We start from the raw sequence: 72,089 nt of genomic DNA, 5'->3' as shown, positions 1-72,089 counted from the left end.
TGAGACAAGTGCATACCGTAATAAGAGATAAAACCTTTATCCAGTTTGGATGAGGTAGGAGGAACCAAAGAAAGAGAATTGTACCTGCAAACAAACAATATATACATAAAGAATAAAGAATATGGATCCTTGGTAATGGTTCATGCTCATATGGTCGAGGTATACGCTATAGTCAGCAAGCCGTAGTGATCTATGATTGCATTTGGCATAAGATCACGTAGCCTAGTGAACTTCCCACGTAGACACCATTAGTACATGCCCCAGAACTTCATCGGAAATAATGCGCAAATGATACAAAACAATGCTGAAAGATCCCGATACAAATAAACAAATGAATTACTCATGAATCAACCAAGCATTTGATAGCTTAACATAATTTTCTTGTCAAAGAAAACGTCACTTTTGTCTTTGTTTTGGTAAGGAAGGATGCATCCTTGTTTAAGACAGTTTGGATTGTAGATGTTGATTGTGTTGGTCGAGTGATAAGTGGTCATTTGTGTGAGTATTTTGTCAATGTTTGTTTTGTATCTGATCAGATGAATATGTACAAGGTGTTGTCATGTTCTTGGGTGATTTTTGATGGTTTTTCCGATGTTTTTGGATTTTGTGTAATAGTTTTTGAATGTTTGTGGATTTTGTGAGTCATTTTTGAATGTTTTTGGATTTTGTATTGTTTGTGAATGTTTTTGATATTTTTGATGATTGCCTGAATGAAGAGCGTAATGACACATAAGACAATGTAGAATCCACTTCCATCAATAGGTTAAGGGTATTGCCCCCAGTTTTTAGACCTGACTATGAAAAGGTGGGATGCTAGACGCATGGAGTACTTTCTTAATGACAGATGAATAACAAGCCATGGCTTTGGATGGATGGATGTATGTATGAAGTAAATGTGATCGCAACAAGTCTGAAAAGATAATGGAGCCATAGCCCTTACGAGTGGCGTCTGTTTGCCAGGTTTTCACCATCGCACTTACCCAAGGTGCCACCGGAGTGGTTGTTCACCGTTTGGATGCATGATTTTTCTTTACTTTTTTTTTTTTTGTTTTGAATGGTTTTGTATTTTCTTTAGGACATTTTCTGAATGTTTTTGATATTTTCTGATATGTAGGGGAGCCTGATGCTCTGTATACCTTAGGTATAAAACCGTTTGAGGTGCATGCTATTGATTGGATCTGCGAGCGGTTCTCCGTCTGATGTAGCCAACTGATATGCCGCGGACCCGAATACAGCAGTGACAACATATGGGCCCAACCAGTTTGATTCAAACTTGCCTTGATGTTCTCTGTTTGGTTGGTTGCGAGGATTTTCTCGAAGAACAAGATCATCTACCTCAAATGTACAAGATATAACTCGGTGATTGTAGCTTCTACTCATGCGCTGCTGATAGGCTTTGAGGTGATTGTATGCAGCTTGTCGCTTCTCATCTAGTAACTCTAAGTCCTGAAGACGAGATACTATGTATGCTTCATCATCGATGAGATTGTGCAATGAAACTCGTAAGGATGGTATCTCGACCTCAATAGGTAAGATAGCTTCAACACCATAGACTAATGAATAAGGAGTTGCACCTGTAGGGGTCCGAATGCTAGTTTGATATGCCCATAGCGCTGGATTCAATTGAACATGCCAATCATGGTCGACATCATTGACTGTCTTCTTTAGGATCCTCAATATGTTTTTATTGGATGCTTCGGCCTGACCATTGCCTTGTGGGTAATAGGGAGTGGAAAAGCGGTGTTGGATATGAAATTTCTCACAAAGCTCACGAACATCCTGATTTTTGAAAGGAAGACCGTTATCTGTGACAATGGACATGGGCACACCATACCGGCAGATGATGTAGTTGAGGATGAATGAGGTGATCTGCTTGCCGGTGACTTGGGTAAGTGGAACAGCTTCGATCAACTTGGTGAAATATTCGGTGGCGGTAATAATGAATTTATGGCCATTGGATGAAGATGGATGGATTTTACCCACAAGGTCAAGGCCCCATTGACAAAAAGGCCACGGTGTTGTGATTGGTTGCAGTTCTTGAGCTGGTGCATGTATTAGGTCGCCATGAACTTGACATTTTTTGCACTTCCTGACAAAGTAGTAGGAATCCTTTTCCATAGATGGCCAATAGTATCCAGCTCGCATGATCTTCTTGGCTAGTGATGGATCACTTGAGTGAGTCCCGCAAATTCCTTCATGTACCTCTTCCAAAACCTATGTTATCTCATCCTGTTCCAGACATCGAAGGAGAGTACCATCAAGACTACGTCGGTATAGGGTTTCGGCAATAATGGTATATCGAGTAGTTTGGCGAATGAAGGTTTTTTGTTGGTTATTCGATTGGTTGGGAGGAAGGGTATGATCGTGGAGATAGGTGTAGAACTCACCGTACCATGGGGATTCAGAACCAACAAGGCAACATATCATTTTAGATTCGGGGATATCATAAGTGGGGATCCAAAGTTGTTCTACCAAGAACTCGTAGCGTGTTGAATTCTGTGGAAGATCTAGTAGAGATGCGATGGTAGCCATAGCGTCAGCAGCTCGATTCTGATCTCTTGGTATCTGCTCAAAAGTGATAGTAGTAAATGATGTCTTTAGATTGTCCACCATTTGCTTGTATGGCATGAGTTTATCATCTTTGGTCTGATACTCATCTGTTGCTTGTCGAATGACTAGTTGGGAATCACCATATACTTGCAATTCTTTTAATTTCCATTGTATGGCTAATCTGAGTCTTGTGATCAAGGCCTCATACTCTGCTATGTTGTTTGTGCATGGAAATGTGAGCCTATAAGACTTCGGGATGCTATCACCTTGAGGTGTGATAAACAGAATGCCTGCCCCCGAGCCGTGCCTAGTGTATGAACCATCAAAGTATAATTTCCATGACTGTGCTTCTGTAATCATGAATATCTCTTCATCTGGAAAATTGGAAATGAGAGGATGATCACCTATGAGAGGTGCATCGGCCAACTGATCTGCAATAACCTGACCTTTGATAGCTTTACGGTCCACATACTCAATATCAAATTCACTTAGAATCATCACCCATTTGGCTAAGCGACCTGTCAATGCTGCTTTGCTAAGTAAATACTTGAGTGGATCAATCTTTGCAATGAGTTGTACCTTGTGTGTTAACAGATAGTGCCTTAGTTTAGTAGCTGCCAAGATTACTGCTAGGCAAGCTCGCTCAATAGGTGTGTAATTGAGTTCATAGCCCACCAGTGTGCGAGAGATGTAGTAAATAGCACACTCTTTTCCTTCTGCATTATGTTGTGCCAGTAGTACACCCAATGCTGTACTTGTTGCTGAGATATAGAGCAATAATGGTCTACTTGGATCTGGTGGCATCAGCAATGGTGGATTCATGAGATAGTCTTTAAGCGCCTGAAATGCTTGCTGGCATCTGTCATCCCACTGAAAGCGGATGTTCTTGTGTAGCAGGTGTGTGAATGGGTGACACTTATCAGCCAATTGTGGAATGAATCTGTGGATAGATTGAAGCCGTCCTTGTAGTGTTCTTAGCTGACTGATATTCTTTGGAGGTGGCATGTCCATGATTGCTTTAACCTTTGCTGGATCGACCTCAATGCCTTTGCTTGAGACAATGTATCCTAGAAGCTTCCCGGAGGTCACTCCGAAGACACATTTCTTTGGGTTGAGTCGAACATGGTATTGTTCCAGTCTATCAAAGATTTTATCTAAGATGTGAAGATGTCCTTCTCTAGTAAGTGATTTTGCTAGTAAATCATCCACATAATCTTCCATTATAGTATGCATCATGTCATGGAAGATGGTGGTCATTGCTCTTTGATAGGTCGCTCCTGCATTCTTTAGACCAAAAGGCATTACATTCCAGCAATATGTGCCCCATGGACATGTGAAGGTTGTCTTATGTTGGTCCTCTGGTGCGATCTTTATTTGATTGTATCCTGAAAAGCCATCCATGAGTGAAAGCATGGCATGTCCTGCTGTTAGATCCACTATGATGTCAATATTTGGTAGGGGGAAATCATCCTTAGAACAGGCCTTATTTAGATCTCTGAAGTCAGTACAAATGCGGATGCCCCCTTTTGGTTTGCCGACAGGCACAATATTGGAGATCCATTCTGCATAATCAATTGGTCTAATGAAACCAACATCCAGGAGTTTCTTGAGTTCTGTTTTGACTAGCACTGCAATCTGGGGATGCATCTTACGAAGCTTCTACTTGACAAGTTTGGCTCCTTCTGCTACGGTGAGGTGATGCATGACTAAATCAGGATCAAGCCTAGGCATGTCTGCATATGACCATGCAAAGTTGATCTGACGCTTCTGGAAGAACTCTATAAATTTAGGTTGTTCCTCTGGAGTGAGAAGAGATGCCAGATGTATGATATGAGGATTTTCAGGAGTCCCCACATTGTATTCTTTGGTTTCCTCGATGAGAATCGTTGATCGTTCCTATTGTGCATTAGCAGGGAGAATGTCAAACCCTTCATCCTTAGGTGCCTCAAAGAGGTTTTCACCGTTGGATACGCTCTTTCTTTTTACTTTTGTGGGATCAAACAGTGCCACAGTGTGGTTTTCACTAGAAGATCCATGTTTCATTGTTATATTTTTGCAACTGAAAGGTTTGGCATCCACCCCGAAGTATGCTGCGCTATTAAGTTCAATGGCGAATCCAACTTTGTGATCCCCGCTTGGTAGATTATCCCGTAATTCCAAAAAGTCAATGATAGCCTCATCGTTTTGGAAGAGGTCAAGACATGGAGGATTTGATTGGTTCCATTCGATGAGTTCAGGGTGGATAATGGGCATTACTTCATCGATTAAGTTAAGTGCGGGAGATGTATCAGTGAGGGTTAAGACAGTGTGGTGAAGGTCGTTGATGGTACTCTCCCTATCAGAATCCGGCATAGGATGAGACGTAGGGTCTGTGGAAGATGTTTCTAGCTCAGGTACCCAAGTGGTCTTTATCTGTGCTTCTCCGTAAACAGGAATGTCTTTGCGTGGTGGAGGTGGTGATGTGTCTTCCTCATCTGAAGTGTTAAGCTGTACAGAATCAAATTCCCACTCATGTGAGTCGGTCTCTGAATCACTTTCCAGCATCCGATTGCTATACCATACTGGGATGTCGCTGGAGTTGAATACTGCAGGTGTGATTGGTTTATGTACCTTTGAGGTGATCGGTGCTGCAGGAACTGTGATAGGGTTTAAAGGTTTTGTCACTGGAAGTATCGACAGTGTTGATTTAGTGGCTTCTATTGGAATGGCTGGTGCCATAGATGCTGCTACGGGTTCCAATATAGTTGCTGCTATGAATGGTTTTATTGATGTGATGACTGCTGTGGATGGGATTACTAGTTCGATTGGTGGGATTTTTGGCACTGATGACGGTTGCGGTGGGTTTGTGAGCCTCGATGGGGCAGTGACAATATTGCTTGATGGTGCTTTGATTATGAAAGGTGTCCTCTTTACAGTAGGTGGGCAAAATGGTTTGCTAGGTTTTCCTTTAAATCTGAGTTTAGGAAGGATCTCTTTTTCAAAGCCTAGGCCTGTATTACCTTTGGGCTTGAACTCTGGCAGCAGTGGTTCATGTCGTCCTTGTTTGCAGTATCCCAAAGCACTCTGACCATCATATCCCATTCTTTGCATAATGAGGAGGCCTTTGCCATACTGTTCTGTAGGAAGTGTAACTCGCGGTTTGTCAGTGGTGATGGGATCTTTATAGATCCATTCCGCTAGGTCCTTATCTTGTGTCTCTTCCTCTTGACTCTTTCCAAGGATGAAAGGCGTTAAGGCACATGCAAGCATGTTTAGTGGTTGCTGGAGTAACTGTTGTGGTTTACCATGTGTTCTAGGAGAAGTAGGCATTTGTCCCACACAAAAGAGCTGACTCAAGTTGTATTCTCCAGGACCTTCCTCTGCGACTTTCATCTTAAGCTTTTCTTGCTTGGGTATAGGAGTGTTTGAACTGGCAAGAGAGGCGGGATTTACATATGATGTGGAGGAAATGGCTTCCCTATTATTAGGAACATCTCTGGTTGATGGCTGATATTATGGCAAAATGCGAAGGGATTTGCATCGCCCAGGATTGTGATCTCTGCACCGTTATGTAGGAACTTGATACATTGATGGTAGGTAGATGGAACGGCTTGCATGGCATGTATCCAAGGTCTTCCTAATAATAGATTATATGGCAGAGGAAGGTCCAGAACCTGACAAATTATGTGTTTTACCACAGGGCCAACTCGGATTGGTAGCACCACCGCTCCTTTGGATGAATGCTCTGCATCATCATAGGCCTTGATGGTGATCTTCTTGCGAGGATCCACTGATTCTATTGCATATCCCAATGCTGTGACCAACTGTAGTGTACAAATGTTTAGGCCTGCTCCATTATCTATCAAGACTCGCTTGATCCTGTGTTGGTTGATAAAGCCTTCAATGTGTAGTGAAGCGTTATGAGGTTGTTATAAGGAAGAGTTGTCACTTTCAGAAAAAGTGAGACAAGGTGATGACTTTAGATTTCCAACCATGGCTTGAAATTGGTCTGTGTTCAGGTTTGCAGGGACTGACGCCTCTTGGAGTGCTTGATCCAAGATTGTTTTATGAGATGGCGATAGGCGCAATAGTTCTAAAATGGATATGAGCGCAGGCATTTTATCTAATTGTTCCACAAGATTATATTGCTTTGGGACGGAGGTGGTGCCCTGTGGAGCTGCCTTGATGGTGACCTTGCCACGACGTGTAACAACATTGCAATTTGAGGTGGGATTTTTGAAGGTTATAGTTGCAATTTGTTCACTGGCATCATACAGGTGATTTACAGTGTAGTTATACGCAGCCTGCGTATAATCAGTGGTATCAGTGCCTCGCCGGGAAGTGGAAGGACCCCTTTGATCTTGTGATGGAAGTGGATCCTTGAACATGAGATGATCATTATTGGTCATTTTTGGGTCATGTCCTTCAATTTCAATTTCTCCTCGATCAATAAGATCCTGAATGAGATCCTTCAATCGGTGACAATTACTTGTCTTGTGTCCTCGTCCTTGATGGAACTCACAGTGTTCAGTATCTCTCCACCATGCTGGTTTGACCTGAGGCTCATAGTTGGATAGTTTAGGTAGAGTGACCAAATTCTGAGAAAGGAGTTGTCGCAACACTGTTTCAATGGGTTCCCCTAAGGGAGTGTATGTGCGTTTTTGTTTTTGTGGACGAGGTCTTGGTTCATCATGAGATGTGATGCGACCTTGATTAGGAGGAACATTTGTGTTATTCTGAGGTGGAGGATTTTGTCCTGCAAACCGAACCACAGGTTGTGCATTTTGGATAGTTCGAGCATCCACAACCCCATCGTTGACGATATTTTTATTCTTGTTCCAGAAGTTTGGTTTATCACTATTGAAGCGCGGGCGAGGACCATCTTTTGGTTCATTAAAAATTTTGATGAGTCCTTTCTTGATGAGTGCCCTTTCACATTTTATACCCTTGGTGATCATATCGTTAAAGGAGTCTGTGTCTTTGACATCCAGGTGAAATTCCATTTCTTCGTTTAAGTTGGAAATGAAAATTTCCACTAGTTCTTGTTCAGGTAACTGAAGAGAACGTCTGCTAGACATTTGGCGCCATCGTTGCAGGAATACTGAGAATAATTCACCTGGTTTTTGTTTGGTGTTGCATAGATCAGCCATGGTGATGTCGCGTTCAATGTTATGAGAGTAATGAGATAGGAACTTCTGGATGAGTTCCTCAAATGTTCTAATGCCACCTAGTAGTCGGGAAAACCATGATGTGGTGGTTCCTCCCAAGCTTTGGGGAAAAAGGTGCATTAGGTATGTGTCCTCATAAGCCACTTCAAGACAAGCGGAATGAAATTCTCGGACATGATCACGGGGATCCCCCTTTCCTCTATATTTTTCAAATTTGGGTGTTTCGAACCCGCGTGGAAAGGGTGGCATATAAAGATTCCTATCAAAAGGATAGGGACAGATGTCATTGAGTGAGAATTGGTTAATCTTGACACCACTATGAAGTTGTTGGGCGAGATTCTCGACTTGTTGCCGCAACATCTCCATTTCATTTGGAGGAGGAGGTGGTGGGTTACCTCGAGGGATGTTATATCTGATGGGATCTCTACGCCCTTCCTCCTCATGGTGACTTTGTCTTTCTGATGCTTGTCTTAATTGGGCAAGATCAAAGTCTGAGGGGAGTTTGGCTCCTTCTTGAGCAAGTCTTAAGAAGTGAGCATCCGCATTGCTCCTGAGTATTTCGTCAAAAAGTCTGTTAAAGAGAGGGTTATTCTGAGCCCTTTCTATTGTTGCAGGAGTGGGAGTACTTGGGTTTTCGTCATCTGCATTTCCTCCAAGTGCTTCTTGAAATTCATTGAGGTTGTCCTCTTCTTCCTCAATTTCTATTTCTCGTTGCCTTGATCGTGATCGGGTTTGAGCCATTTTGTTTACAAGTTTTTGTTGAAGTTGATTGAAGATGATGATGAGTTGTTTGATGAAATGAAAGATTGATGGTTGATGATTTGTGTTGTATGGGGATCTCTAGCACTTTAAGGTAGATGTAACCGAAATTCTTTCTTTGAATTGCTTGTTTGTTTTGAGGAGTTTGGATGTGATAAGGTGTAGAGAAATTTGAGATGTGTTACAGATTTTGACTACCTAGCAATGAGAGGATTCACTCATGAACTAGTTTTAACCTGCGTAGATGTGTCTCTTAGGATGAGCTTATCCTAGATGTAGAAAAAATCTAAAAAGTGATGTGATGTGTTTGATTTCAAGCAATATCTAAAAGAGAACTTGGGACAAGAACCTCTTAATGTTTTGAGAGTTGGGATGGATTGATGATGAAGTGATGATGTATGAGTGAGATGATGGATGTTTTTGTTTTTCAACTTCAATAAAAACTTTGGGTTATAAATGGAACAAACTCTACTTCTTCCCTTTCAGGTGTTGGTGGCACTTCTTGAGCTGTGTTGTAGATGATACAGATGTTTGGGAAGAAGTTGGGATTAATCTTTCCTCCTTGATTTTTGTGATAACTCAGAGCTCTATATTGCATAAAAGCTCTGTGGTTCAATGATTCGGAATCAAATTCGTTTGTTTTTCCTTGAAGGTAGAGACGCATGTGACGCAGAAAGACTCTATGTGAGACAAAGATTTGTCTATTGAGATAGAAGAATTTCCTCCTTTTGATCAAAGCCTTTGAGCTTAATGGTCTCCTTCTTAAGTTGATATTCTAATGACACTTCTTCTTTCGCAAGATGTGAAGAATGGTCATAAAATTTGACTCTTTGTTGTTTGTACTTTGTTTTTCATGTGTTTGGTTGTTTTTGAGAAATGTTGGATGAGTACTTTGTTTTTGAAAGTGATTTGCTGATTTTTCTTTGACAAGAAAACAAAGCAAGCACACAAACACAAGAATGTTGCCCCCAAAGGCACAAATGAGTATGGGTCTAGATCAACCCAATCTTTGGACTTGTATATGACCCTTCCTTTAGATTTATTTTAAAGTGTATTTCCAAAGCCTGAAGTCGGCTCAATTTGCACTAGGTCTGTAAAACGAACACACTTCAAACACTTTTTATCCCTAAGGTCAAATGGCCAGTTGTGATAAATTTAGCCCACATCTTGATATTTCTTCAACTTTGGTACTACATACCTTATGAATCCCGCTGTGGCAGGTAAGGATGTGATATACTAAGTCTTGCACGAGCATAACAAATAGATGATCCCTATGATGGAGGAGTCACCACTTTTATCAAGCCACAAGTGACTTTTCAAAAAGCTATGTTTCTACTCAAGGAAATATGTATGGTGAGTATCTTGGGAGCAAAACCATCTATGCTCTTGCACTAAATTATATCTCAAATATCCTCAATCAATAGAACGGGTGGGCTACTACTTAAAGGTGTTTAGTCATGTTCGATATTTTTGGACATAAGTTCATTCTGCAGTGACTCACTTAAGAGCCTTGTAACTGGTGGTGGGGCCCATTTGTCCTTTCGGCCAGTTACACTGTAGGAACAGCTATACCCAAGGCTACAGCTTTCGCTCTCACCTGATTTCTATAGCGGCTTGAAGGATTTACCGCTCGAGATCGTTCCCAAGAGTATCGATCCCTTGGCAGGCCTCTCTTAAAAAGATAAAATTTGAGCATTACTAACACTTTTCTCTTGCACCTAGGACCACGAGAGCCAAGGGAGAGGATAGTGTGTGTTAGAGGTAGGACCACTCGACCAACTCTTTTGCACAAGTGTGCCAAACACAAAATTCACTTGTTCCTTTTAATTTGTCATCGCAATGATTTTCTATCTATTTGGAGATGTTGCTCCAACAATCATGGTGTTCTTTTTAATTTTCAAAGGCAATTGTTGGAGTAAACTAGAATTTGAAAATCCTGGTCAACTTAATGAAAAACACGTTTGCATGAAGTAAAATTGCTTTAAAAATGAGACAAGTTGATTGTGAATTTTATTTGCACCAAAAGTGGAAGTGTGGATTGTGAGTTTTATCTTGATGCAAGAAATAAAATTTGCCTTGTTGATTTTAAGCACCAAAACGAAGTTTGTTTCCTAACTTGGAAAAAAAATAAAGTTGTTTTTGTATAAGTTTGTGGTTCTTTTTACCTTGGAACAATGAAATTCTTTTTAAGAGCCCCAAATAAATGTGTGATTCTTTTTTTAAAAGCCCAAATTTGAAATGTGAAGTTAATTTTAAACCAAAATAAAAAGTGAATTCATTTTTAAAACCAACTTCAAAAACAAGTTAGTAAAAAATATAAATCTACTTTTTAATCTAATTTAAATCTGCACAAAAGAGAAAAATAGTTAGTAAAATCCGCCTATTTGGTGGGCTTCTACAAGCCTAATTTTTTTTTTTTTTGGTTACAAGGTGATTTGTACAACGTTTTGTTACAATAGCGCTAGTCTGCGTTTGAACAGAGGCACTATTTAACACAAACGCACTAAAAGAAAGGGAAAGACAGAGAAGGAAAAAGCACTGAAACAGGGTGAATAGCTCCAAAATAATGTCAAACGCACCAAAACAGTGTCAAAAGCGCAACCTGTGTGACATTTTCAACATTCAAACATGTTATTGGTTAAAAAAAAAAAGTTGATCTTTTTGGTGTTGGATTCACGTCGGGTTCACCAAATGATGTCATGGAAATGGGGACAAGGCAACAACAAAGTTCAATGTTAATAAGTTAGTTTCAACCATAAAAACAAAACAAAGAACTAAAAACCATTTCAAACATATCAAGAGAGATTTCAAAAAGCATGAAAGAAGTTTAACAAAATAAAAGAAAGGAGAAGAGCCTCCCTAAGATGCTTCCATGATGCCTTTTGATGCTTCTCCCTTGTTTCTCTCCTCTCCAAGTCCCAAATGAGTGTAGCTCTCAGCTTTTAGCACTAGCCATGGATGCCATATGGAGATTCAAGATGGTTGAATATGATAAGCAAATACTATGCAAGAGTAGATAGTGATGCTATGAAAAAGCTCTATGCTAATGCCAGTATAACAACAATACTCTAAAATGCTTCCTTTTGCTTGAGGAGAAGGGTTCTATTTATAGAAGAAATGGGGAAATGAAGGGTTAAGATTGAATGGTTTAATCAAGGGCCAAGTTTGAAAGTTGGGGATCCATGTGCACAATTGGCACCAATAAAATGGTGACAAGTGTCAACATAGGATTGGGTTGAGAGAAGAGGTTGGAGGCATTAAAGGCCTGAGAAGACCTCATGGTTATCTAGAAGGTAAGGGTCAAGTCTAAATTAAGATTACCCATTGGATTAAGAGTTAATCCAAGGATAAACCTTTGTGCAAATGATTAAGAGATAATCATGGTCAAAGCATTAAAGGCTGATGAGACCTTTGGGTTGGGTAGAGGTTGAGTCAAAACAAATGTTTTAACCATGTGGGAGGGTTTGAGGTAACCATTAATAGTTATTGGAGACTTTGGGGATTAAGTGGTTGAAGGTTGAAAGCCTTCAATGGTTATCAAAGACTTTGAGGGTTAATTTGTTGAACACACAAAGCATTAATTGCTTTTCAAAGACTTTGGAGTCTTTGAGAAGTGACTCCAATTTGCTTAGGAATGTGACAATATTTAGGGGATGGATTAGGCTAATTAGGAAGGGTTTAGAAGAATCTAGAAGGGGATTAGATTTTGCAAGTGGATTTGGTGGGTGAGGGAAAATAGGATTTTATTAAAATAAAAATTCATTTATTTCAATAAATGTGTGCAAGTTGTATTTGGATAAATATTCAAATAAATATTAATTTATTTAAATGAGAAAAAGGAAGATAAAGCATTAAAATGCTTGAAGACTTTGAGGGGAACCATTAAAGGCTTGAAGACTTTAAGGAAAACCATTAAAGTCTTAAGAAGACTATAGAAGGAAGCCATCAAGTTTGAATACTTTAAGGGAAACCATTAAAGGTTTCAAGTGGGTGAGGATAAATAGGATTTTAAATAAATAATTTATTTAAAATAGTTGTGCAACTTGCTTTTGTAGGAAAATACAAGTGGGTGGAGGATAAAGGTGATTTAAATAAATTATTTATTTAAAATAATTGTGCAACTTGCTTTTGTAGGAAAATACAAGTGGGTGGAGGATAAAGGTGATTTAAATAAATGATTTATTTATTTAAATGTGAGAGGTGGGATTTTGGGGGTTTTAAATAAATATTAATTTATTTAAATGTGAGAGAAGATTTAATTAAATAAATATGATTTATTTATTTAATTAATGGTCTGAATTTGGTTAAGTGAATTAAATCAAATAAATTGAATAATTTATTTAATTAATAGGAGAATAGGGTTAAGATGAATTAATTAAATATTAATTTAATTAATTATTAATTGATGGTTAAATAATCAAATAAATACTAAGTATTCATTTAATTAAGTGGACAGATTTATGTGACTACACTTGCAGCACAAAGATTGCAAATCAAATGTGATTAAGCTCTTTAAGAAACACTTGCAAGAAAGATAATATAGAACGCAAACTCAAGTATGTAACACAAAGACTCAAAGCTTGAACAATTTCCTTCTATTCCTTTCAATTCTTGAATTTACACGTGAAAGTTCAAAGACTTCTTTGCTATAAATTTGGCAGAGTTTTTGCTTGCTTTCCAAAAAGATAAAGATTACAATAGACCCCTCAAGTATTTATAGAAGAGGAGCCTTGAGAAAAAGGTGGGAGGATCCTAACTAACTTGAGAGATTCTCTCAATCACCAAGACTTATTCAATAACTAACTAAGACTTCAATAACTAACTAAGAATTATTCCAACTACAGTCCTAACTGAACACAACTTGTAGTTGCCTTACATGTAATTACAAAAGTGCAAGTAATGAGTTAAGTTGCAATTACAAAGTTATTTTTTACATGTAACTTGTCAAAACAAAATTACAAATGCATAACTAAAACTATTCCATGTGTCTAAAGACATGACTCTAATTGCATCATCCTTTGTCTATGATGATCTTCATGTCACTTCAGGATGCTAGAAGTTGAAGTATTTTGGATTGGTAAAGACATCTTGAACTGGAATGGAAACTTGCATCCTTATCTTCTTGCTTGGGGTAGTACTGGCTTTTCAAAAGGGAAAGGGTGGCCTTCCTCTTTTTATGTCATGACCATCTTTGTCTTGAAAGTATTCTATGTTCTCAACCATGAATTCTTATTGTATCTCTTCTTTGTATCATTCTCCAATCTTGAAATATGCTTGCAAAATAAGGACCATGCCTTAATTCATTGATTTGGTAGGTTGTGTGTGCAAACCGGACTGACAAGGGAAGGGATAAATTGATGCAAAAATGGGCTCACAAGTGAATTTTAGGTTTTGGAAGCTGCATTACATGTGTGGGAAAAACAAGAGCATTAACTTCCAATTATGGAGAAAAAACATGCAACTTCATATGTGTAATGGGTAAACACAAGTTTACACTTGTAATTGGACCTTTAGAATTCATTTTCAAGTGTTTTTTGAGTGCATTTTGGACCAATTTCGGGTTTTGGATGGCTGACTGCAGGTAGACTTTAAATGGGGAAAATGAATGAAGGTGTGAAATGAGTGGATGAAATGGTATGTACGGATGATGGAAATGAATATGAAAAGATTTTGGGAAGATCATCTTCAAGAAAATGGGAAGAACTTTCAACATGTAATCCGGTTCTAAAAACCCGATTTTGAAAGAATGGGTATTTTTCATCTTTGCAACTTCATATTTAAACAAAAGATGGTTAAATCTTTTATCCTTAAGGGAAGAACAATTATTTTCATCCAACTTGTAATTGGGATTTAAAATCCTGAATACAAGTAAAGAGGTAAAATGTGGAAGATCAATGCAATTCTAAAATTGCTTTACAAAGGGAAAAATCTCTCTCACAAAACTAATTTTTGGGGAAGAACCAACATATTTACAAATTTACAACTAGAAAGGAAAATAAGAAAACAAAAAAAACAAGAAAAATGAAACAAGAAGAAAATAAATCTTACCTTGCTCCAATCTGAAAATGCCTCTTCAACAAGATGATTAATCTTTGAAATAAAGAAGAATATCTCTTAAAAAGAAATTAACCGTATTCCAAAACCCTAGCCACGTTTTTACCAAAATGCCATGGGCAGCAAAATTCCTTCCAAAAGCATGAAGAATTGGTCAAATAATAACTTCACCCTCCATGCCTAGATGAAAGAAGCCAAAATGACTTAGGAGAGGTATGATTCGTGGCATTTGAAGAAGTAAAACATGGCATTTTCAAAAACATTTTTTGCTGTTAAAATGTCTTCAAACCAGCAAACAAATCCACCAAATGGAATGAGAAGAGTTTCAAAATGCATAAAAATAGGGAGGAATCCAAAAGGCCTTCTATCTCCCAAAAAATCTCCACAAAAATTGCTTCAAATCTCCAACAAAATCCTCCAATATTGCTGGTTAGGTTTTTGGTAAAGAACAACAAGTTTAAAATTGCATGTAATAGTGAAAATCGGGTTTTAATTCCCATATTACAAGTTTAAAATGTTACTTTTCTCTCAACAAGGAAAAATCGAGTTTTAAAAATGCAATTGCAAGTTTAAAATTTCACTTTTTCAACATGTTAGGCAAAATCAGGTTTTTTTTACCAAACAACAAGTTTCAAATGTCAAAAATGCACTTTATAAGCAAAATCGGGTTTTTGGAGACAAAGTGCAAGTTTAAAATTGTCACTTTTTCATTCACAAGGCAAAATCGGGATTTTTAGAGAGAGATGCAAGTTTAAAATCACTTGCAAAGGGGAAATAAAATCCCCACAACAAGTTATAATTTACTTGCACACATGTAATAGGGGTTTAAAATCCCTATTACATGTAAAAATCATTAAAGTAGGGGTTTTTCAAAAGAATTACAAGTTTACTTGTAACTTAACCAAAAAATCCCTATTTTAACTGAAAAAGCCAAAAAAACAACAAAGGGGAAATAAAAAGCAAATTACAAGTTTTTATTTTTCAATAAAGTGCACTTGTAATTAGCCAAAAATTTCCCTACAAAGGCCAAAACAATGGAAATCATTAAAACTTGCAATTCAAGAGAAATTTCCCACCTGCAGTCAGGGAGAAAAAACCCAAAATTGAAGAAAAGACATAGCAAACAAACCCATAATGCGATACAATTCGAAATGTGGTTCGAGGATGGACTGAAGATTAAGCCAGTCCAAGGATTAGTCAAAATTTTGCCTCGGGAAGCATGCCATAGAGTAAAATTTTCATTTTTTGACAAATTTGTTATGTAATGGTCCTTCATTTTTTAAAACAAAAAATGAGGACAACAACTCAACCGATAGAGCGGAATGTTCCTGCACTGGTAGGAAACTCATCTGGTAGCTAAGGCATTAGCCTTAGGGAGAGGCAAATTAATGACAAATTTTGTATTAGCCTTGGGGGGGCAAATTAATGATAGATTCTGCATTACCCCTAGTAGTGGTCTAAAAGCTTGTTTCATATCCTAGAGAAGTCATTCTGAAGGATAACCGGTGCTGAGATAATGAAATCTAAATCCAGTATGATATGTCGGTATGCATTAATGTCAATAAGAAATTAGGGTTTCGCATGATAAAAGGGAAAAGTTGCTTCATTCTAATCACACAGCACTCATAGAGAAGCAGAGCGAGTTTAAGGCAATCAAAGGTGATTAAGAGCATTTTCTAGTAATTTCTAGTATTTTCATAGCGGATTTCTAAAGGTTTTCACCAACATAGATTGAGAGGTATTTTCTCTATTTTTAAGTTATTTTTCTAAAATCAGAATGGCTTCTGGATCTGCTCCCACTTTGGCAGATGTGGCTACCCATTTTGTGGTGGACATTAAGCATCATTCACGTTTGGAATTCAAGTAATGCCCCCAAATTGCAAAGGTCGATGACTCAATCGACGCATTTTCTAAGGTTCCTGATGGAGTTCTCTATGTGGAATATGTGAGAGCCTATATTCATTTTACTATTGAGGATCTAGGATCATCATAAATTAAGTCAGTCTACATGTCCACTTTGTTGAACAAGGATGGGTTAATCAAACCGGAATCTCAAATTTTGAAGGAACGGGGTCTCACCAATATTCTGGAGATGCCCGAGTTTGAGGATGAGATGATTCGATACGTGTTGGGCAAAGTCCGTGGTGAGTTTATGTGGCTTGACCGGCCCTACAAAATCACCAAGGAGGTAATTTGTGCTATCACCGACTTACCCCAAGTCGGACAGACACTGGGCAAGAGGAAGATTCTGAACAATGAAGTGAACAACCTAACCGGTGCCACCTTTGACAACTGGTTGATGCAAATTAGCACCATTAGGGATAAAGTTGTACAATTTACAAACATTGTAATCGGATACAAGGTAACTCAATCCAATCGACTGAACTCTATTTCTAGTTCATGTATCTATTGTGCACACAAGTGATGGTATGATGAAAGAATAACTATCTGGTAGATTACTGAGAGGGGGGTGAATCGGTAAATAGAAAAACTGATACAAACTTCCCAAACTCAAACTCAATCACTCAAAGTAAACTTATCAATGAAATACCACTGTCAAGATCAATACTCATAAGAATACCAGTTGACTGTTATAACAACTTAACAGTAAACAACATCAAACCTGTAAACATCCAAATGCTTCATTTCTCAATGCTTCCAGTTATCATGCCTTATTAGAAATAATCAAATCAATAATAAGATCATAACCACAAAAAAAATCGCCACATGAAACAAGTATTTATACATGGAAAACCCAAATAGGTAAAAACCACGGGGAGATGGGACTCACAAGAAAATATTTGAACTCTTCTGAAGTTTTCCCTGTTAGGAGTTTACCCTGTTAAAGCTTTTACAAAAGTCCTGTTAAGAATTGATCCTGTTAGGAATCACCCGATTAAGGGATTGACTATAAATGTCTTATTAGAAGCAAATACCCTGTAAGGAGTAACCTCGATAGAGGATTTGAGAATCCAATCTAATGGACCACCTTGTTAGAGGATTTAATAAGTAACCAAGCTTGTTAGAGCTTACCCAGTTAGGGGATTTCAATTCTGCTATAATTGTCAGAAAACAACAGGAGTTTCATGATCAGTCTAAATAGCACTACATTTGCTTGATCAGATCCATTTAAGCTTCTATTTGCCTTTACTCAAACTGCAAACTCATTCTCTAGTTAGGCAACCACACACTCAACTAATTTCTGCCAATTCTTGCCAACGCTAAAACAAAACAACTTCATCGACCTTAAATACAAATCAATTAGGTTGGTAACACAACAAAAATCTAATCCTCTCATTATCGAGATTACAAACAAGTCGGTACAAGCATGACCATAGGATTACATAGAAATCTCTTCACATCAATCAAGAAAACCTCAACCACTCCTTGATTACCACTTCATTGAGCTCAGTAACTCATCACGTGCTTTGCATTAGATCCAATACACTTTTCTCCTTCCCTAGACAAACAAATGCACCAAAACAATTTGAACTTGTCTTCATACAATGACCTTACGTGTCACCATCAAATCATAAAACAACATAACCAATTCAACAACCTTAATTGGTTAGGGTTTAGTAAAAAACAACTGATAGGGTTTACCGGTTACATAACATAGAAAGGTTTAACCTTATACACCGGTTTACCGGTTCAACTCACAAACTTATATACCGATTTACAATATCCTTCACAAAGTTCTTCTTACTAGTTGTAAGACAATATCAATAACAATACTATCAGTAATATCATTAATAACATTACTAGTTTAGTTGACTTCAATGACAACATAACATATCATTAATGCAATCTTCATGCAAATGCCAACAATCTCCCCCTTTGGCATTGATGGCAATACATATATCAACAACATTGCTTGCTTGTTGAGATTATGAATAGGAATCCTAGTTTACATTACCAAGTATTCACATGCTCTATCTTTTATTCAGTCTATCACCAGTTCTCCTTCTCATAATCACATAATTCTTCTCCCCCTTTGACAACAATGCCAAATTGAAAGTAAAACATGTAATATCAAAATTTTCACTACGCATCAACAACATACTACAACTTGATGCTCCCCCTATGGAATGCATCCACTTCTACATCAACCCTTGTAAAATTTTGCAAGTAATTCAGGGATTGATGCAGTTAGCATCATATTCAACTAACTTCATGAAGACGGACAACCCCTAACTGAATTCTAAGATACTCAAAAGTAGTCTTAGGCAGAGGTTTGGTAAAAATATCTGCAAGCTACTCCTTGGTAGAAACATGCTCTAAGATAACATATTTACTCTGTGTTAGCATCTTTACTTGTGTTATCACATAAAATATTTATAGGTTCTAAGATTTTTATCTTAAAACCTTCCAAAATGTGCCTCATCCAAATAGTATGTGTGCAATTCATATAAGCTGCAATATACTCAGCTTCAACAATAGATTGTGAAGTATAACTCTGCTTTTTACTACTCCATGAAACAAGCCTTCCTCCAAGAAAAAATGCTCCACTGATTGTGCTTTTCCAGATCCATAATCTATAGTCAATAGTATCTTTTAGGTATCTAAAGATTCTCTTGGTTGCTATCAGGTGTGTTTCGTTAGGATTCTTCTAAAATCTAGCAACTATGCCAATTGCATGGGCAATGTCCGATTTGCTATGAGTAATTTGTCAATCATTGACCTGTATTCCTTCTCATCAATAGACTTAGATTCATCTTCCTTGGACAATTTACAACCTGTAACCATTGGTGTCCCAACTGGTTTACAGTCACTCATGTCAAATATCTTCAAAACCTCTTTCACATACTTAGACTGTGTAATGAAAATACCATTCTTCATTTGCTCTATTTGCAAGCCTATAAAAAAATTTATTTCCCCTACTAAAGACATTTCAAACTCATTTTTCATTTCATTTGCAAAACTATTGCTCATGACATCATTACCTCCAAATATAATATCATCAACAAATACTTCACTAACTAGAATTTCATCTCCTTCAGACTTGAGATATATGTTACTATCATCACTAGTTCTCAAAAAGCCTATCTGCATTAGATGTGTATGAATCCTTTCATACCATGCTCTGGGTGCTTTCTTTAATCCATATAAATCCTTATGCAGTCTGTATACCATGTCTTTCTCATCAGTCAAAGCATAACCATCTGGTTGCTCTATGTATACCTCTTCTTTCAATATCCCATTCAAAAAAGCAGACTTAACATCCATCTGATATACCTTGAACTTCTTATGGGCTACAAATGCAAGTAAAGTTCTAACACCTTCCAGTCTTGCTACTGGTACAAAAGTTTTTCCATAGTCTTCTCCTTCTTCATGTGCATAGCCCTTGCAAACTATTCTTGCCTTGTTGTGAATTACAACACCATCTTCATTTAACTTGTCCCTGTATACCCATTTATTACCAATAACATTCTTATTTACCAGTTGGGGTACTAAGGTCCAAGTGTTGTTCTTCTCAATTTGATCCAATTCCTCCTCCATAGCTTTAACCCAATAATCATCACCAAATGCTTCCTTTTCGGTTCTTGGTTCAATGGTGGAGATCATGCAAGAATTCTCTCTGATTCTTCTTCTGGTTAGTACTCCAACATCCTTATCTCCAATAATATACTCAGGATTGTGATTCAGTCTCACATATCTAGGAATAACTAATCATTATCTTCAGGTTCAACTTCTTCATTGTCATCATCCTCTACTGAATTTTTCTAGTTCTGGTTGGACAAGTGCATCAGAATTTGCTTTGTTGGTTTCAGATGTCATAGTTTCTGGTTCCAAAAACAAAATGCAAGGATCTTCATCCTTTTTCTCTGAACTGGTTCCTTCTGAGACTTCAAGAAATTCATCCACTCAAACATCAACACTCTCAACAATTCTCTGTGTCTAATTGTTAAAACATTTGTAGGCCTTACTCTTGGTGGAATAGCCAATAAATATTCCTTCATCACTCTTAGCCTCAAATTTTCTAATGTAATCACCTCTCTTAATAAAAACATTTGCTTCTAAATATCTTAAAATAACTAACATCCGGTAATCTTCCATACCAATATTCATAAGGAGTCTTTTCCTTACCTCTCTTTACCAGAACCCAGTTCATTGTGTAAACAGTTGTGCTGACAACTTCTCTCCAAAAGGTTTTCGCTACACCTCTTTGTATCAACATTATCCTAGCAGCTTCAACAACTGACCGATTGTTTCTTTCTGCGATGCCATTTTGTTGTGGTGTCCTTGGTGCAAAAAGTTGTCGTTTGATACCATTCTCTTCACAGTACCTAGTGAATTCCTTAGAAGTAAATTCACCACCTTGATCTGTCCTCAGACATTGTATCTTCTTGCCGCTCTCTTTCTAAGCTAAGGCCCTGAATACCTTGAACTAACCAAAATATTCAGTCTTATCTTTCAAGAATGTGACCCACATCATCCTTAAGCAATTATCAGTGAGAATCATGAAATATCTATCACCTTGAATGCTTTTTGTTCTTATGGGTCCACAAAGATCTGTATGAACCAAATCTAACAAGTGCTCCACTGAAAAGGATTTGCTTTTGAAAGTTGAAGAAGTCATCTTTCCTAACTGACATTCTTTGCAAAGAGTATTAACCGTTTTGTCTAACTGAGGCAAACCTCTCACTATCTTGGACTTACTCACTTTAACAATGTTATCAAAGTTTATATGACAAGATCTCTTATGCCAAAGCCAGCTATCATCTATTTTAGCAATAAAATAGTTGCTAACTTTAGAATTAAGATGAAATAGGTTACGACCTTTAGTTTATTTCCCAGTTGCAATCAATTCACCTTTATTGTCAAAGATTTTTGCACATGCCATTTTTAAACTCCAGGGGGTATCCTTTTTAGTTGAGTTGTGCCACACTCAAAAGATTATGCTTTAGACATTCAACCCAGTAGACATCATCTGCACTGCTCTTCCGATTAAGAGAAATAACTCCCATATCTTTAACCATGCAAGGTGAGTCATTGCCAAATCTAACAACACCACCATCAAATTCTTTCAGGAAATAAATTTTCTCTGATCACCAGTCATATGATGTGAACAACCACTATTAATGATCCAATCATTAGAGTTATCCATCCTGGATACTAATGTCTTCTGGTTTGATATCTCTTCCTTAATAGCTACAAACACAATATCCTCACTAACATCATCATCAGATTCTTCATCAGTGATACTACTATCAATAGCAATCAGATAATCTCTCTTGCCTTTTCCCTTATACTTCTTGAATTTGTCTCTCTTGTGTTCATTTTCACCATTAGGACAATTAGCCAGGGAACTGATAATAGCTTCTAGTCCTTGATGATTTTCTTGTTGTTCTTTCTTCTGATCATTAGTCAGAGTTCCAATAGGTGCAATATACTTAGTTTCTACATGATCCCAATACTGACTTCCCAGTCTCTTGATGTAAATCTTCATTTTGTCACTCCATATCCTATAGTTTTCTCTATTGAACTTCGGACCTTCCTTCTTCATCATGATCTAGCAGATCTTTTCCTCAAGTTGTTAGGCTTAGACCTTAGAGGACCTGAGATGCTCTGATACCAATTGATGGTATGATGAAAGAATAAGTATCTGGTAGAATACTGAGAGGGGGAGGTGAATCAGTAAATAGAAAAAATGGTACAAACTTCCAAAACTCAAACTCAGTCACTCAAAGTAAACTTATCAATGAAATACCACTGTCAAGATCAATACTCATAAGAATACCGGTTGACTGTTATAGCAACTTAACAGTAAACAACATCAAACTTGTAAACATCCAAATGCTTCATTTCTCAGTGCTTCTAGTTATCATGCCTTATCAGAAATAATCAAATCAACAATAAGATCATAACCACAAAAACATTCACCAAATGACACAAGTATTTATACATGGAAAACCCAAATAGGTAAAAACCATAGGGAGATGGGACTCACAAGAAAATATATGAACTCTTCTAAAGTTTGCCCTATTAGAAGCCTAGCCTGTTAAAGCTTTTACAAAAGTCTTGTTCAGAACTGATCTTGTTAGGAATCACCTGTGAATCAAACTCAATCACTCACCATGATAGCATCAATGAAGCAGATGGAGCATTCCACAAACTCACCCAATTTAGAAACACACTACAAATTGGCTAGATCTATATAAATCATAAATGAAAACAGAGCATGGAATGAGAAGAACACACCCCTAAACATAAAGGAAAATAGATTTGTCTTTAATTTGAATTAATTAGAAGCTATCCCCAAATATACAAGACCAGTGCCTTGTTCATTGGGCAACAAAGTCACACACAGAACTGTAAATGTGTATCCTAGTCACAAATTGGTTCTCCTTAAATGATATTCCTACATTAACACCTTATGCTAATGCATTACTCAATTTATTCACAGAATTATTAGATCTGAGACACATATTTCATTTATTCATGACTGATTACAGAGTTTAAAACTTTTGTTGAAGGATACCCACAAGCAATCACACAACCTCCTTGAAATTGATAAATTTCATATACTTACACAGAGACAATACTGTGGGAATTTTACTCATGCCTGACACAAGTACAGTCTACAACTAGAAAACACATCTTGAATACTGCACTGTAATCCTCTGTACCCTGAAACCAAACAAAAGCATTTACAAACTTGGGTCAAGATATTCAGAAAATGGAAGCCATCAAATCTGGAGCATTTCTTCAAATTTTTGGAACCCTTACAAATGAGAAGAATTGGGAATAAGAAGAGGAGGGAAACATCAGATCTGCAATCAAAATCACCAAGTGTCTATTTTCTCTAACTGAAATTCTTTACCTTATTCTTTCCCATGGAAACTTCTCTCAAAATATCCCATATTTGTTAAAATTAACTTCTTGATTGGATTCCTCACTCTGAGAGCTTTTCGGAAACATATAATACTTCATATTTTGGCCAAAAATACAGCCCTGGGTGAATTAATCATTCACATGTGCACAATCAATTAAATTTTTGAATTATTCATATAGTTTGCACTATGTAATTAACATGATTTTAATTTTGATTTTTGCCTCCCTTTTGGTCAGGCGCCTTTCCACGTCTCGGGACTTGATTGGTTGATGGGGTCCACTAGGCACCACCTAGGATGACACATTGTCACTCTACCATGTGTCCGCTTGCTTGTCGTCCACCTAGGTGCCACCTGTGTGCCACATCATCACTGCCGGGACGGGACCTACCTACTGGACATCTAACTGTACCTACCACGTCATCACCACCTGGCTTTCTCCATTTCATTTTGCGGCCTCTAATGGGTGAGCATCTTGCCTCTGCGAAACCACACGGACCATCGGATCAACCCGGACTTACTCGATCTATACCACTGCTACATTTTCACCAACTCGCTTTTGCCATTTCGCGGCCTCTAATGTTTGTGCATCTTCGGCTTGTGAATCAATGCACTTCATCGGATCATCTCGGACCTGCTCACTAGTTAAGTTGACCCTTCTCTACAAAATTCACCCAGTCTGCCTCGAGAAGTGTGCCTACGTGGGGTCCACCTGTCACCGTCTATCACCTCCTCTGGTCACCTTGGAATCTACGCCCACACATGGGCCCACCTTGGGTGCCCAACGGGCACCATCTGTCAAAAGCCTTGATGGCTTTGACATATTACATTAGTGTGTTCTTGCATATAAACATTAGAGAAGTCCACTTTGTAGCGAATGTGGGACTAAGGCTTTAAACCTAGGATTGCACTTTGAAGCTTTGCTTGAGACTTTCATGGAAGTCTTTTTCATTTGCTTGGAATTCAATGGCCCTCTCAACCATGCCATACTGGGAGGAAGCATTGGCTATCGATTGCATTGTTCAGAAGCTTTAATGTGGCTTTTCTTACTGTCAATGCATTTGGTTAATGCTTTAGATTTTATCCTTGCCCATTTATAATATGCACAGAGGAGGAGTTGGTACAAGTTGTAGCAGGTAGAAGACCTCAACGCTGCCTCCTACAATCACCACACACACAGAGAAAATTAACAGGCAGGGGTCAATAGAGCCTAGCTCACACCTGCCAAATGCAAATTGCTAAGAGTTTGATGGGCTACTGCTTGCATTCACTGGAGGTGGCTTCTTTGATTTGTTGTAGCTACTACCAGAGGCTTTCACATGAGGGGCCTTGGACTTGTTTACATTTGCTTTGAAAACCTTGTGGCCTTTGCCTTCTCAAAACATTCTCCCATGCTCCCACTCTAGTAGCTCACGGCATGAAAGGATGCAAACATTGGATTTGTGCCTTCTGCTATTTGCATTAATTGGAAGATTTTTTATGGTTTTTTCATCCCAATCACCTCACGTGCAGCACCCCTGGCGTAAGGCATGGAGAAAACTACATTAGAGGAGGGATACACTTGCTAGCCCATTTGCATTTGTTTTGAAACTAAAAACCCCTCCTTCCCCCACATCACAGAGGAGGTTTGGCCTCTCCTTCCTCCACACTCTATGCCATCTTCTTACTGCAGATTGCTCAAAGCTTATTTACTGATTGTCATGCAGGGAGAGGAGGAGGCCATTTGTTGCAATTTGAAAACTTTAATAAATGTCTACTCCAGCAACAGAGAGGGCTGCCAAAGAAATTGGAACTTAGTGGCTGCTAATACCTTTATCTGCTACACCTTACATCTCATTTGCATTTGTTGTAAATTTATTTGACTTCTTTTATTAGCCAACACATGAAAAGAGGGGAGTTTGGCTGGGTTGTGGAAATTCATTTACACTTGCCAGTATGCATTTGCTAATAGCTTCATTTGCCCATTTCTTGTAACTTCTTAATTCTCCTTTCCATTTGCTTTTGTCACCCTTCAAACTCTGGTGGTGATGAATTTCAATTAGTTGCTACATTTCATTTCAAAATTGCACCAGTATTTGCGTGTTTACCATGAACTCGTAAAATGCCTTGGTTGTTTTGACTACAAGAGGCATTCCCATTTTGTATTACCCTCTAGTGGGAAACATATAAATATTCTACTCCAACAAATGGATGTCAATATTATTCTGGAATTTCTCAAAGGGCCAAGTCACCGGTAAAATTAATGCATAGGCATTTATCCAGGTCAGGCCCCAAAGTGGGTCCGACTAAAAAAAAATTTCGTTTTCGTGCAACTGACCTTTGAAATATCTCACGGACATCAAACACACCTCTGGAAATGATCGGCATCATTTTCGGTGTTGAAATGTGGCAACTGATCAGTAAAGTACTGTACACTCAGCACATATCCTCGCCGGGGTCTGGGGTCGGGTTGGGCCCCGAGCGAGGGTTTGGAGGCAGCAGCCCCCGAGAAAATTTTTTTTGCCATTTTTTGTTGATAAAAACTGACATTGTAATAAAACCCTAAAAAGGATGACTTTCTTTGTTGCCCTAAAAACACATGTTATAAGCGGTTGGGATGCTTAAGGCATTGTAAGGTTGATGTACTATTTTTGCTGGATAATAAGAAAGATTGGACGACTGTGTATGGTGGACATAACCCATTCTGGCTGAACCACGTTAAATCTCTGTGTTATCTATGTCCTATTTTATTTTTTTATCTTTTGTATTTAAATCTGCATATAATTGTTAGTTCAGATTTGCTTCGGATCTGCTTAAAACCCTAACAATTGGTATCAGAGCGAGGTTTTTTGTAAATTGGCAAGACTTTCAGATTTGAGTGGGAGCAATGGAGGATTCCAAATTCAAGGTTGAAAAGTTTAATGGCCAGAATTATCAGTTATGGAAAATGTAGATGGAGGATTACTTGTATCAAAAGGATTTGTGGCGACCATTGGAAGGAAAGGCAAAGAAACCAACCACAATATCAGATGAAGAGTGGGACATTTTAGATAGAAAGGCACTGGGATCCATTAGATTGTGCCTTGCGTCGTCTGTAGCATTCAATATAACAGAAGCAAAAATGACTGTAGATTTGATGGAAACATTGGCTAAGCTGTATGAGAAACCCTCGACTTCGAATAAGGTATTTCTTATGAAGCGTTTGTTTAATTTGAAAATGAGTGAGGGAGGATCTGTAGTGGAGCACTTAAATGAATTTAATACAATTACCAATCAATTGTCTTTGGTAAAAATTACCTTTGCAGAAGAGGTTAGGGCTCTCTTGATTTTATGTTCTTTGCCAGAAAGCTGGAATAGCTTGGTTATGGTTGTAAGTAACTCTATCTCTGGTAAAAATACTTTGGTATTTGATGATATTGTTGGTGTTATCCTAAGCGAGGAAATGCGAAGGAAAAGCACAGGTGAGACTCCAACATCATCGGGTAGTGTTTTGAATGTGGAGAATAGAGGAAGATAAAAGGAAAGAGGAAAAGGCCCTGGGAATGAGAAGTCATGAGGGAAGTCAAAGAAAGGATGCTCTCAATCTAGAGGAAAGAAAGATTGCTAAAACTGCAGAAAGCCTGGTCATCTAAAGAAAGACTGTTGGTCTCAGAAAAACAAAGAAGGAGACAAAAATGAAAATGACAATAAGGAAGCTAATATTGCAAGTAATACTTTACAAGATGCTTTAATCTTATGTTTGGATAATGTTAATGATTCCTGGGTAATAGATTCTAGGGCTTCATTTCATGCTACACCCCATAGAAAACATTTTCTAGATTATGTTCAAGGTGATTTTGGACAGATATATTTGGGTGATGATGAGCCCTGTCAAATTGTTGGAAAAGGAAAGATAAAGATCAAGTTGCAGAATGGTAATGACTGGTTTCTGCAGGAGGTAAGACATGTTCCTAATTTAAGAAGAAATTTAATTTCTGCAGGGCAACTAGGTAGTGAAGGTTGCATAGTTACCTTCTCAGACAGTATGTGGAAGGTCACTAAAAGATCATTAGTAGTAGCTAAAGGTGTGAAGGTAGGCACATTATATCTATGTACTAGTAACACTTACTCTACCTTAGCTGCTATAGATAAAGTTACTGCAAGGACAACAACAATAAATGTTGCAAGAACAGATTCGATAATGTGGCACCATAGGCTTGGGCACATGAGTGAGAAAGGGATGAAAATCCTTCACTCCAAAAATCTATTGCCAGGACTAAAGAAGATTGATTTAGAGTTCTGTGAAAACTGTGTTTATGGTAAACAGAAAAGAGTCAGATTTCTCAAGATTGGGAAAGAGAAGAAGAGTGAGAAGTTAGAGCTTGTATGTTTAGATGTATGGGGACCGGCTCAGGTATCATCTCTTGGTGGCTCTTGTTATTATGTTATTTTTATTGATGACTCAACCAGAAAAACATGGGTATATTTCCTAAAACAAAAATCAGATGTTTTTAAAACTTTTAAGAAATGGAAAGCTTTGGTTGAGAATGAGACAAGAAAAAAGTTGAAGTGTCTCAGATCGGATAATGGAGGTGAGTATTGCAGCAAAACATTTGAAGATTACTGTTCCTTAAATGGGATTCGAAAGCAGAAGACAGTTCCAGGAACTCCATAGGAAAATGGTGTGTCAGAGAGAATGAATAGGACTATCATGGAACATGCGAGGAGAATGAGATTGCATGCTGGATTGCCCTCACATTTTTTGGTAGATTTTGTACATACTGCTGTCTATTTGATAAATAGAGGACCTTCAACCCCTTTAGATGGTGGTATTCTAGAGGAGGCATGGACTGGTAAAAAGGTAAATTATTCTTTTCTAAAAACTTTTGGTTGTGAAGCTTTTGTCTATGTTGATAAAGAAAACAGAACCAAGCTTGATGCTAAATCTCAGAAATGTACCTTCATTGGATATGGGATAGATGAATATGGCTATCGGTTATGGGATTTTGAAAATAAGAAAATAATTAGAAGTAGAGATGTTATATTCAATGAGAAGGTTATGTATAAAGAAGATGTAGGAAAAGAAGCATGAACAGGAAAAACAAGAATATGTGGTGTTGGATGAAAAACCTGAAAATGAAATGCCACAGGTACCTGATGCTCAGCGACAATAGATTATCCCACAAACTCCTACAAGTGTTAGATGTTCTACAAGGACAAGTAGACCTCCTGAAAGATTTTCTCCTTCTTTGTATTCTATTTTATTAACGAATTCTGGTGAACCAGAAGAATATGAAGAAGCAATGCAGGTAGATGCCAAACAACAGTGGGAGCTAGGCATGAAAGAGGAGATGGACTCCTTGATGAAAAATAAGACTTGGGACTTAGTCCCTTTACCTGCAGAAAAAAGAGCCTTTCCTAACAAATGGGTTTATCGGCTGAAGGAGGAGAAAGGAGGTCAAAAAAGATATAAGGCCAGACTTGTGGTAAAAGGTTTTGCACAAAAAAAGGGTATAGATTATGATGAAATATTTTCTCTAGTTGTAAAAATGACTTCAATTAGAACTTTACTTAGTCTTGTAGCTGCAGATGATTTACATCTTGAAAAATTAGATGTCAAAACAGCTTTTCTCCATGGAGATTTGGAGGAGGAAATTTACATGTTGCAACCACAGGGATATGAGGTCAAAGGTAAGGAGAACTTGGTGTGCAGGTTGAAGAAAAGTCTGTATGGCCTAAAGCAAGCACACCAAGAAATGGTATTTAAAATTTGATAGTTTCATGGCTGAACACGGTTATCATAGATGTCATTCTGATCATTGTGTATATTTTAAGAGATTTGATAATGGCAGTTATATTATCTTGTTGCTTTATGTTGATGACATGCTTGTTGCTGGGTCTAACATGCAACATATAAATGATCTTAGACAGAAATTAGCTAGGTCATTTGCTATGAAGGATTTGGGTGCAGCTAAGAAAATTCTCGGTATGAGGATTACATGAGACAGGAAAAATAGAACCTTGAATTTGTCCCAAAGTGAGTATATAAAGAAGGTGTTGAAAAGATTTAACATGCAGGATGCAAAAACAGTTAGTACACCTTTGACTAGTCATTTCAAATTGACTAAGGAGATATGCCCAAAGGCACAGGAAGAGGTTAATAAAATGTCTAACATCCCGTATTCATCAGTTGTTGGCAATCTGATGTATGCAATGGTATGCACAAGGCCAGATATTGCACATGCAGTGGGAGTTGTGAGCAGGTTTATGAGTAATCCGGGTATGGAACATTGGAATGTTATGAAATGGATTCTTCGGTATTTGAAAGGAACTACTATGAGGACATTATGTTTCAAAGGATGTAATGTTGCTCTGAGTGGATTTGTTGACTCTAATCTGGTGGGTGATATTGATTCACGGAGGAGTACTACAGGGTATGTTTTTACTATAGGGGGAACTGCATTTAGTTGGATTTCTAGGCTGCAAAAGGTTGTTGCACTTTCAACCACTGAAACTGAGTATGTTGCTGCTACAGAAGCCAGCAAGGAGATGATTTGGTTGCAATATTTTCTAAAGGAATTGGGTCAGACACAAGAGGATAGCCCATTGTATACTGATAGCCAAAGTGCCATTCATCTTGCAAAGAACTCTGCTTTTCATTCAAGGACAAAGCACATTCAGCTTAGGTACCACTTCATCCAGACTATTTTAGAGGAGGGTCAGTTACAGCTTGAGAAGATTCACACAAGTGAGAATCCTGCTGATATTTTCACAAAGGCAGTTCCACAGGAGAAGCTAATTTCTTCATCAGTTTCTGTTGGTCTTCTTGATTGATAATTGTGGAATTTATACCAGTCAAGTCCTAGTGTTTTATCCAGCGGATGTTGCATGTACAGTGGTGTTGTGTAGTATCAGTCTCCAAGTGGGAGATTGTTGGGTGTGGAGCTTGATCAGTCTCCAAGTGGGAGATTGTTGAAATGTGGTGACTGATCAGTAAAGTACTGTACACTCGGCACGTATCCTCACAAATTTTTTTGCCATTTTTTGTTGATGAAAACTGACATTGTAATAAAACCCTAAAAAGGCCGACTTTGTTTGTTGCCCTAAAAATGCATGTTATAAGCGGATGGGATGCATAAGGCATTGTAAGGTTGATGTACTATTTTTTCTAGATAATAAGAAAGATTGGACGGCTGTGTATGGTGGATGTAACCCATTTTGGGTGAACCACGTTAAATCTTTGTGTTATCTATGTCCAGTTTTATTTCTTTATCTTTTGTATTTAAATCTGCATATAATTGTTAGTTCATATTTGCTTTGGATCTGCTTGAAACCCTAACATTTGGATCATTAAACTGAGTTTCATGACTTTCAGGGAATTATGCCACATTTTTGCATTTAATCGCGAAGACGTAATTTTCAACCTATCAAAACACCTTTCTGGATCTCGCCATCTGACAGGCATGTACTCTAATATACAAGGATGAACTCTACCAAATGGTTTCTCAAGATGAGTCCTGAGCAAAGAGATATTAAATTTTGAAAATGTCCAACTGGCTTTGTCGACACTACGGACCTGATGAAGTCAATGTTCTGGCAACACATGAAGCCTTTCTTAAAAATATCAAACGGCCTCCGTAGACCCTCAAATTTGGAACACAGGTACCTTAAAGTACATACTAAATCTTTGAATTCTCAGTTCAACCAAAAGCCTGACTGGAAGCGAATGGTGCATTCATGAAAATGGTTACTTTAACTGATATAGCACTGAAAGTATGAATCACTGAAAACAATGGCTAAATGAACCCTTTTGAAAACCGACCAAACGGATTGGCAAAGGCTTGAAAATTGAAACATAGTTTGTCATTTATACCAGCATTAACCTAGAAGAAACATTTTGGCATGACACCCACTAAGGCAACTTTTACACTTGTGCGAAACAAGGCTCTGACTAGCTGTCGAAATAGGGACCAGTCAAACCACACAAACTGCAAATGGATTTGGCTTTGAAAACTGAGCAGATGGATTCATTAGGACTTGAAATTTTGCAGGCTGACTCACATTTATGCATAGAATTGAATCCATTTTTAATTTCTTCATGACAATCAATAGGGAAAAAGATATAATTGCTCAAAGTAGGCTACTCAATAAAACTACATTTGTGCCTAAAATGCACTTTCAACTCACCTCTCGAAATGGGTATCTTGTAAACTTCTCCAAATTGAATTCTGAAAGTTGCACATCAATGAATAGGCCAAATGAAAGGTGTAGGACATGAATCCCAAGCCTTACCCTCTGAAAATCAACTAGCTCCATTTTGCCCTCTCACAAACTAGGCCATTCAAACTGACTCATTTAGGTACTTTTCTGACATGCAGAGCAAAAAATTGAATTGGGCCTCTAAACTTGACTCAAATTTAATGTGTCCCAACAAAACCAACATAACAAATTCAAAAACCTTAATCGGTTAGGGTTTAGCAAAAAACAACTGATAGGGTTTACCAATTACATAACATAGAAATGTTTAACCTTATACACCGGTTTACCAGTTCAACTCACAAACTTACATACCGGTTTACAATATCCTTCACAAAGTTCTTCCTACTAGTTACAAGACAATATCAATAACAATACTATCAGCAATATTATTAACAACATTACCGGTTCAATTGACATCAATGATAACATAACATATCATTAATGCAATCTTCATACAAATGCCAACAACAAGATGGTCAAAGAAAATGTGAAATATGATCCATGTCAATGGATGTGCGATGAATTGATTTTGAATTTGGGAAAGATTAAGGGAGAAAAGAAAGGTACATTTTGGTATGGAAATGTCATTGTCTGTTTAATGTTTTTCTTTCTAAATGAGATACCGGACCCAGTAAGAGGCAATGGGCCTTCGATATATCGATGGGAAAACATATTAAGGATACCTTGAGGAATTTGGGACTAGATAGAGACTCCATTATGTGGGGTTATTTCAAAGAATTTCAAAGAGAAATGAAGAAGAGGGAAAGGATTCCTAAGTATATAGTTGATAAATACTCTACTGACATATGCTTCATGGTCAAAAAGGATGAAAATTTAATGGAGGTAGTGCAACCTATAACAATTTGGGTTACTAAAATGGGCTATGAGGTTGATGCATAGATTCTAGATCTTTATGCCAAGATGCCTATAGATGCCCTGATTGATGAGAAGGAGAAAACTTTTGGAATAGCAAAGCAGAAGGAATCTAAAGTAAAGATAGGTTTCAACAAGAAGAAAAGGGAAGGACAAATAAAGAAGGTTGGATAGGTTATCCAGAAGATGTCCTCTGAGATTAAACAAATCATTGGTTTAGTAGAGAAATCTCCTCCGACAGCTGTACAAGCTTCTTCGAAAGAAGGAACCAACAAGGGTATAATGAAGAGGAAGAAACCAGAGACATTCATTTCCCCTGTTAAATCCAGTTTTGATACTGAGGATGAACCCCCGAAGATCCCTAAGATCTACATGAGAATTTAGAGGAAGAAGCTCGAGGAAATGAAGCTGCAGAAAACCAAAGTCACTCTCCGGCAGCTCAGAAGAAAATTTTGAAGGAGAGGAAGGCTACTGAGAAAATAAAACTGCTCAAGGAGTCTGCTCCCACCCCCGGTAAGAAGAAGAAATCAGATCTAGATACAACTCTTGAATCTGGTAAAAGTATTAAGGTTATTGGTCCTCTTTTTGTTGCTGAAATAATTGATCAAATTACAAAGGGTGGTATTTTGAGTAATATACAAAATTATTATGTCGATATGGATGATAAAGAGCAAAAGGAGATAGAGGAAGCAGTTTTGCTATACTTACATATATATAAGAAATCCTTACTTGAGATTGAGAAGCAAATACCGACAGATTTATATAATATGTTAGATGCTAGGAGGTTATCTGCTATTGAGGAAGATAAACATATAAAAGTTCAGGAATTATTAATTGTTTGTGGTTCTATTACTGGAGATGAGATGCAATAGTGTCTAGATTTTGCTAACAAAATAATTTTTTGGAGTAGACATCGACATATAAGTCTCATGGTGGGTAGAGTGAATGAGATAGTCAAGGAAACCCACGAGGCATGGGTTAAATTATTTGTTGATAAATCAGGTTTCTTTACATCACCAGATACTCCTCCTAGGTCTGGTATTCCAGATATCCAGGTTGATGCTAAGGGTAAAGGTATACTAGGTGAGGATCCATGGGTTTTGGAATAGAAAATAACTAAAGACATTCCTCTAGCAGTAACACATGTATAGGATGTAGAAATCAATAAACCGGTAGATAATATTGAGGACAATTTTCCTCCGACAATTGAAATTTATGAGGTAGAGGTAGCAAAAATAACTACACCAAGTGGTGAAGCCACCGGTACTGAGGAGAAGGTAAAGGATAAGGTAGAACAAAAGGAAGAGGAGAAAGAACAGGTTGAACAAACTGAAGTCAGGGTACTGGCACCCTCACCGATTATTGGTCCCTCATTGTTCGCACTTGACTCATCTGGTCAAGATGATTTTGGTCATTTTAAGAAAAAGCGTATTGAGCAGGTGAGCAGTTTTGAATTAATGTTTGTTGAAGCTCAAAAATTGAAGAAGGATTGGAGGATAAGGAAGTTATTGAGCAGGGAATTCCAATTTTGCAGCAACTTGCACCAGAATGCAAGATAGATCAGGTTGCAACTCCCTCCGAGAACTTGAAAGGTTTGATTGAGCACATTGCAAAAGAGTACAAAACTCTTCAACAAGTGTCAAACCAGAAATTGGTGGAAAGATATAATGCAGCTAGGAAGATCACCTATGATAATATGATCACATCAGAAAAAGCTAAGTTGTCAAAATAAATTACAAGGATTGATGAAGCACTTCTTCAATGTAGTCGAATATACCGGTCTTGCACTAACATAAACAAACTAATAGAAAAATTGGATAAAAAAATTAAGGTGGATAAGGACAAGTTGGAACAACTTGTAGTTACTTTTGATGGTAATGAGTCTTTGACCAGCTCTCTTGATGGTCAAATTTTGCTTTTAGAGTCATAAATTTTAGTATTGGAGAAGTAAATGGATAATTTAATCTGGCGGGCCAGAGCATTAAGAGGTTTGGTTAGTCCTTGACTTAATACTTTATTACTTCATGTAGCATCGTAAATTGTACGCACTTGCTAGGGTGGTACAATTTCACACCTAGTTTAGCACCCGCCTTGGCGCATTTTGTATTTTGCATGGCATTTCCCCTTTAGCACTTAATTAATTAAATTAATTAGGTCTAAGGTTCTATTTTGTCATCTCCCATATCATAAAGTTGGGCCCTTTTCATTAAAGTGTGCCCCTTTCATTTTATTCCTCTAATACATCATTTAATGAAAAACCCTAATTAGGTCCTATTTTGAACTTGGGGGCTTGATTTCAGGGGTCAAAACATCTCGAAATCACCTATAACTTCGGGATTCTCTCTAAAATCATCATATCCGACGGCCCTGAAAATTTGGTGAAAAGTTGTTGGGACCATGGCGCCCGGAGTGCACACGGTCCCGGACATTTTTCTCGAAATTTTAGGAGCGCAATCCAATCATAAAATAAAGCTTAACCCCAAGATATTGGCAGGAGATTCAATCTCTAGGTCGGCCAAAAGTTGAAATTAAGACCTAGGGTTTCATATATAAGAGCTCTCTTTCTTCATTTGAAAGGATCCGAAATTTTGGTTTTAGGGGCCTTCTATGCAGTGAAAGAGCAGATCTTTGAAGACTTCAACAACATTCAACATCCATCCATCAAGCATTCATCAATTTCATTCATCCATTTAGGGCTTTGAAGACATTGAAGAGCAATAGGGGATCACCGACTAAAGATTGGCTTGTACTCCTCCCTTGGGGTTGGGTATGATTTCATGTTGTTTTCATGTCTTTGCATAAGCCTCATTATATCATTTGTATTCATGCTTTAGATCACTTTTCATCTTGATTTGGAGCATTTACATTATCATTTACAAGCAATTAGGGTTTACTTTCTAGGTTGCTCTAGTTTGCTTACTTTCATTTTAGGATCTTGCACACACACAAGGTCTGCACACAACTTTTACTATACAACTTGGCTATTTGTGGAGGTGGAAATCACCAAAGTGGGGGTTTGACTAAGGCAAAACCCTATATAGCCGCCCTACAACCCCTTTTCAGATATAAGTGCAGATTTTCAAATTTGAAGGACGCCGCGAGTTGCAGATCCAACGGGAGCAGACTAAGATGGGACAACACACCAAATTGCAGAGCAGAAACCTAGGACAGGGGCGTGGGGCACCCTGGTCCTGATAGGATAGGGGCATTGGGCGCCCTGGTCCTGACAGGACAGGGGCGCTAGGCGCCCTGGTCCCTTAGACAACAGCAGTTTTCAGCACTTTTCGACAGCTTTCAAGTTGCCAAAAGGAGCAGTTTTAGGTGCAGAATCAGGTCAGAGGTGCATGCGCCCCCATCCCGAACATTTCCACTCAGATTTTAACCCTAGGTACACATCTGCATTCTCCTTTTATCCTTGTGTTTATAGCTTTTCATCACTTAATCTCAATCTTGCAATCTTGTTACTAGTTCATACTTGCACTCTAGGGCTAGTAGTTGAACTTGTATCATTCTATCCATCATTTGCAACAAAGGAATAGAAATCCTAATAGGTAGCCTATGGCTCTCTCTTCCAAAAAAAGAAGTATCCAATTGTGTGATACCTCTAGGCTCTTTCGTATTCCACAAGTGTGTGATTGAAAGTGAGATTAGGGCATGTTTTCTTAGTGTCACTTTTTCCCCTACACATTTTTGGTGAACCCGACGTGAACTCCAATCTTCTCTAATTCTGATTTATGTTTTCAAATTTTAGTGTTTATGCTATTTCAAATTCAAATTTGTATTTACAAGTTTTAATTTCTTGCAAGATTCAAAAATTTAGAGGAAATTTTTGCTAAAACCCTAGTTTTTCAATTCAAAGTTGAACTTGTGGATAGCTTAATTGGGATCAATAATTTCAAATCTGATTTAGGAACTCATTTGAATCATAAATTTCATTTTCTAAATCTACATTCTAAGTGCTTGCTTTGGTTAAAATTAAACATTTCCTTCTATTTTGCATGTGTTATCATTTGAAAAAGGAAAATTGTTGTCATGATGCATTCATTTCATAGATGTGATAATGGGTTAGCTTCCCTTGTTTCAATTTTTCCTTCTCCTAAAGAACCTCCCCCCATCTATAACAAAATTTTAGTGCCTAAAAGAGTTGCTACCAATCCCTTTGAGACTCTCCCATTCTCTAAGGATGAAGACTTTAAGAGTGATCTTGACAATTCTCCTAAAATGTGCCCTTCCTATTTAGCTATCCTAGAGGAAGAGAATGATATCATAAACACCTTTCTTAATGTTACTTCATCTTCCCTACATGATGCCTCTCTAAGTGAAAAGGTATTGATGGACATTGAATTATTTTCTCCTAAAGTTGGTCCTTCCAATGGGGGCGTGTTAGTGCAACAAAAGGTTATGAACACTTCTTTCAAAGATCTCCTTCCTAAGCATGAATCTTTGGAGAAATATGTTCATGTTCCTCCTAAAAAACACTCCCTTCATGAGGATCCTTTTGTGCAAGAAGATGACATTATCCCTACATTTCCTAGTGATGGCATTTCCTTTTCCAACAAAATTCCCACTAGAGATGATGAATTAATGAAAAATGCTTACCCTTCTCCTAAAGTTTGTCTTACCCATAAGCATCCCTTAGAGAAAGAAGATGGAATAATAAGCAATTTCCTTAATTCTCTCTCCCCTAAAGATCATATTGAACATATTTTGAGGAAAGAGGATGAGTTTAACACATCTATTGATGCTCTCCCTCCTAAGGATGAGGAATTAATAAACAATGTTAACTCCTCTCCCGAAATTGACAATACTTCAAACATTCCTTTCAACCACTTCACTATTTGGGATGAACCATTAGAAGAAGGTGTAGATTATTCTCTACCCCATGAGAGAACCCTAGCCAAAGGGGATGAAATCAAGATTGAAAACTCCCTTGATAGTTTCTCACCTTCCTTGAATCTCAATTATTCTCCCTCTCCTCAACTTGGTTCTACTCATAAGGAAACCCTAGTTCAAGGCAAGATGGTTAACATCTCTTTCAAAGATCTCCCTCTCAAGAGTGAGACTTTAGAGAGTAATGTTGATCCTTCTCCTAGAGAGTTTATTCCCCATGTAGATCCTTTGATGATAGAGGATGATATGACCTTTCCTAGTATTACTCTGCCTACTAGAACATCAATGCCTACCCCTTGTCTCTCTCCTAAAATTGATTTAATCCATGATGAGATTTTAGTGCAAGAGAAGACTATCAACAATTCTTCCAACACTTTTGTTCATTCCTCTAAACCATCCTCAATCAATTTGATACATGTGAATGAAACACCTAACAAACCTCTCTTCACTGTCCAAGGTGCTTGTCCTTCTCAAAATTCTCAACCTTTAAATAAGCCTATCTTAGTGGTTCAAGGTGGTTATGCTAATGATTCTTTTTGCACTCCTAACAAACCTATTATTACTTGTAGCGTCGTAAATTGTACGCACTCGCTAGGGTGGTACAATTTCACACCTAGTTTAGCACCCGCCTTAGTGCATTTTACATTCTGCATTGCATTTCTCCTTAAGCACTTAATTAATCAAATTAATTAGGCCTAAGGTCCTATTTCATCATCATAATGTTGGGCCCTTTCACTAAAGCGCGCCCCTCGCATTTTATTCCTTCAATACACCACTTAATCAAAAACCCTAATTAAGTCCTATTTCAAACTTGGGGGCTTGGTTTCGGGGTCAAAACATCTCGAAATCACCTGTAACTTCGGGATTCTCTCTAAAATCATCATATCCGACAGCCCTGAAAATTTGGTGAAAAGTTGTCGGGACCGTGGCGCCTGGTGCACATGGTCCCAGACATTTTTCTCAAAATTTTGGGAGCACAATCCAATCATAAAATAAAGCTTAACCCCAAGAAATTGGTGGGATATTCAATCTCTAGGTCGGCCAAAATACGAATTTACGACCTAGGGTTTCATACATAAGAGCTCTCTTTCTTCATTGGAAGGGATCGATTTTTTGTTTCTAGGAACTTCATATGCAGCGAAAGAGCAGATCTTTGAGGACTTCAACAACATTCAACATCATTCTATCAAGAATCTATCAAATTCATTCATCCACTTAGGGCTTGGAAGACATTGAAGAACAATAGGAGATTACCGACTGAAGATTGGCTTGTACTCCTCCCTTGAGGGTTGGGTATGATTTCGTATTGTTTTCATGTCTTTGCATAAGCTTTGATACATCATTTATTCATGCTTTAGATCACATTGCATCTTGATTTAGAGCATTTGCATTATCATTTACAAGCAATTAGGGTTTACTTTCTAGGTTGCTCTAGTTTGCTTTCTTGCATTTTTGGACCTTGCACACACACTAGGTCTGCACACACAATACATTTTACAAAACAACTTGGCTATTCATGGAGGTGGAAATCACCGAAGCGGGGGTTTGACTAAGGAAAAACCCTATATAGCCGCCCCTCCCCCTTTTTCAGATATTATTGCAGGTTTCGGGATTCGGACGACACCATGGGATACAGATCCGGAGAGAGAAAGTTGGAACAGCACTCTGTGTGAAATTGCAGAGCAGGAGACTGGGATAGGGGCGCTGGGCACCCTGGTCCTGCCAGGACAGGGGCGTTGGGTGCCCTGGTCCCTGGGACAGAGGCACTGGGCGCCCTGGTCATCCGGACAGACAGTTTGCAGACAGTGTTTCAGAGTGCAGAACAGTGGTTTCCGGTGCAGTTTTCAGGACAGTGGCGCCCGCGCCCCCGTCCCAAACATTTTCAGTCTGATTTTGACTCCGGGTACATATCTGCATTCTTATTTCATCCTTGTACTTACAGCTGTTCATTGTTTAATCTCAATTCTGCAATCTTGTTATTAGTTCATACTTGCATTTTGAGATTAGGGTTTGAACTTGCATTACTTGATCTTACAATTTCAACAAGGGAATAGGAATCCTAATAGATATCCCGTGGCTCTCTCTTTCACCAAAAGAAGTAGCCAATTGTGCGATATCTCTAGGCTCTTTCGTATTCCGTAATGTGTGTCAAAGAGTAGGATTAGGGTATGTTGACCTAGTCTCGCTTTTTTCCCCACACATTACTGTGCAAGGAGGTTATTCTACTAATAGCCCTTATGAGTATGCTAATCAACTGACTAGAGAGAGTTATAATGCAGTTGCTCATACCTATAATACTATAAATAATAGGCAGCCTAATCCTCCTCCTGTTACTCTAGTTTCTCTTCCTAATCCTCAACCAATTCTTCCGCAAGCTCCACGTATTTCACAAGTTCTTGGTAAGGAATATGATCTCATAGAACAACTTAAAGCTACCCCTGCTAAGATATCCCTTTGGGATTTGATCCAAACTTCTTCCGCTCATCATGGAATGTTACAAGATGCCTTGAAAGATTTGAATGTTCCTCCACCTAATACATCTAGTAATATAGTGTCTTTGGTTAACTCTGTGATGAATCCTAAAGCTCAAATTGTGTTTACTCAAGATGAGTTGCCTACTAGTGAAATTCAACATCAATATGATCCCTTGATGATTGTGGTTATCATAAATGACACTGCTATAAGACGAACACTGGTAGATAATGGTTCTGGCCTTAATGTGTGTAGCATTAATCTATTGCATAAGATGAATGTGGATACATCTCTTATTGAGCCTGACTCTCATCCCATTTGAGGCTTTGATAATGTGGCTAAGTCTTCATTAGGTATTATCACCTTACCCATCACAGTGGGACCTATTACTTTGCCTACTCCTATCCATGTTATGTCAGGAAATCTAACATACAACTTGTTATTAGGGAGACCTTGGATTCACAGTATGCAAGCTGTCCCCTCTACATTGCATAGACAAGTTAAATTTATTTATAATAATAAGACATATACCTTGATAGGTGATACTAATTTTCAAGCTTGTTTGCAAACATCTACTTCCAAAGGGAGTTCTTCTAAGCCTTCCTCTTCTAGTGATGACTCGTTAAACAAGATACCTATGGATGAATCATCACCCTCTGATAATCAAAATTCTTTGGATGAGTCTGAAGTTCCTGAAGAAGATTCTTCTCAACTTGAATCTACACATGAAAAGGCTTTTGATCCTGAGAAGGTTCTCGTAGAAGACGATTGGGGATCTCTTGATTTTAATCCCACCTTTGTAGGTGAGTATAGGGTTCCTCCTAGAGAGCTTAAAGTTAAAAAGAAGGAAGAAACTAGAGATCAATCAGTCTTACCTGAACCTATGAGCAATAATTTTGTGGCCGCTTCTCAAACTTCTTCTCCTCACACCTCTAATTCTGAAGAATTTGATTCCTTGTCTTATGAAAAACCACCTTTTCTTTCTGAAATGGCTAATCGTTATGGTCGTGGTTTTCATCTTTTGGCTAAGAGTGGCTATAGTGGAAATGATTGTGGTGCAAATGAAAAAGGAATTAAAGTTCCTTTAGAACATAACTGTTAAATTCTGTGAGAAGCAAGAATTGAGCCAGGATCTGATGTCGGTCATAGATCACATGCAACTCCAAGCAACGGATGATCGAAGATCAAAATAGCTGAATGAAGATAAATCTGATATGAGAGAAAAATAGAGATAAAGAAGAGAATTTAGAGAAGACTCTCACCAAGCTATCACTTAACTTAGTGAAGGTGAGAGTATATTGCTTATTATATAGAAAAATAATAGCATATACAACCAAGAGGTGCATTAACTCCCACCTCCATAAAAAGTGGGAGGTTTTACCTACTACCCCATAAAAGGTGGGAGGTTTTTACCTACTTGGTAAATGCCAAAACATGTGGCATAACCTCCTTACATGAAAACAAAAAAGGAGTTATAAGAGGTGGCACATAAAGCCAAAAGAGGGTGAGAAACCCAACTACCCCATAACCCACTTAGGAAATGACAAAATAGTGGTTATGAGAGGTGGCACAACAAGCCAAAAGAGGGTGTGTAACTCAAATACCCATGTGAGGTGGAGAGTTACACATGTAGCTAATGTATTCCGCCACGTGTCCTCATATTAACCACACCTAATAACCTAAGCAAGCTTAATAATATATGTGTAGGAAAAATAAATACCCCCTAACATAAGAAAAATAAAAAAACCTACACTAACACCCCCCCTTAAGCGTAGCTTAGGTGGGTGAAAAGATGGGTCCCGGCAAATGAGGCCATGTTAGGTACCCATGTACATAAATATCCCCCCCAAAAGAAGAAGACCCCCCCCATAAGAGGAATAGACCCCCCTAAATAGAGAGAGAAAGAATGAAGGACTAAGAAGCCCCTCCTGAAGTAGACACCTTTTGCATCCCAAGCAAAGATCGCAAATGAAGGAACTTGCTTTCGGTGAAAGGTTTGGTGAAGATGTCCGCAGTTTGCTCCGATGTAGAACAATACTTAAGATCAATGATGCCTTCCTGAATGAGCTCCCGAATATAGTGCATATGTATCTCAATGTGTTTCATCCTCTGATGATGAACTGGATTTCTTGAGATCTGTATAGCACTCTGATTATCACAAAAGATGATGGTAGGCTTTCTAACTGGAATACCAAGCTCAGTAAGAATATTTTGAAGCCAAATAGCCTCAGTGGTGGCATTGACTGCCCCTCGATACTCGGCCTCTGTCGATGAAAGAGCAATTGCAGACTGCTTCTTGCTCGACCAACAAACTGGACCAGAACCAAGTGAGAAGCAATACCTAGAAGTAGACTTGCGATCCTGAGAATCACCTGCCCAATCTGAATCCGTATATCCTACCAAGTCAATATCCACACCTACTACATACTGAATTCCATAATTGTGAGTACCCTGAATGTAGTGGAGGATCCGCTTAGCTGCTTTCCAATGCAACTCATGTGGCTCCTGCATGAATCTAGAGACCATGCCCACAGCATAAGAAATGTCGGGTCTCGTATGAGTCAAATAAATGAGGCTTCCAACAAGTTGTCGATATAAAGTGCCATCAACCAAGGGTGAAGAGCACTTAGCCTCAAGTTTGACTCCTGACAAAAATGGAGTAGGTGCAGGCTTACAATCAGCCATGTGAAATCTGGAGAGCATATCAAGTGCATACTTGGGTTGTCCAAGGAAGATTCTTGAAGATGATTGAGTGATGTCAATTCCCAAGAAGTAATGTAGAAGACCCAAGTCTGACATCAAAAATCTATCATGTAGAGCAATTTTCACTGCTTTGATGGTGGATGAGTGACTCCCTGTGAGTAACAAGTCATCAACATAGAGAACTAGAGATGTGAGAGTTTCATCCTGTTGTAGAATGTATACATTCAGATCAGAATGGCACCGAGTGAAACCAACTGTTAGAAGGAATGAGTCCATCTTGGCATACCAAGCTCGAGGAGCCTGTTTGAGGCCATAGAGAGACTTTCAAAGTCGACACACAAGTGAAGGATCCTGAACAAACCCCTGTGGTTGCTCCATGTAGATTTCCTCCTGAAGGTCACCATGAAGAAATGCACTCTTCACATCCATCTGATGAACTTCCCAATGATGGGCTGCAGCTATAGCAAGAACAAGTCAGATGGAATTCATCTTAGAAACTGGAGCAAAAGTCTCAGAGTAATCAACCCCTGGAACTTGGGAAAAACCTTTTGCTACCAAGAGAGCCTTATACTTATCAACCGACCCATCCGCTGCAAATTTTGTTCGATAGATCCACTTGCATCGAACAAGTTTCCTTCCCTTAGGAAGAGGAACTAAATCCCATGTGTGATTCCTTTCCAAGGAATTGAACTCTTCTTGCATTGCAGCATCCCACTCAGGAACACCTGAAGCTTCTCGAAAGGACTGTGGATCAGAAGCTGAAGCAATGAAGAGATGTGGAGCTTGTTGAAATTGTGACCTTGTTCTTCTAGTATCTAATGGATCACCAAGCCAATCTCCTGCTGACTCAAAAGTTTGTCGAGCCCAAAGAGGCATTGAGGCTGGAGAGTCTGGGGGAGAATCATCAGCCTCTGAATGATGACTATGAGAGGAATGTGAATCCTCATCATCACTGTCACCATCTGAAGTAGAGGAAGAAGACTCCTCATCAAGATTAGGAGGATTAAGATCCTCTGAAGAACTGTCATCATAATGCAATTTCTCCAATGTGATAGTGGATGGAGAAGTGGTATGAGAAGAACTAGAAGAACTCTCCTCAAAATGAACACTCCTCTCAATGAACAAATCATGAGTAGTGGGATGGAGAAGCCTATACCCTTTGACATCATCTGGATATCCAACAAATATGCAAGGCTTACTCTGCGGATCCATAGCCTTGCGTTTTTCAGCTGGAATGTGGGCCCATGCAAGAGAACCAAACACTCTAAAGTGTTTAACTGTGGGTTTTCGACCAGTCCAAGCTTGAAAGGGAGTTACCCCCTTCACAGCTTTATGAGGAACTCGATTCTGGATGTAACATGCACAGTTGATGGCCTTTGCCCAATACTGAGGTGCCAAAGACTTGGAGTGAATCATACAATTAGCCATCTCCTTCAAGGACCTATTTTTTCGTTCTGCTACACCATTTTGTTGAGGACTGTATGGAACTGTGTGCTGCATGTTGATACCTTCTGAAGCACAAAACTGTTCAAACTGATTATTAACATATTCACCCCCATTATCTGTACGTAGAATCTTGATGAACTTCCCAGATTGTTTCTCTACAAAAGCTTTAAAATCTAGAAAATTTTCAAAGACTTCAGACTTTTGTTTGAGAAAGTAAACCCATGTATATCTGGAAAAGTCATCAATAAATGTCAAGACATATCTAGCCTTGCTGAAAGATGGTTGTGGAAATGGTCCTGCCAAGTCACTATGTACCAACTCCAATAGTTGTGTAGCTCTCCAAGATTTACCTTTATCATACTTCTCCTCTGGATGCTTACCAAGAATGCACCCCTGGCAAACTCCATCAGAAAATCGAATAGAAGGCAACCCTGAAACCATTTCTTGTTGACTGAGTTGTTGCAAGTAACGGTAGTTCAAGTGGCCAAACCGTTGATGCCACAAACAACTCACCTCATCTGCATGAGTGAGTAAAACTGTCGAATGAGAGTCAGGAACAAAGTGAGAAAACTGATATAATCTAGAATGATGATCTGCTTTTCCCACAGCAACAGTAGACCCATTATGCATTTCGCTGATTACCACTGCATCTGGTGTGAACTCAACTTGCTTGCCAGAACTAGTGTGAGTGATCTGATAAACAGATAGGAGATTAGTTGATAAAGATGGAACACAAAGGACATCTTGAAATGTTCCTTCACCCACATCAACAGACCCTCTCCCATGCACTTCAACAGGAGTGTCATCACCCATTAGGATGGAAGGCATAGAACATGGCTCTAAAGATGTGAAATCATCTTCTGAAGAAGCCATGTGGTGTGAAGCACCTGAGTCAATTATCCAAGAATTTGGTTGTGAAGCAATAGCAACTAGGGCCTTACCCTTTCCTTTCCCCTTACTCTTATCTATGTCCTTAGAAGATCCTTCCGATGAACTTTGTTTGACTGAATCAGGAACCTTGATATTATTCTTTTCAAGAAGATTTGAAAGGTGATCAATTTGTTTCTTTAAACACTTATGTTCATCATGACCAGGCCTCTTACAATAAGAACACTTGACCTTCTCCTTCTTAGGTTGTTCACCTTTTGATAAAGAGGTCTCATTGTCTGCTTTTGAAGTAGCAGATTTCTGATCTTTCTTCTTCTCTCCTTGGTTCTTTTGTTTCTTATCTTGCTTACTAGACCCTTTATGTTCTTTTGTGCCTTGATTTACAACTAAGGCATGTGACTTAGAGGGCTTTATTGTACCCATTTGAACCAATTTGTCCTGCTCCCTAGTGAGTTCTGCAGCAAAATCATCTAAAGAAGGCATTTTGAATGTGGTACCTAGGGCACATTTGGTAGCATAGAATGTAGAAATAAACACTGAATAATTAGGACCAAGCTTAGAAAGAATACTCAAGATCAGTTGCTTATCATCTTTCTTAGTTCCACACTGTTCCAACTGCAATCTTATAGACTTAAGTTTAGTGAAGAAGTCTTGTATAGTATCAAAATTGGTTGGATTCAACCCTATGAGTTCATTCTCCAATTGATGACCTCTTAGTTCATCCTGCTTACCAAAGAGGTTTCCTAAAGTATTCTATACTGCATTTGGTGTAGTAGCAGATTCAATGGGAAAAAGAAGGTCAGGAGAGACTGACATGCACAATGTACCAAAAACTTCATCACATTTATTAAACCATTTAATCTTTTCTGCAGCATCTTGAGGTTCAGTTTCAAGTCCCATAGTAACATGATGATATCCATGTCTTTTCAGATATATTATCATCTTAGATTTCCATTCAAAGTAATTATATGGTGTTAAAAGTGGAACTGTAGATGCATCCATGATAGCAGAAAAGAAGATTGCAAAGAGTCAAGAAGAGTGCAAGAAAGAAGACACAAGAGACACCCCCCCTTTTCACTAGTCTTTGAAATCACCCCCCCCCCCAAAAATATTACAAGGTTGGCACTTTATAATTAGTGCATTTACAAGGCTTTTATCAGATTACAATGCTTTCTAAGGCTTTAATGGCCAAAATAGAAAGTTTAAATAAATTTAACACAAAATCTGAAAAAATTAGCCTTATAGCTGCTCAATGTATCTTAATACCTTTCCAACAACTATTCATTTTTGTAAAATAGAGTTGTGAGAAGAAAGATATGATCTATAGAATGGAAAAAAACATGCAGCTGATTCAACCTGCAATATCTAACAAAGAAGGGTAGAATATTTCAATAAGACCTGCAATTATGAAGAGTGCTCATTTCCAGCTTTCCGTCAAGTACTCTGATTTTTTTTTTAATTGTGTTCTCCAAACTCTGAATTTGGTGAAATAAAAGTCACTTATGATTTTCACAAGCCTTCTGGACACTCTGGAAATGCTAAAGAAGCCTCCAATATTACCAAAAATGCTGCAATCACCCAGATCTCAAAGAACACATATATAAAACCAGATTTAACTAGAAGCTTATTTTCCTTTAAACTGTTCTGATTCTCCAGATCACACGAAAATGCAGGAGAAGAGCATACTTGGTTTTTAAGAAAAATATTAGCTATCTAACAATCTCAAATCTCTCAAATAAATCAAAAAAGCAATGAGCTATACTAGACAACACGGCTCTGATACCATGTTAAATTCTGCGAGAAGCAAGAATTGAGCCAGGATCTGATGTCGGTCATAGATCACATGCAACTCCAAGCAACGGATGATCGAAGATCAAAATAGCTGAATGAAGATAAATCTGATATGAGAGAAAAATAGAGATAAAGAAGAGAATTTAGAGAAGACTCTCACCGAGCTATCACTTAACTTAGTGAAGGTGAGAGTATATTGCTTATTATATAGAAAAATAATAGCATATACAACCAAGAGGTGCATTAACTCCCACCTCCATAAAAAGTGGGAGGTTTTACCTACTACCCCATAAAAGGTGGGAGGTTTTTACCTACTTGGTAAATGCCAAAACATGTGGCATAACCTCCTTACATGAAAACAAAAAAGGAGTTATAAGAGGTGGCACATAAAGCCAAAAGAGGGTGAGAAACCCAACTACCCCATAACCCACTTAGGAAATGACAAAATAGTGGTTATGAGAGGTGGCATAACAAGCCAAAAGAGGGTGTGTAACTCAACTACCCATGTGAGGTGGAGAGTTACACATGTAGCTAATGTATTCCGCCACGTGTCCTCATATTAACCACACCTAATAACCTAAGCAAGCTTAATAATATATGTGTAGGAAAAATAAATACCCCCTAACATAAGGAAAATAAAAAAACCTACACTAACAATAACATGCATGAATATTCATTTGGACTTGGATATAATTTTTCTAAGCCCACCAAAGCATTTAAAGACCATCTCTCAATGTGAATGCTATATTTAGTAGTGATGATGATCTCACTTCAACTAAATCATCTTCTACTTCTATCAACTCTCATTCCCCTCATAAGGAAATCTTGGTGATGAACAAATCTCTTTATGACTCCCCTCAAATTTCTAAATCCACTTATGAATCTTTATCTCCTATTCATCATAAATTCCTTTCCTCCAGGGATAAGGCTCTAATAAATTACACTCATCTCTCTTCTAAGATTTCTCGTAACTTTCCTTCTTCAATTTTTATCATTTTATACATGTTTTTGATCTCACTTATGGTTGAGCATTCAGCATGTCATATTCAAATACCTCATTCAATCTATCATGTCTTTAAATAACATTAATGGCTATTATGTTGCTCATCATTATGTGACATTGGTAGCTCATTTACTAGGGGCTCATTGTCATTCATGATGGTACAATTTCAAGTGCAATCATATTTTTTGAAGCAACATAATAGCCTAATTTTTCTATGTTATCTCTTGTTCCTATGGGGTAATAGTGTGGAAATATTGATCATCTTTGCTTTAGAATTCTCTTTTCCTAGATATGGGAGAAGATGTGTATTCTCTTTCTTATCCTACCCACTTCTTGTGAGGAGCATTTTACATACACTAATGTCTTGCTTGCATGAACTCATGTGAGTATGTAGTACATTTTTTTTATGTCTAAATCTCTCCCTGGAAGATTGTGTAAGTCCTTCTCATTGACCTTATCCTTGGGAGGCAATGATCTTTTCTTATTTTTATCTAAGGATCCACTTTTTCCTATTTCGTGGATGGTGTGAACTTTATTACTTGATGTTATTCCTTGTATGCATTTGTTGTTGTTTGTTCAAGGATTCTCTCTTACAAGAGGTGTAAGTCCTTGACTACAACCTCTTTTGCACTTGGTAAAATACATCCATAATGAATTCACTCTCTCAATTGGGTTAAAAAGAGCGTCATCCTTCATTAAGAATCACTTTCACCTCGCAAAAGAAGGAAGTATTGCATTCTTATTCTCTTCTTTGTCTTATTCTAGAAGATGTTATATTTGTCTAAGACAATTCCTCTCGGGGATAGGTGTCTTTTGTAAAAAGATCTCTTCTCCTCTAAGGATCTCCTTTACACATACTACAAGATATCCCTTTTTCAACTATCTTATCCTTGCTTAAAGAGTGCAAAACTCTCTTGCTTGGATCTATGACATTGTTGCATTTTTGGGGTATCTTCTTTTGTGATGAAGGTAGGTATCCTTGTTCTACTTTTCTTATGACATAAACATTACACTTTTTGAGTAATGGGTCATTCTCGGAACCAGAGCACAGACTCTTAGAGCGAGATGTCTCCATTTTTCTTTTATGCAAGGTGATTATTCTCGAAACCAGAGCACAAACTCTTAGAGCGAGATGTCACGCTTTTGTACTATACATATACAGGTTGTAGCATACTCAGGCATAGACTCCTATGAGGTGCTTCTAACCTCCCTTACACACACATGCACGAGGTTGAGTGGAACTAGCGGCATAAGGCTAGACTTTCTCACTCTCCTCCCTTACATGGATCACCTAGACAGACTCTGGGGGCTAGTTTTCTATGTCCTTTTTCCCATGGATCACCTAGACAAGATCTATGGGCGAGAAGTCCATGTTTTCTCTCTCACTATTCTTCTCATATCAAATCTTCTTGTGAGCATTTGACATCAATATTCTTTAACAATTCGAAGTGGTAAACATGATACCCTGTTTCAACTCACTAAAATTAGCAAGCCAAAACAGAGGGGGGCATATAGCTACCCTCAAATTTTTATCACCTTCCTTAGTAAGCATTAGGTGATTTTGTGATCTAACGTGTGTTTTGTAGGGTGAGGTTCCTAACTGTGTACTGCAGATACCGCTGGGGGTTTCGTCTGACAACTTATGGATATATCCTTTTTCAAATAATGTTTACTTTTCTGTACTTTAGCTTGCATATGCACGTAGTGTTCATATGACCGCTAAAGTGGGGGCTAAATGTAGCGTCATAAATTGTACGCACTTGCTAGGGTGGTACAATTTCACACCTAGTTTAGCACCCGCCTTGGCGCATTTTGTATTTTGCATGGCATTTCCCCTTTAGCACTTAATTAATTAAATTAATTAGGTCTAAGGTTCTATTTTGTCATCTCCCATATCATAAAGTTGGGCCCTTTTCATTAAAGTGTGCCCCTTTCATTTTATTCCTCTAATACATCACTTAATCAAAAACCCTAATTAGGTCCTATTTTGAACTTGGGGGCTTGATTACGGGGGTCAAAACATCTCGAAATCACCTGTAACTTTGGGATTCTCTCTAAAATCATCATATCCGACGGCCTTGAAAATTTGGTGAAAAGTTGTCGGGACCATGGCGCCCGGAGTGCACATGGTCCTAGACATTTTTCTCAAAATTTTAGGAGCGCAATCCAATCATAAAATAAAGCTTAACCCCAAGATATTGGCAGGAGATTCAATCTCTAGGTTAGCCAAAAGTTGAAATTAAGACCTAGGGTTTCATATATAAGAGCTCTCTTTCTTCATTTGAAAGGATTTGAAATTCTGGTTTTAGGGGCCTTCTATGCAGTGAAAGAGCAGATCTTTGAAGACTTCAACAACATTCAACATCCATCCATCAAGCATTCATCAATTTCATTCATCCATTTAGGGCTTTGAAGACATTGAAGAGCAATAGGGGATCACCGACTGAAGATTGGCTTGTAACCCTCCCTTGGGGTTGGGTATGATTTCATGTTGTTTTCATGTCTTTGCACAAGCCTCATTATATCATTTGTATTCATGCTTTAGATCACTTTGCATCTTGATTTGGAGCATTTACATTATCATTTACAAGCAATTAGGGTTTACTTTCTAGGTTGCTCTAATTTGCCTACTTTCATTTTAGGATCTTGCACACACACAAGGTCTACACACAACTTTTACTATACAACTTGGCTATTCGTGGAGGTGGAAATCACCAAAGTGGGGGTTTGACTAAGGAAAAACCCTATATAGCCGCCCTACAACCCCTTTTCAGATATAAGTGCAGATTTCCAAATTTGAAGGATGCCGCAAGTTGCAGATCTGACAGGAGCAGACTGAGATGGGACAACACACCAAATTGCAGAGCAGAAACCTAGGATAGGGGCATGGGGAACCCTGGTCCTGACAGGACAGGGGCACTGGGCGCCCTAGTCCCTTAGACAACAGCAGTTTTCAGCACTTTTCGACAGCTTTCAGGTTACCAAAAGGAGCAGTTTCAGGTGCAGAATCAGGTCAGAGGAGCATGCGCCCCCGTCCCAAACATTTCCACTTAGATTTTAACCCCAGGTACACATCTGCATTCTCCTTTTATCCTTGTGTTTATAGCTTTTCATCACTTAATCTCAATCTTGCAATCTTGTTACTTGTTCATACTTGCACTCCAGGGCTAGTAGTTGAACTTGTATCATTCTATCCATCATTTGCAACAAAGGAATAGAAATCCTAATAGGTAGCCCATGGCTCTCTCTTCCACAAAAAGAAGTAGCCAATTGTGTGATACCTCTAGGCTCTTTCGTATTCCACAAGTGTGTGATTGAAAGTGAGATTAGGGCATGTTTGCTTAGTGTCACTTTTTCCCCTACACACTTCATAAGCAAGAATGTATGGATCAAATGAATATGCCCACACCAGCAACCCTAACAGAAGAAGAACTGCACACTTGCATTCTGAATGGGTTTGTATCAATTTTGGGAACTTTAAAGACTGGCTAGGATACTTATTTGGCATTTTTGAAGGGTGCTTATCCGGATATTTTCAAGTACATCTAGATCCGGTAATCACAATTTTGATTTGTACAGAATTTCATTGATTTATTTTTATTTTTTGCCCTAGCCTTTGGCATTGTTGTCAAAGAGGAAGGGGTTGGATGGGAAAAATGTTAAGGGGCATAAGAAGTAATGTATAGCTCAAGGGGAGTAGCCTTCTGAGACCAGCTTTTGGAGATCAGATTTTGGACAGGAACCAGTACAACACTTCAACGCTCCATTTTTCACATGACTGTTGCCATCAATGCCAAAGGGGGAGATTGTTGGCAATTGACACTCATTCAGGTTATAGGTGTTGTTATTTATGGAAACACACTTCATGGTGTTGGCATTTTGATGATGTTGTGATTGTCATTGATGGACACACACTTGTTTTATGACCACTTCCTTATTTATGAGTTATGCTCGACCAGTAATTGTTCCAATCGGTATTATGTATTATAGTCTTTAGACTATCAATGTTTTTGCAGAAGGTGTTTACCGGTCACAAACTGACTGAAGACCCAAAGCGGTATGAAAACCTCAAGCGGTTTGAGGATCCCAAAGTGGTACGAAGGAACAAAGCGGTAGTTAACATTTTTCCCTGTCTTCATGTTGACAACCGATAATCGGTAAAATGTATGAACCAGTATTACTCTGTGATGAGTTACCAACCGGTATTTTTGTGATGAGTTATCATCCACTGACACTTTGGTGGTGATTTTGTGTCGTGTTACCAAAATGTGTCTAGATGCATTGAACCTAGGCACTTGCAATGTAATCCTATTGGATCGACATGAAATCAGATTCCTTTATAAGGACATCATGTCTAGGGTTTTAGGAGTTGATAGGGTTTTTATAGTGGATGAGGGTTTTTGTATGTGTGAGAATAGAAGAGAAGATTAGGGTTGTGTGAAGACAAAGAGCGTAGAAGTATTGAAGACTAAAGTAATGCTAAATGTGCATTAACAATGAGATATCATGGATCTAACAAAGCATACTGTGCTAGTATTTAGATCACTCACTTGTTGATTACTCACATCTTCGACAAGTCTGAAACCCTTAACCGGGTAGGCCTGGAAAAGCCTTTGTAAATCTTCTAACAAGGTGATTCACAACTGTGAATCTGAAATCCTCTCACAAGGTAATCTCTAACAAGACTTGTCTCCTAATAGAGATCTATATTCCTAACAAGATCTATTCTGGTAAAGAACATTGTATGACCTTAACTGGTCTGACCTTAACCGGTCTGGTTTCTATTCTGCAGATAGTTACTTGTGAGTTTCTGATCACCATGGTTTTTCCCATTTGGGTTTCCACGTCAAAACCTCTTGTGTTATGGTGATTGTGCTATTGTGGGTGATTTCTTTATTTGTTGTTTGGTTTGCATTTGTCTTAACCGGTTTGTTAGTAAATCTATTATACCGGTTAACTGCTAAATTGTTTGAGAGTTTATGTTTAGTAATTTTTGGTATACTAATTCACCCCCCACTCTTAGTATTCATTACATGGTAGATCTGACAATCATGGTAACCGACATTCACTTCACCAATATTTAGGGAACTGGCAGACATGTAACCAACAAACTTGGAACCAATATTCTAAGGCCGACGTAGGAGATTGATCCAGCAAATGTGGAAGCGGAAATGGTAATATAGTTTTATGTTTATATTTTGTCTGGGCCGACATGTCTCTTATCTTTTGGTATATGATTATAAGCTGACATAAGGCATTTATGTTTATACAAGTAAATGGGTATATAAGTCAGTCCGGTTATGTCATTTTTTGAATATATAAAAATATTGAGATGTGATAGGTTATGTGGTTTTATGCGAGCAAGATCTTGATCGACAGAATGCGAATGTAAAAATCTATGGTCGGTCTTGGGTATTTGTCTAGAGGATTGGAAAGCGATCTAAGTTACCTGTAAGGGAGGTTTAGTATAATCGGTACAGACAATGCTTTAACCAGAACTCATCTAGCCTATCAGATGCACATTCAAATTTCAGATTTTTTTTTGTAATTCAGTATTTCTTATCTGTAGTCAGTGAGGCTCCTTTGTGATGAGTAGTGTGCTCTAGGCAGCATGCCTTCCTGCATGTGTAGGCCCCTCTTGTAATTTTTATTCAATTGGTCAGTGGATAGACATTATGGGTCACCAATCCCACTGTGGTTTTTCCTCTTTGAGGTTTTCCATGTATAAATCTTTGTGTTATGGTGTTGATTCTTGTGGTTGCATTTCTATTACTTGTTGTTACTTTCTTTTATGCATACCGGTTAATAAGTAGTTTTTTTAATAAGGTGAAAAATACTCTAACCGACAGAACACTGATTCACCCCCTCTCTCAGTGTTCTTGGATCCCAACAATCCACGTGTCATGCTAACGTCTTGATAAACTCATGGAATCTAGAATCCTTCAAAGTTGGATGCTAGCTGACGCATGTCTTTTGGCTCGTCTTCAGTTGTTACGGCTCTCTGCGCCTCTTTTGGGTTTAAAAACCTTTTTGTGGCTCATTTGAAAGGGTTCCCTTCTAGGATTCTTAGCTCTTGGTGTTATCACTGATTAAAAATGGGTTTTTCTTTTCCCATGATTGGCTATAGATTGTTGAAATTTTGAATAGGGTGTAGTTCCAAATGCTTCAGCTTTGTTCTAGACCTCAAAGGTTTAAGGGTTTTTGATTTTAAATCCTCTTGTGTTCATTTTAAACCCTCTCGTTTCTAATCTTTTGTTACTTTATTCACTTAAGTAATGGGTCATGGGATCGTAGGAAGTGTCCCCCCTTGTTGTTTGCCTAGGCGGTTATGTTAATTAATCAAAAAATTTATGCCTTGTATGTTTTTCTTCTAAAGTTGTATCTCGCGGATGGATCCACGGCTCACGTTATTTCGCTAGGCAAAGTTGCGCATAGTTTAAAACCAGCGAAGTTGCGAAAACCACATGGCATGCCACATAGACAGTCCAGCTGGTTGTTGACAGCGAGTAAAATGGTGGCACGTGGCACAAGTCACAACAGTTAGCGGGTCAGGATTAAAGGCTAAAAGGCGGGCCCTAGAGGTGAGTCAGGTCGCAGGTGGAGATGACTTGGTGGGTATAGCTGTTAATAACTTACTGGAGCCCCATGGTTTTCTTTCGGCAAATAACAGAGTGACAAGTCAGCTCCAAAAGTGACTAGGCACCAGGTGTTCACAATAAGTCAGTGGGCCCACCCCTCCTGAGAGCCTTTTCGCAGGATTAAAATCAGATCAACTTGAGAGATGATTCGATGGCCCGCGCTATTTTGCAAGGGTAAGATGCCCATTCTTTATACCCCGCAAAATAGCGAGAGTGCACGAGAGTCGTCCATGTGTCATGATGATGACCTGGAAGATATAGCTGTTAAGAAGAAAGTGGGGCCCCATGGTTTCCTTTTGGCATATAAAAGGGTGACAAGTCAGCTCCAAAAGTGACTGGGCGCCAGGTGTTCACAATGAGTCAGCAGGCCCACCCCTCCTAAGAGCCTTTTCGGAGGATTAAAAGCAGATCAACTTGAGAGATGATCCGACGGCCCATGCTATTTCGCAAGGGTAAGATGCCTGTTCTTTATACCCCATGAAATAGCGAGAGTGCACGAGAGCCGTCCACGTGTCATGATGACATGTGGTCTAAGAAGAAAGTGTGGGCCCACCAAGGTGGAACCAGCGGTATAAAGGAAAGACACGCGACTGGCGTTAAGTTGACTGTGAAGGAAATTTCAAAGCCAATGGCTGGGTGCCACGTGGTATTATATAGCCAAGAGAGAAGCGGGACCCGGTGCGGAGCTAAAGTTGTTAGTTAATCTAACGTTCGATCAAGTTTCTTTTGATCGGACGGTCGGTGCTATTTCGCAGGACTAAGTTGCCCGATAGTTATGCTTCACAAAGTTGCGAAAGAGTAGAATGAAACAATTGCAGGAACGTTCTGACCCGTCAGAGCGAAAATACGAATTCTTGTAGGAATTCAATTTTGAAGGGACGGCCGAAGCATGCGGGATCAATGTTGTAGTTAAGGCCCTGAGTATAAATATTTGATTTCCTAACAACCGAGTAAAGATATCTTTTAAAGGATTTTGCAGAAGAGCAGACGCAGAGTTATTTTCCTCAGATACAGAGCAAGTTAGTTAAGTTGTAAAGAAAAATCCTTCAAGCAAAGAACAGGTTCTCTCATATTTTTGTGTAGCAATTCTTGTGCAATGTTCTAAATAAGATAATTGATTCGTTGCAGAATTGTTTAAGAGTGGCATTCATTTCTTGCATTTTCGAAATGGCTCCTAAAAGAGAATGTTTTGGTAAGGTTAACTATTCGGAGAGGAGTGTTTGTGATGATTTTTTAGAACAATTGACGTTGTCAACTAATCAGGCATCAAAGGCAAAAGAGTTAGTGCCTAAGGCTCCCCGTCTAAAGATAGGAGAAGGATTATATGACAAGGGTAATTGGTTGAAAGACCCACAGGTTGGATTGTCTAGGTTGGGGTTGTTTAAAGTTGGATTCAAAATGAGAAATTCTCCTGCCCCGCAAAACTGTATCTGGGAACTAGATGTTGGGAAATTAGTTGTCCCAGGAGTATTTATGGACACAGATTTGCTAACCCAAATTGCGCTCAACTATGATCCAGTCACAAGAAGCATTCAGGATGTAAATGGGAAAAACCTTGTTGAAATTAATGCTGAAGAGTTTAGGATAGCATTTGGGCTTAATGAGTTTACAAACTTTCTAGAACCTATAAACTTCACAGAATTAGCCCAAATTTATAGTGCACAGAGGAGTCATCTCAGGAATGGGCCTCTCAAGGAATTTTTTGTGAAAATAGGAGGGTTAACAGTTGTAGGACCCAACACACAAGAGCCCTTCTCATTAAGTATGTTCACCCTGAGGGCTAAAGGAATGTATTGGGCACTTTGCCAAGTTTTGGGAGAAGATGTTGAAGCAAATATGTCGAATCATTACTTGTTGATGATTGCCCAGATTCTAAATCCTTCTCTTGCAATCACATTTGATTATGCCTCTTTTATTGCTGATGCTATCCATGGAGGGTTGATAGGAATCAAGAATGGAAAGGTGGACAGGCCTTTCGGATGGTACTCACTCCTAATGCATCTTTTTCTCTTCAAAGGTGGTGATTACTTTGCTAGTGGACTAGACCTGGTTAAGGAGAAGGAAGGAGAAAAAATGTCAGTACAATTATGGAGTACTATGTTGTCATGGGATAGAGAGGATGTTAGTTTTTTCAAGTTTGATAAATATTTTGCATCCAAAATAAGGACTCTCCTCTACTCTGATAACCCAAGAATCCCCAAGGTTCTTCTAGAATTTGTAAGACCAAAAGAATTCGCAGAGAATATAAAAATTGTTCATAACTGGGGCGACATTTATTTATATCCAGTCTCCATAGCTTTCAGAAGTTTTGGTTTCAGGGGCACCCCATTTTTGTTACCTTACCAGGTGATGCGGAGCATCATGAAAAACCCTTCAAGAACCCCAAATCAACATGGAGTTCCAATCTCAACACAACATCTTCACTTGTATTAGAGACCTAATCTGATCATAATAATCATTCTATAGTCCAAAACAATATTAATATCAACCAACCAATCCAATATCAAATCCATCATATCATTTTACAACCCTTTGAACATTAATCAAGACCAAAACAATGCATTATGTTGTCCCGGTTAATGACAGTTTGATATATCCATACTCAGTTATTAATAACTTTTTAACCTGAGAACATTTTGAAGATCTCGTCGGTGACGCTATAGAAAACTAGGTTTCTAAATCCATATCAAAAATTGAGAACGATCCAACGGTTCATTTAAAAGTTATTCTCTCTGCACCGAGACCTTTTTGACTGTTACAGAAAAAACAAGAAATGTGCATACCCAGTCCGCCTAGGGCATCAAATATCTCATTAAATACTTAACCAATCACATTGAAACTGAATTAATTTGAAAGATATTTCAAACCTCTGTCAAACACCAAAGTTACAACAATTTCCAATGGTGAAATCAAAAGATTTTAGTGAAACTCTCCACAAACCCCAATTTGGAGGGTTTTTTGACAGTTTTCACCAAATCTTGCATAACTTGCTTCAAAATGATTGAAATTGAATGAAACCAAAAGGAAAACAAATTTAACTCATGCCATTATCATATCCAATATATTTTCAATGGATACAAATTATTTTTCATAAAGAAAAATGTGAATGATCAGACTGCAATACCCAGAAAACAATGTGGAGTGTGTAAAAACTTCAAATATTATTCATTTCCTTCCTCCAATATTACACACACCCATTGGATTCGACCAAATGATGATTTTTATAACCTTCACACATCCATATGGTAGTTACAACTACCCAAGATCAATTACATCCTTGGTTTGCAACTTTATAATGCAATTTGTGCTTGCCAACATTTTTGACACAATTGACAATTTTGACATTTTGAGAAATATGACCCCTAATCTTTGCTTGTGCACCTGAAATACATTTAGATGGACTCAAAACAAAATTTTACATGCTATTTAACCTTCCATGGACATATTGGCACAACGTGACCTCCTAGACCATATTAGGACTCAAATACACATCTTGAGCAAATGTCTTACAATGCTTCACAAAATTACTCAAAATACATTAAAATTACCATATAAACTCAAATATGAGTGAAATGATTCATGACATGATATTTAACCTCCTGGTGTATGTTTGGGTTAGGTGCTCCTGTACCATACTACCAACCTTGAAAGCTTTCCAAGTCCCTTGGAAACAACCTGGAAGAAAATTTTGTGTCTTGGACTGAAACTTTGTCTTTGGCTTCCTCTTTATCTCTGCCTCTTCCTTTCGTCATTCTCTCATTATCCTCATGTTGCTACTACCAACTTCAAAAAGGTAATCATCCTCTCAACTACTCACATCCATGGAGTAGCCAATGGCTACAACTCAAGGTGTTCCTCAGGCATCCACACAGACTCACACTTCCTTTGCCTCACTTAGGAGTCCCTTTTTCCTCTCTCCCTAGTCTTTTGGCAACCACAACCAAGTTCTCTCCTCAACCTGTTCCTCTGCAGTTAGGTGGATCCAACACTTGCAACCAAACACAACATAAACAACTTTCCTAGCCTAGATCTTTTGCTGGGCTCTGATACCAATTTGATGCGGAGCATCATGAAAAACCCTTCAAGAACCCCAAATCAACATGGAGTTTCAATCTCAACACAACATCTTCACTTGTATTAGAGGCATAATCTGATCATAATCATTATTCTACAGTCCAAAACAATATTAATATCAACCAACCAATACAATATCAAATCCATCATATCATTTTACAACCCTTTGAACATTAATCAAGACCAAAACAATGCATTATGTTGTCCCGGTTAATGATAGTTTGATATACCCGTACTCAGTTATTAATAACTTTTGAACCTGAGAATATTGTGAAGATCGCTTTAGTGAAGCTGTAGAAAACTAGGTTTCTAAATCCATATCAAAAATTGAGAATGATCCAACAGTTCATTTAAAAGTTATTCTCTCTGCACCGAGACCTTTTTGACTGTTACAGAAAAAACAAGAAATGTACATACCCAGTCTGCCTAGGGCATCAAATATCTCATTAAATACTTAACCAATCACATTGAAACTGAATTAATTTGAAAGATAGTTCAAACCTCTGTCAAACACCAAAGTTACAACAATTTACAATGGTGAAATCAAAAGATTTTAGTGAAACTCTCCACAAACCCCAATTTGGAGGGTTTTTTGACAGTTTTCACCAAATCTTGCATAACTTGCTTCAAAATGATTGAAATTGAATGAAACCAAAAGGAAAACAAATTTAACTCATGTCATTATCATATCCAATACATTTCCAATGGATACAAATGATTTTTCATAAAGCAAAACGTGAGTGATCAGACTACAATACCCAGAAAACAATGTGGAGTGTGTAAAAACTTCAAATATTGATTTCCTTCCTCCAATATTACACACACCCATTGGATTCGACCAAATGATAATTTTTATAACCTTCACACATCCATATGGTAGTTACAACTACCCAAGATCAATTACATCCTTGGTTTGCAACTTTATAATGCAATTTGTGCTTGCCAACATTTTTGACACAATTAACAGAGTGAAGAAGCAGGTCAAAACAGAGAAGGGAAGTTGTCAGAGTTTAAAGACTGTAAAAATGCAGTGATGGCGGGTGTATGAGTATAGTCATAAGGAATTATTTTCCTATTTGTTTTGCAGGGTGTTAAAACATCTCTCAAGTCATTGTTGCATCTATATTCTCTAAACTTTCATTGTATTTGCTTTACCAATGATGGAAGTGTATATAAAACCTTGAAAAGTTGTTGTCTCAGTCATCTAGACTGTTTTTTTTTTGTGTAAATGCAGCAGTATGGTACTTGTTTGACAAAATAACAGTATGCTGAGATAAGTTTTGAATATTTGGAAGTGTTTGGCATATGTTAAAGCAAGGTTTGAACATTTAACTTGGGTCTAGCATCATGGAGGAAACCTTTAATTTGCAAACCCTCACCAAAACTCTTAAGAACCCTTGAAAAGTGCGTATTTTGTGGGACAGTCCTCAAAAAGTCCATACAGTACTTTCCATAGAAAAAATCTTTTATTCTTCATCATCAATAGACCACATCTCCAAGGGTTTGTCATGAAGTTTAACAGATTGAGCAGGGTGAACAAATTTCATTAAAAACTAGGGCTAATTCTAGTAGCCTTTTTGGAGCAAATTTGACCATTTTGTGAAATCGGTAAGGAAGGAGAAGAAATTGGTTGTTTCAAATCATCAAAATTGATGAGTAAAGACCTAAGACACCCTACTACAAGCTCCACAGCATTGCACTAAGTCATATGTTCAAGATGACCCTTTGAACCTAGAAGTTGCCTTAAGTATTTCAACGCTCCTTGTATCCAACTTGGGAATTTTTCATTCTTGAAAAGTGAAGGACAGTAATCATACCTTGCAGACCTATCCAGATGCTCAATCAACACTTTAATATGATTGAATCCCTTAAAGGTGCAAGCAAGATTTGGTAAACCATGGTTCTCCAACAGTTGCCCATTCCTGGAAGAGAGGAGATTCAGCCAGTTGGACAACCAAACTTGTTCATTTTTTGTGACACACAAGAGGACCGCATTTTAGAATTGATTGTCTTAGCATGGAAGGTAAGGAGGAGTGATGTCCAATACAATAGGGTGCAAGTAGTGTTGAATAGAGAGGCATCATGAAAATCCATAAAACCTTCATTCAAGGGTAAACTTTAAACTTGAATCAAGAGACATATAAAAAGATAAATAACTCTTCTCAACTTCAAAACAATTTAAAAGGTTATATGACATCCTTAAAACCCTTCATTCAATATTTCAGATCATAACATTAAACATAACATGAGAGAACAAATTCTTTATTGCCATGGAATACCCTAGTTTAGGGTTTCATCCCTTAACAATTGTTTTCACCAAAATAATCACAAAATATTCAATTCTTAACCAAATAAAGTAAGACCAAAAGAACTGGAAAGAATATTTAGAGACCTTTCCAACACATATATCCTTTCTTAAATATTATCCCTCATGTGACCACACCAAATGCCACAACCGGGTTGTTGCTGCCTTCACCAATCTACTTTTCACCGTGAACTGTAACAAACAGTCATCAATAACATTTTACATATTTCTCATAAAGACAATCTCTTCAGTTAGAATTTATATCACTGAGTTAAACAAGTTCTCTCAAAATTTCAGCCAGATCCAATGGTTAAATAAAAAGATATGATCATTTTCCCAAAACCGGGTAACCCTTGGCAGGGTTTTAACAATCATTGAAAAAATAAACATATCTTGCCAAATACTCCACAAAAATGCACAAGAAATGATTCATCTGAAAGATATTTCATCAATATATCATTAAATAACATCTACATATAAATATTACATCAAATTTGATCCTCCATGGATCTATGACAGCCATAGATTCCTTAAAACTTCATGACAGTTTGAGGGTTTGATGGATAATTTTTGTCAAATCCCCTCCAAACTGATCTCCCTTCTTGATTTCGAACAAACATAGTTTTATAAACCATTTCCAACTCCTTTCTAACTTCTTCAACCACCTCATAACCAATGGATTTCATTTTTACACTTTTGTTGCACTTTTGGCAATATTGCAACTTTGCAATTTTTACAATTTTTGACATAAATGACTCTAACACTTACATGGACACTTTTAAAACTTCAATATGGACCAAATATGATATATTTGGACAAAATGGCTCATTTAGCCTTACATATTATGATTTAATTGACTCAAATAACCTTAATACATTATGAATGACTCAAATACAATAAATTGTTCATATTATGACTTTTGACCTCCTACTATGCTTATGTGCTTAGGTGCCTCTGCACCATACTCCCGACCTTGAAAAGTTTCCAAGTCCCTTGGAAACGTGGGTACAATGACCTGCAAGAAAAAAAATTTGAGTGAAATTTTCACCTTTTTCTTCATCTTTACCTCTTTACGCCTCTTTATGCTTCTTCTCTCATCTTCTTTATGTTGCTTCTTCCTTCTCAAACAATCTCTTTGTGACTCCTGCCAATGGATTTTGTAGTGGCTGCCACCCAAGTGCTTTTACCAACCATAAGTCCACCTCTCCATGCTACATCACCTCACCAACAACCTCTATGCCTCACCTAGGATTTCTCCTCTTTGCCTCTCTCCCTAGTTCTTTGGCAATCAATGGACCATCCCTTTGGCCCTTGACAGACCTTCCTTGTCTGCCTTCTTGCAGCTAGATGGATGAGCACCTTGCAACCAAAAAAATCATCAGCAAAAACCAAATAACAAATCCTTCATGGCTAGGTCCTGGTGTGGATTTCCTCCTTCGGCGATCTATCCACACACTCAATCTCTTCTAGCTCTGATACCAATTTGATGCGGAGCATCATGAAAAACCCTTCAAGAACCCCAAATCAACATGGAGTTCCAATCTCAACACAACATCTTCACTTGTATTAGAGACATAATATAATCATAATAATCATTCTATAGTCCAAAACAATATTAATATCAACCAACCAATCTAATATCAAATCCATCATATCATTTTACAACCCTTTGAACATTAATCAAGACCAAAACAATGCATTATGCTGTCCCGGTTAATGACAATTTGATATACCCGTACTCAGTTATTAATAACTTTTGAACTTGAGAACATTTTGAAGATCTCTTCGGTGAAGCTGTAGAAAACTAGGTTTCTAAAGTCATATCAAAAATTGAGAATGATCCAATGGTTCATTTGAAAGTTATTCTCTCTGCACCGAGACCTTTTTGACTGTTACAGAAAAAACAAGAAATGTGCATACCCAGTCCGCCTAGGGCATCAAATATCTCATTAAATACTTAACCAATCACATTGAAACTGAATTAATTTGAAAGATAGTTCAAACCTCTATCAAAAACCAAAGTTACAACAATTTCCATGGTGAAATCAAAAGATTTTAGTGAAACTCTCCACAAACCCCAATTTGGAGGGTTTTTTGACAATTTTCACCAAATCTCGCATAACTTGCTTCAAAATGATTGAAATTGAATGAAACCAAAAGGAAAAAAAATTTAACTCATGCCATTATCATATCCAATACATTTCCAATGGATACAAATTATTTTTCATAAAGAAAAATGTGAATGATCAGACTGCAATACCCAGAAAACAATGTGGAGTGTGTAAAAACTTCAAAATTATTCATTTCCTTCCTCCAATATTACACACACCCATTGGATTCGACCAAATGATGATTTTTATAACCTTCACACATCCATATGGTAGTTACAACTACCCAAGATCAATTACATCCTTGGTTTGCAACTTTATAATGGAATTTGTGCTTGCCAACATTTTTGACACAATTGACAATTTTGACATTTTGATAAATATGACCCCTAATCTTTGCTTGTGCACTTGAAATACATTTAGATGGACTCAAAAAAAAAATTTACATCCTATTTAACCTTCCATGAACATATTTTCACAACATGACCTCCTAGACCATATTAGGACTCAAATACACATCTTGAGCAAATGTCTTACAATGCTTCACAAAATGACTCAAAATACATTAAAATTACCATATAAACTCAAATATGAGTGAAATGATTCATGACATGATATTTAACCTCCTGGTGTATGTTTGGGTTAGGTGCTCCTGCACCACCAGGAGCCTCTCAAAGTGGGAATCGCGGAGATCCTTAGACAAATTGGTGGCTTACAAGAGGCAGAGTTGACAGGCAGGGGTAAAGGGACTATTTTCCCTGCAGCTACCATAGCCCACCAATTTGTAATAACAAAAGGAGGCTGGAATTGCTTTGAAGATTTCCTCAAGCCTTATCATTTGTCCACTATAGTGTCCAGGTGTGCTGATCTAGAAGACTTCTTCAATGGTATGTTTAGGAAGAAGGTAGCATGCAAAGGTAGGCCTCATCAATTCCAGTTTCTTGAAGACCTCATCAGAAATGAGTTTGATCTAAATGAGCAGGAGCTAAGGAAAGAAAAGTGGGTGGCTTATAAGAAAGCCTTGGATTTTGTGCATCAGTTTGATGCTAGCTATGACCCATTGTCTAGCTTTTTCCCACTGGAAGAGAAAATAAAGTTTTTTATTGTTTGCTTTGAAGATATCATACAGACACTGAAGGAGAAAAGGGAAGCTGTAATTAAGAGCAACCCTGAGAAGGCAAGAATGATCCTTAGTAAGTCAGCTTCTAGCAAGCCAATTCCTCCTGGTGATTACACACTGCATAAGAAATCAGGTTATAGTGTACTAGTGCCTACAACAAGGGAGCCCTCTACCTCCAAAGGAAAGAGGAAAATACAAGATGTCATCGACATCCAAGAGAGCCCAAAGAAGAAAAGGGTGGGGAAAGAAATACAATCAGATACACCTTTGTATTGTCCATCCCAATCCCCTAGCCATATAGGAAATGAGCAAGCAGCAACTGAGCAACTCCTACAATTGGGTAGTCTAGGGGAAATTGCATACACCTATGATGAAGTGGAGGAAGGGATGCCGGAAGAACCCATTGCTACTGGAATGGATATTATCCCCACTAAACTTAAAGGCCAAGAGTGGGATCCTGAGATAAAGTAGGCAAGTAGTGCCTTTCTAGCTGATAACAATTTTGTCACATTAGAAGCATTTATGCAGTTTATATGGAAACAGCACATAGATATACATAATGCTAGATGTGAAACAAGAAAGGCTGAGCAACCCAATAAAGATCTAGCCCTGGTGGAAGAGGAAATAAAGTAAGAGATGATGGAAGAATTCAAAACCATCACCCCTGAGCAGGGAAGAGACATGGTAGCACAAGCTGGAGTGCTTATATTACCCGAATGGGATATTGCAGATGCCCTGGTACTAGATGCAGTAAGAAAAGAGACTAAATCTATGGAAGGGGTTACTTTCAATAAGGACAATTCTGCACTTGTCATGTGGTCTCTTAAGAGAAATGAGAGTAAGAAAAGCAAAGACACCCCAGGGTTAAGTTACCTCGATGGAATGATGGTGAAGAGAGTGCAGAGTACAGGGGTAGTAAAGGCTGCTAGCACTATGTTGGAGACTGCAAAATTCAGTGTTGCAGTAGCAGAGAAGGAAGCCAAAGAGAAAGAGGCCCTCCAAATCAAGTTGGAAACAGTTTTAAAAGCCTATAACAGTGCCAAGGAGGAGGTAAGAGGTAAGGATAGCATCATTGCCAAACTGCAGAGCCAGTTGACTGGACAATACCATCAAGGTGAGTCTTCAACACTGATGATCTCCTCTTCTCCTGCAAGACCTCCACCTACTAGCCCTATTATTGAGTTTCCACCATCTCCAGCACCCTCCAGCTCTCAATTAGTTGAAATTACTCCTCAAGAATTGGAAAACTTGAAACAGGCTCAGGCCTTATATGCAAAGAAGTATGAGGAGAGAGTAAGGGCTACAATTTCCAATTTTGCAGATAAAATAAATGCCTCATTGCTCTACAACAATGTGAGTAGAATTATGGAAATATGGAATGAGCTTAGGAGAGACAAGGCCATTTTGACGCCTATTTTTGACAGATAGAGGCCTAGGGAGAAAGATTTAGAGTTTATGTGTGTATCCTATGATGAAGCAAGGGCCAATCCCATCATTAAATCCATTTCTGATGTCGCTAAAATCTTAATACAATTAGCAGCAGAGGTGGACAATGTGGATGGGAAGGTCAATTTGTGCAAGAAGGAATACACTGACCAAGTTTTTGAGTTGCTCCCAGGAGTTTTTGCTATCCTGGATCAGTTAAAAGACAAACAAATGTGGCTTAAGGAGATAGAAGCTAAATTGTCAGCAAGAGTTAAAGGAATTATTGATCTTGATGATGCTTCTTTCTTTGTTATGACAATACAAGAGATAGAAAACATTAAGTCACATTATGCTTTTCTCAATTCAGAAGTCAACAAAATGAGAAATTCTTGGAAAAGGTTGACTAAGACTAAAGATAAAGTGATTAATTTCTCATGGCCGACAAAAGAAGTGTATAATGAGTGGACAATTAAATATGCCACCCATGATCCGGAACAGTTAGAGAGCGCCTCTGAAAGGATAGAAGAGGTTGCAACCGAACAACCTGTTGAAGAAACTGCAGAGGCTGAAAAGAGTTTGTAACTACTTTTGCGAAAAGTTTGTAACCTCTTTACTCTGAAAGAAATGATTATAACAAACTCTCCTCGAGAAGTCGGAAGCTTTGTGCATCCATGTTGTTATAAATGGATACTAGGACTGGAGGAAGGGAGATCGCAAAAAATTGTAAGAAAACGTTGCAAAAATTTATCTGAGCTTTTCTAAGTCTAATGGAGAATACTCGAAATTTCTTGTAGTATTTCTTGAACTAAATATCAATATACAAACCATCGGTTTTGAGTAAAGCTTTGTGTTGTCTTCAAGTGTGTTTACAAATTTGTTTACTGCTTTCATTCTGAATAATCTAGGATTGTTTTGTTTGAATGGAATATCAAAGCAATTTTAGTAGAAGTGTTCGTTAGCTTTTCTCTTTAGGAGGGAAATTAAAGAGGCGGGGATCACTCATACCAGTAAACTCTTTGGAATGAACTTTGAATTTGATGACCATAGCTTGGTTTGGAATGCTTGAATTCTTGTAGGTGTTAGGCATATACGAGGATTAATAGAAACCAAGCCAACGGGAAGCATAAAAATGTTTTGTTTGAGGAGTCTTATTTGAATTTAGATGACTCTGTGACCTTGGATAAGGCACTGGTATTAATTGAAGTTGTTTATTGCATGCTTTGTTGATCGAAATGTTGAATTTAAGTACAATTTCCATTCTTCATTTTCAATTGATTTCAAGGTGAATAGATCCACTGGTTTTCTGGACTAGTTTGTTGTGGGTTTATGTTTGAAAGCGTGAATTTAATTCACAAAGGTATACCCACCTGGACTTTGAGTAAGCCCGAAGTGTAGAAGGTCTAATCAAACCTTGTCATATGTTGTCTTCAGAATTTCCTTATCTTTGATGTCTCTTCTGCACCAATCTTTAAGCCATATTATTTTAAGGATGTTAAAGGAAATCAGATTTTAAAGACAACAAAAGTGGCGACTCTGCTGGGGAGAGTTGCAATAAAGATATAAGCATAGATCTGTGTTGAGGCTTGTAAAGAAAATTATTTTGTGTTTGTGGATAAGATTACTTGTCTTCATTATTCCCATAGTTTTTGTGGGTGGTGACTCTGTTACTTTGAACCAGTCCTTGTGAGATACAAATCTTTCTGAAAGGAAGACAAGCAAGATGCAAGAAGCAAAAAACACAAGATCATTCATGAAGAAACATCCTCATGAAACTTTGCAAGAAGGTCTGCCAGAATAGTCACGGAGAGGCTAGAAGAGATCCGTGTTGCATGAGCCATCAAATGCTGCTTGGGTGCAGAAAAACAATACTACTGGTAAGATGCTTGACCAACCTGTTTATGCAAAGTCTAATTCATCTTCCAGAGATTCAGAGCATGATATCTTAGGTTTTCATTCGGGATTGTTTGGAAATATTGATGATGCATCTATTTTAAATCAAGATCTATCTCATGCTAGTGTTTCTGCAAAAGATAGAACCAGTTCAAATGCAATTAGGTACTCTGTTCCTAGGACAATTGATTGGAACATTAGTCTGATTGACATAGATCAAGTTAATACATTAGACTCTGAAGAAAACTTCCCTGATGAAGATAAAGTGTCTCAAGAGATTGAATATTTAAATAAAAGAGTCCATCATTTAATCTCCCTAAGAGCCCAAAAGGAGGCAAATAAGGAGAAGGAAGTTAAAGCCAAATTAATAGAAAGAGATAGGCTTTTTAGATAGATAGCTGATCTTGAAATGCTTGCTAAGGAAAAAGAAAAAAGTGATGAGGAAGGCCCTATGATTAGGGAAATCCTAATCCCTAAAACTAGATAAGCTTGTAAGTCAGTAGTCCAGCCAATTAGGGAAGTATTAAATGATTCTCAGCCTCCTAAAGCCAATTTAGATAAAGGAAAATAGAAATGGGTAGATGATGGAATAGAATCTAAAACTGCAGAAGAGATCTCTCATAGGATTCTAGCACATGAGAGAGAGATGGAAAGGATGAGGAAGGAAAAGGAAGATCTCCAAATGGAGCTAGAAAAGGCTAAGTTAGAAGCAGCGAATCAAGAAGTAAAAAGAAAGATTAACTACTTAAAGGCTCCCCCTATTACATTCCCATCAGAAGATCTTAGCAAGCCTAATCCCCAACACATTTCATTTCCTCAGGTTAATGCTCAACCTGCAGTACAAGCCAATATTGCCTCAGTAAGCCAACTACCTGTGAATAAACAGTACACCCCAGCACCTCAATCTCCAATCCCAAAAGCTAGAATGACCATGGGAAATAATAGTGCTATTACTTCTTTTCAAAGAAGGCCCATCAATCTGGAACAATATAGACAATTGTTCTTTGATGGGATCCCAGGATATCCAAATCATGTTCCCACTGAGCTAAGAGACAAACTCCATAAATTTGCTGGGAATAATGCAATTAGTGCTGAGGAACATCTGAAAACTTTTGGAGATTTAATAAATGATTATGAGATAGCAGATGAAGATGTTATTATGAAACTGTTTGTTCAATCCCTAGTTGATGATGCAAGAGATTGGTACAGAGGTCTTCTAGTAAATAGCATAGGTTCATGGGAAGATTTTAAGAATTGCTTTCAAGAGCAGTATGGTGATAAGACTAATGTAAGTTTCATGCTAAATGAGTTCAACAACATTAGAAAATCTGAAAATGAAATGGTCACTGATTTCAATGCCAGATTCCAGAAAGCTATGCACAGATTGTATCAGGTGATGAGGCTAGATGACAACATGTGTCTTAATACATATTACAATGCATTTGATTCCAAGATGGCCTATATCTTAAGAGATAAAAAACCCCATGATTTGAGAGATGCTTTTAGAATTACCATAAATGTAGAGAGTAACAGAAAAGCATCTGGAAAATTAGGAAGACGGACAGATGGTAGATTATGGCAAGAAACCAAACAACAACCTAATAAAGTTGCTAAAGAGGATGATAAAATAGAAAAATTGGTTAATGCTATGAAAGATCTGACTACTAAGGTTAACAAAAATGATAAACCTCATTATAACTGGCAAGATAGACCCCCTAGATTACTTGATATGCCCTATAATACAAACTGGAAGGACGGTAAACCCCAAATTGAGAAGCCCAAAATTACCCAAAGTCAAGACACACCGGATCCCTTGAAAGGGAAAATTGTTCACAATATATAAAATACTCCTTGGTGTATTGCTTGTGATGGACCACATTCCCCTCATCAGTGTGCAGTGGCTCAAGCTCTAGAAGAATCTATGAGACCAGAAGTAGAGCCTGACATTAATATGTCTGAAACCACCATAGAAAGTGATGAGGAATCTGTGCAAAGTGAATACAGCGATGTGCTGGATAATGAAAAGTTAGTGCAAGGACAATTAGCCTTAGGTTGGCATCCTACATTGAATGTGGTAACAATTGAAGATGAAGAGGTTCATCTTAGAAGGCCCAGTGAGGAAGAAGTTAGAAATCTCACTAAGGCTGCAATTGCCAAAGCAAAACATAACTATAATCTGAGAAGCACCAAGAGAGACATTGATCAAGGTGAGCCAGGTTCTATGTTTGTAAAAGAAGTCACAAAAAGGGGGGCATCAAGCAGTGTTACTACTTTTCCTAAGGTTAGTCAAGAAAAAGAGGAACAAGTTAAAGATGTACCTAAAGGCATTGGTGATAAAAATGTTGGTGATGTACAAGGAGCAGAGACAGTGAAAAGGGCAAGTCAATTCAAAATAGAAAAAGTTTGGGTTAATACTGAAAAATGCAATAATCCTACATTTGATATGGCCCAAGCTTTAACTCAAATGAAAGTCATTGTTCCATTAGTAGAATTGCTAAAGATTAAAGAACATAAGGATGCAGCTTTGTCTTTATTCTCTAGTATATCTGATAGTGACATAGTATTACCCACTAGTTTAGCTAAAGTTGGAAAGGATCAAGAGTTCCAAACCCTAGAGGTTTATGTTGGAACCACTATCACTCAGGAGCCTTCTCAGGTAGATCCCTTCTATGTTACTTTGCTAGTCAATAACTGGTTGATTAAAAACTGCATGATAGATTCAGGAGCTACTGCTAATGTAATGCCCTATGGTGTTATGAAAGAATTAGGGTTATCAGTAACCACTGTGTATGGGAAATGCTATGCCATGGATAACAGAGAAGTACCTGTGATAGGTACAATGAAAGATGTAGAAGTTAAAATAGTAGCATTTCCTGAAGCCACTTACAAAATGGATGTTATTGTTACTGACACTAAACCCCACTATGGTATGTTACTTTCCAGACAATGGGCAGCAGCAGTAAGGGGAAATGTCCAACTAGATTTATCTTATGCTACCATTCCTATTGGTGGTAATCAAGTCAAATTGTACAGAGAGCCATGAGCTCCTAGGGTAATTGAAAATGTAGACCCTAGTATGCTTAATTGTATGATTGATGTAGATTTGGATAACTTTAGACTTCAACCAATTTCACCTCAATTGAAGAATACTAACCCCATTGTAATCGAGCTACAAGCACAGCAGTATGGGTTGTGGTAGATGTATTTTGATGGAGCTTGCTCCAAAGAAGGATCTGGAGCAGGGGTTCTTTTTGTGTCCCCGTCAGGTATAACTTTTAAATACTTATTTTTATTGGCATTCCAGTGCACAAATAATACTGCAGAGTATGAAGCCCTGTTACTAGGACTTGAGGTTGCAAAAAGGCATGGAATCCAACTGTTGAAAATAATGGGGGATTCAGAATTGGTTGTTTCTCAGATGAGATCTAAATATGCATCCAAAAATGATAGATTGAAGCAGTATAAGCATGTTGTTTGGGATGTTATTGAGCATTTTGACTCATTTTCTATTAATTGGATAGAGCGAGCAAAAAATATTATGGCAGATTTCCTAGTTAATGTTGCTTTGAAAAATGATGATGCAACGCTAACCGGTATTTCCACCGTGGAAATAAAATCTAGGCCTGTTATTCCTGATAATGTGTACAATTGGCAAGTTTTTGCTGATGATGAAGACATTCTCAGGTTCATCCAATGTGTTGATGATTATGATGGACAAAAGATTGATTGTAATGCATTGGTGGAAGTGGTAGACAATAGAGAGACAATGTTTGGAAATGATGTTTTCCAGTTGGAAACAAATGAAATACCTAAAGGGCTGGTAGAGCTGGAGAGAATGTTTAGTTATAATGATAGTCATTTACATCAACAGTCTACCACCAAGTTGGAAGAGTTAGAGGAGGTAAACCTGAGGACAAAATCATCCCTTAAGTTGGTATATATTGGAAAGAAATTACCCCCTCATGTTAGGACTAACCTTATTAATTTATTGAAAAGGTATAAGCATGTCTTTGCTTGGTCTTATGAAGACCTAAAGGTATATAGACAAGATCTTTTTCAGCATGAAGTTCCTTTACTTCCAGATGCTAAGCCTTTCAGACAGAAATAGAGGCCTATCAATCCCTTGTTAGAAACTAAAATGCAACAAGAGTTGACCAAATTGAGAGAAGGGGGGATTATCAAACCAATAAGGCATTCTTCATGGGTCTCCAATTTGGTCCCATTAAGGAAGAAGAATGGAGACATCAGATTGTGTGTAGATTTCAGGAATCGAAATGTTGCTTCCTTGAAAGATAATTACTCATCCCCAAATATGGAAGCCATGCTACAAAGAGTGACATGATGTGATCTTTTATCCATGATGGATGGTTTCTCAGGATATAATCAAGTGTTGGTAAAGGAGTCTGAACAGTTTAAAATAACTTTCACTACTCCATGGGGAACTTATGTATATGTGAGAATGCCATTTGAACTAAAAAATGCAGGAGCTACATATCAAAGAGCTATGGATGTAGCTTTCAAAGAATTCATAAACATCATCATGGTGGTATATCAAGATGATCTAACTTGTTTCTCTAAAAGGGTTGATGATCATTATGGACATCTAGAAAAGGTGTTCAATAAAGCCTTGGAATTTGGTGTATCACTGAATCCAAAGAAATGTTATTTTGGGGTCACTGAAGGAAAGTTATTGGGACACATAGTTTCTAAGGAGGGGGTAAGAATAGACCCTGAGAGAATTGAAGCAATCAATAGGGTGTCTGAACCTAAAAATGTGAAAGGTATCCAATCCTTTTTAGGTAAAGTAAATTTTGTCAGGAGATTCATTGCAAACTTTGCAGAGATAGTGAAGCCTATTGTCAAATTGCTTAAGAAAGACACAAAGTTTCATTGGGATCAAGA

This window comes from Cryptomeria japonica, chromosome 5, assembly GCF_030272615.1.
Source record: "Cryptomeria japonica chromosome 5, Sugi_1.0, whole genome shotgun sequence".
NCBI lineage: Eukaryota > Viridiplantae > Streptophyta > Pinopsida > Cupressales > Cupressaceae > Cryptomeria > Cryptomeria japonica.
The sequence above is the reverse complement of the archived record's forward strand: the minus strand, read 5'-3'. Positions refer to the sequence as shown.